Here is a 56,972-nt window from a genome sequence, read left to right as displayed (position 1 = left end):
AATAAGCTAAGTAACCAATAGGCAGAGGGTAGCATCATTTGTCTGATTCTCTGTAATAATGGTAGAGACTACAAAAAAAACTGCATTATTTTTACAAAGTGGTTTTTGCATCAAACACCTAATTTTCAATCACCTTGTCTGAAGGACAAGTGGATGAACAGGTTAATGTCAAGCCCTGCATGTTTATGTCAAAAGTCTCATGGAGTGTAGGCCTTCACTGAACACCACACATTGGCTGCTACTGTAGGCTGAATGATAGAACAGCTATTTCCATGTTAAAATGTTATGTGATGCATTTTCTCCATAGTTTTTTTCACAATAGGCCACTGGTAGGCGTACATTAAATAGCCACAGTATCAAATAGCCACAGTAGCCTAAAACAGTAAATTAAAGCGGGTACAATAAACGCGCACCGGGAGTTGCACAGACATTTCACAAGATTCAAGATTGCACTCAACAGATCTGAAATTTGCTCAGTGCCAAAAAATAGAGGGAACATTGGTGGAGAAGAGTCACCACTACCATCAGTGTCTGTCTGTTACATGCGGCCTGGCCTGAAGGGCATGTGGTACAGAGGAAGGGGAAAAGACTAGGACTGCGAGGCTGATCCAGTAATGCAGAGGGCATTTAAATAAAAATGTGCATCTCAGTCGATGGGATGTGGGTAGTAGTTTGAGTCCACTCCTATGTTTTTGGCTCTGTTAGGTTAGCTGCAGTGTTGCCTCCATTTAGTAGGAACATTGTGCACAAGAGCAAGCCTCTGGCCATTGATGTAATATTAATCCATGCCGTGAGCAGACAAGAGGAAAGAAACGGGAAGTTAAAGGGACCAAACATAAAGAGGAGACTAGGGGGAAACCGATTTGGGCCTTCAAATAACTAAAACAAAAGTTTTTCTTAACTGGGATTTTTTTCCTGAGAACATTTACCTGTCTTTCTTGAGATCCTTGCTACAGGCCCAGAATTACAGGTGTGGATCTCTAGATAGAATTCGGTCCTTACACTTCAAGGCAGGGAGGGAGGAAGGAAGGTTCCAGTTTAGAAGTCTCCATACAGTGACCGCTCCATGTACAGTATCATACATCTGCAACCCAACACTGTTATTGCTCATAGAGATGATTTTTGTGGTTTGCTATCCGTCGCACCCAGACTGCTAGGTTGACAAGATGGCTGAGTTTACACAAATAACATTGTGGAGGGGGCAGCAGGCAGCAGCTACCCCCTGTGAGTGGGTGTCTGTGTGGTGTAATTACAGATGGGGTGCAGTGGAGAGCCAGCCAGCACAGCAAAACAGATTCCATTACAGCATCCCCACATCATGCTCTTACAGACAGAGGACAATGCCACTTCAAAGTTCACAAAACAGAGACTTCAGACTTCAACGAGTGTCTTCAAGGGGCGGCAGGGAGCCTTGTGGTTAGAGCATTGGGCCTGTAACCCAGAGGTTGCTAGATCGAATCCTCGAGCTGACAAGGTAAAAATCTGTCGTTCAGGGGCAGGCCGTCATTGTAAATAAGAATTTGTTCTTAACTGACTTGCCTAGTTAAAGATTTTTTTAAGAGGGCATAATCTCTACATGACACACGAAAGAAGACGTGAGTACTCTGTGGTCTATGGAACATTTCTGGGATATTTTATTTCATCTCATGAAACATGGGACTAACACTTTACATGTTGCGTTCATATTTTTGTTTAATGTATTTTGTGTGAATTTGAAAGATCTCTAATCAATAATAGTGCCATGATAGACTTTCAATTAGTCTTTTCACAAATGACCTTTCCGCGAACACCTGTTAATACCATCACATGGCTGACCGTGATGGATGAAACCACTCAGTGCATTAGGAACAATATGCTGTTCTCTCTTCAACAGAAACGAGCATATTGTCCAAAAATGACATTTTAACGAGCACTTCAAAGTGTTAAGTGCTGAATCCCAGCCCCTTTGGTGCAAGCCTTTGCTTCAGTGACCTCCGACTTTCCAGCACAGGTCTCGCACTTCATTGGCTGACAGATCAGACTGCCACGCCACACACTGCCACTGAGACAGCTCATTACACAAATAATGACTGTCGCACCGTCTCAGCTGCAGCGCATTGTCTTGTTATATCAGCCCTACATGGACACATTTGTGACCAGTCAGTGCTAGAACATTGGGTACTAACTGGTGTGCGTGGATGTTAGATATGATACAGTATGTCCTCGACAGAACAAGGTCAAGTTGTGCTCCCTACATTGTGATGGCACTGAAATATCTTTGTTAATTTGCAGAATCTGTTTGTAATGCCATGGAATTTGGGTCTGGGATTTGGAACCTGTCCAATATGGTAATTTATGGACAATTATTCCTGTTTATTTAGGGGACCCTTTTTGGCAAAATAACAACCCAGGAGCCAAAGGTTATTATATCCTCTTTTTGTATAGCCTTTTTAAGGGCAGTTCATGGGTCTCCCACCAATTCGGTGCCTTTATGATTTCACATAATTAAACAATTCTGTCATAATGTTTTCCCATCTCATGAGGTAATTTTTGTTTTACTATAGTAAGTGTCTATTAAAGGCCCAGTGCAGTCAAAAATGTAATTTCCTGTGTTGTATTTATTTCCACAATATGAGGTTGAAATAATACTGTGACATTGTGAAAATGATGATAATGCCCTATTAGTGTAAGAGCTGTTTGAAAAGACAGCCTGATATTTCAACCTGTTTTAAATGGTATGGAGTTTTGGCCTTCCATGTGACAATTATACTGAACAAGAATATAAACGCAACACGTTTCATGAGCTGAAATAAAAGATCCCAGAAATGTTCCATACGCACAAAAATATTTCTCAAAATTTTTGTGCACATCCCTGTTAGTGAGCATTTCTCCTTTGCCAAGATAATCCATCCACCTGACAGGTGTTGCATATCAAGAAGCTGATTAAACAGCATGATCATTAATTACATAGGTGCACCTTGTGCTAGGGTCAATGAAAGGCTACTCTAAAAAGTGCAGTTTTGTGACACAACACAATGCCACAGATGTTTCAAGTTTTGAGGGAGCGTGCAATTGTAACACTGACTGCAGAAATATCCACCAGAGCAGTTGCCTGAAAATTGAATGTTTTAGAGAATTTGGCATTATGTCCAACCGGACTAAAAACCGCAGACCACGTGTAACCACGCCAGCCCAGGACCTCCACATCAGGCTTCTTCACCTGTGGGGATCGTCTGAGACCAGCCACGCAGACAGCTGATGAAACTGAGGAGTATTTCTGTCTGTAATAAAGCCCTTTTGTGGGTAAAAACTCACTCTGTAAACTATTGGTCACTAAATCTGTCTAGAATGACCACGTAAAAACGGTTGACTGGTATGCCTCACCCGTCTGAGCGGTCGGCTATGAATGCCCTCACCCGTTACATACTTCTAACTGATTGGTTTGGTTCTGTCGTCTATAGTGCTGTGCGGTTAGAACATGATGTTGAGGCCCATACTGAACACTTGGTCACCACTACATGCACACACACACACACGCAGACACAGCTGTTTCCATTTGAAGATGTTTATATGATTTTGGTAATCTGAATGACTTGGAATCTTCAAATGGAAACAGCTGTGTGTGTGTTGTGGTCACCGGAGCGTCTGCTTCAGCTATCAGGGGATCAATCAATCAAATGTATTTATGAAGCCCTTTTTACATCAGCCAATGTCACAAAGTGCTATACAGAAATCCAGGCTAAAACCCCAAATAGTAAGCAATGCAGATGTAGAAGCACGGATCCCCATTGGGAGGAGAGGACGACTCCACAACCAGAACAGGCCCCAAGGCAGCGGCTGGCTGTGGCTCCACGACTGGAGCAAGAGTCTCCTTAACTGTGGCTGGTCAAGGAGCTGGCTGAGGAGGGTGCAGACCTCGGTGTCATGGACTGTGCACTCTGGAGTTGTCTTCATCTGCTTGGGAGCTAGGCCGGTTCCGACGATTCTGTGCCTCTGGTTGGGGGGGCCAAGAGGGACATCGGTCGGGACAGCATCTGGAGGCACTCCCGACGACCTGGCAAATACGACCAATAGTCCCATGGAGGTGGAGAACACTCAGGCCGGGAGGGCCTGGAGTAGTGTCTCAGGGGAGTAGCCGGGCCAACTCTGGGAGGACCGGCAGTGATAGCGCTCCCGTGGCGGTGATGATGGCTTTAGCCGGGGAGGTCAAGAGCGGTGGTGGTCAGGAGAGTAGCGCTGGTGCTCCGCGGTGGTGACTCAGGCCGGGAGAGCCTAGAGTATGCCCTCCTGCCTTCTTGCTGCTCGTCATGCAGGTACTCATATTCTCTCATCAGCTCCAAAATGGTGAGGGTGTGGTCACTCCCTGACCACTGAGGAGGCCTGTAGCAGGGCTGGTAGTCTCTTAGATGAGAGAGGTGTGTAGGGCCTCGCAACTCATCTTCCTTAGGAACATGGGTCTTCTCCCTTCGGATGTCGATAACACTCTGACCTGAATGGGTGGGTACAGTGTCCAGATGCGCATTTCCAAGCTCTCTGATTCATTGGGAATGGCAGAGCTATGATGGGTGAGGGATAACTTACAGTTTAAGTCGGAAGTTTACGTACACTAAGGTTGGAGTCATTAAAACTTGTTTTTCAACCACTCCACAAATTTCTTGTTAACAAACTATAGTTTTGGCAAGTCGGTTAGGACATCTACTTTGTGCATGACAAAAGTACATTTTCCAACAATTGTTTACAGACAGATTATTTCACTTATAATTCACTGTATCACAATTCCAATGGGTCAGAAGTTTACATACACGAAGTTGACTGTGCCTTTAAACAGCTTGGAAAATTCCAGAAAATGATGTCATGGCTTTAGAATCTTCTGATAGGCTAATTGACATAATTTGAGTCAATTGGATGTGTACCTGTGTATTTATTTCAAGGCCTACCTTCAAACTCAGTGCCTCTTTGCTTGACATCATGAAAATCAAAAGAAATCAGCCAAGACCTCAGAAAAAAATTGTAGACCTCCACAAGTCTGGTTCATCCTTGGGAGCAATTCCCAAACGCATGAAGGTACCACATTCATCTGTATAAACAATAGTACGCAAGTATAAACACCATGGGACCACGCAGCCGTCATACCGCTCAGGAAGGAGACGCGTTCTGTCTCCTAGAGATGAACGTACATTGGTGCGAAAAGGGCAAATCAATCCCAGAACAACAGCAAAGGACCTTGTGAAGATGCTGGAGGAAACGGGTACAAAAGTATCTATATCCACAGTAAAATGAGTTCTATATCGACATAACCTGAAAGGCCGCTCAGCAAGAAGAAAGCCACTGCTCCAAAACCGCCATAAAAAAGCCAGACAACGGTCTGCAACTGCACACTTCCCAAAATAGATGGCAGCATGAGGAAGGAAAATGATGTGGATATATTGAAGCGGGAAGTTAAAGCTTGGTCGCAAATGGGTCTTCCAAATGGACAATGACTCCAAGCATACTTCCAAAGTTGGCAAAATGGCTTAAGGACAAATTCAAGGTATTAGAGTGGCCATCACAAAGCCCTGACCTCAAATCTATAGAAAATGTGTGGGCAGAACTGGAAAAGTGTGTGTGAGCAAAGAAGCCTACAAACGTGACTCAGTTACACCAGCTCTGTCAGGAGGAATGGGCCAAAATTCACCCAACTTATAGTGGGAAGCTTGTGGAAGGCTACCTGAAATGTTTGACCCAAGTGAAACTTTTTAACTTTTTAAAGGCAATGCTACCAAAAGCTGATAAATTAAGCAAATAAATTATTCTCTCTACTATTATTCTGACATTTCACATTCTTAAAATAAAGTGGTGATCCTAACTGACCTAAGACAGGGAATTTTTACTAGGATTAAATATCAGGAATTGTGAAAAACTGAGTTTAAATGTATTTGGCTACGGTGTATGTACATTTCTGACTTCAACTGTAGTTAGCCTGAGCAGCCAAACTAACGGGACTTAAGGGGAAATGAAGGGACTGTGAGGGGAGGTTAGGTAACGAGGAGAGGAGCAGGACGGCTTTTTTACACTCTGATTGGCCTGGCTCTGCAATGGGTGGGTCTGGCTCCCAAGTGGGTGGGCCGATGCCCTTTCCAGGCCCACCCATGGCTGCGACCCTGTCCAGTCATTTGAAATCCATAGATTAGAGACTAATGAAATGATTTCAATTGACTGATTTCCTTATACATGAACTGTAACTCAGTAAAATCTTGAAATTGTTGCATGTTTCGTTTATATTTTTGTTCAGTTTAGTTAAAAGACCAATAAGCAAGAGTTCCAAACTTCTCTGCCAATAACAGCAAATTCTGAAAATGTTCCTCCCGAACTCAGACAACTCCAGACAGTTCTAGCAAAATTCTTGCTTGAGAAATTGTCCTTCACTAAGTATAATTTTTATCATTTTAATTTAACATTTTAAAAGGTACTTAATTGTTACATAGAAATGATTTGATATTGAGATAACAGCTGATGGACCTACCCACATGTACATTGTAATATTGTTGTTTGGTGGTATTATACATTTTGTATTGTAGATATGTAGTGATGTTTTATGTGTGATGTAAGTGCCTTAATGTGTTTGGACTCCAGGAAGAGTAGCTTCTGTCTTGACAGTGGCTAATGGGGATCACTAATAAATACAAATAAAGTAACAGGGTTGATGATTTCATCTTAAATAAGCCATAAATCCTCTCGTGACTGGGTGACACTTTTACTTGTCATTTTCTATTAAGGTATTACTTTTACTCAAGTTTGACAATTGAGTACTTTTTACACCACTGATAAAATGGGATGATGTTGGATTTAAAGCGTTTTAATTGTGAGAAATACGATTTATTTATTTTTATCTGGGAATCTGACTTGGACCTACAGTAGTGGAACAAAGTGTCATTTATTCACCGCCAGCCTGTTGTAAACGCAATTCCATTTGAAAACACAGGAGGGAGACATATACCATAGTAATGTTACTTTTTATGTTCAAGTTGCAAGTGGAGCTAAAAAGGGTTGTCAATTGATTGAAATGTGTATTAATTAAAGGACGGGGTTAATAAATCACTTTGATCGATGTTTTCATTGTCATTGAATACATTGTTTATAAAGTCTTCCATCACAAATGTTTGGTAGGCTATGTAATCTCATGGAATGTAAGTGAACACTAGAATTCACTTTGTGCAGGTGGAAATGACACTGGATGCATTTTCTCCATGGTTTACTATTCGTTAGTGGCCCACTCTGCGAAGGTATTGCACATCTTCAGATAGCGCTATTAATTGCAGCTACCTGTTGAAATGCAGAGAAAATCTGCTGTTGGGCCGTATTCTGCCTGTAGGCCAGCTCACGTGAAATAGCCTGCAAGGCTATCAAGTCTCATTTGGGGATTCACAAATTAGCCACAAATAATATAGCTAATTTACCTTTCGATTCATTGCATTTTCGCGCAATTTGGGTCATCGTTTATCTCTGTTGTCATCATGCACAAGGCCCACGGCCACACAAAACACATCCACAGCTGTGCGGAAATGACACAGCAGGCGCGCGCCCAATCACGTCACGCGAGACGGCACAGAGAAGAAAAAAAAAGAGGAGAAACACGAACAACAGTTATCCGTGTGTGAAATTCCCACGACATTCTCGGCAAATATGTTAACCCAACCTTCAATTACTGCAAAGGACTCCATGAAATCGTAAAGGTGAGCTCGAGCATCTGCGTTTTTGAGACAATTCCACGAAGACGAGTGGGAAAAACTCGTCCGAGGATATACACTGCCTCGTCACTAAAGAAGAATCCCTAAAAACAATGATTAGCTAGCTTTAATGCGAAGTAGAAATATACATTTGCTGTGTTTTCAAATAAATCTCATTGCATTTTTAATTGCCACGAAAGACTCAAGTTGACAGCGTGAAAAGTATGACACAGCTGTGTGTGTAGTCCAAAGAGTATCTATTATATTGGCAAGATAGCCGAGTGACCGCTCTAACAATGGAAAAACATGTCCTTAATGATTGAAGGCAAGGGAGATCAGGTGGGTCCATTCTAGCCAGTGTGAGGGCAGATATGCGTGTGAACGTCAGGCACAACTAAGTGCGTTTTCTCAAAGTTGTCGAATGCCACGTGCATCCACTTATATCATTGTATTTGTAACAGCCTAAACATTATATTCGATTAAATAAGCATCACGTTATTAAACACTCAAAGACCGACGTACAAAAAGGGGCTTATCTCACGTGGACAGATCTTGGGCGGAGTACATCCTCTCGTTTCGTCTCTTCCTCTCTCTGTGTACTCATGTTTTGGTTCATGGGCTTCTAGTGGAAGAATGAGGAAGTGGATGGGACAGAAACAGAAGTAAAAGGGGGCGAGTGAGAAGTCATAAAGCCTCTAGTTACAGACGTTGAGTCCTCTCTTGCATCACTACGAGAACACAAGTCACCCACTGTTAGCAGTTAAACAGCAGAGCACAAGTGTATTATATTTATTTGTCAAATGAATGTAGCTTGAATGTAATCCAACATTAGTAAATGTTAGATTAGTAAACATGCTCCCAAGCAGCTGATCAGGGTTCAGTATGACATCATATAGGCCTAATTGCCTATGAACATGTTCAAGCAGGTGAAGTAGACAAAGTGAACTTGCAAGTGAACAAGGGCCTGTTTGATTACGACAATATTAACATCATAGGCTTTACTTTCTATGGAACAACACTCACAGTTATGTTGTTGAATATAGAATGGGACTTTTAATCATTTTGAAATATCTTATGAAAGATTAAGTCTAACAATATAGCACAATTTGGACAATGGAATTAATGTAATGGGTCTATTTAGTCAAGATTACTTAACAGTGCAGTGACATTTTAATTCTTAAACGAATAAACAGATGTTACAGGTTTGATTTATTTTTATCATATTTTTTCACTATAGGATATGAATTCCTCTGACCATGGGGAAAACTCGGATGGAGAAAAGCTTGAGAGGGGTAAGTCTATAAAAAATTTAATTACACTGTGATAATGCAACTATCCACTTTGAAACGGTTTGGATTGATCAACACCTAAAGTGGGAAAATCAAATTAACTTGTAAATAACATAACATTGATTTTAAATGTTTTTCTGCAGAGAGAGAACCCATTCAAGACATCAAGTTGGAGACGGATGACTGTGCTATTAGTGAGACAACTGAGGGACCACGAAGATGGTCTCTTGGAACTAGTGAGGCCAACAGCAAACGTACTGTTATGGACATGGGCTGTGGCGCTCACAATTCTGAATTGGACCAGTCTACCAGCAGCAAGAGAGTCAGGGTCTCTAGTGAGGTAAATTAATGAAATGGCATAATCTATACCTCATGCCTAAACTTGCTAAATAGGCCTGTCTATGTGATGACATTTGTCCATCTATTTAGCATGCTTATTCTAGTTCTTATATGACTTAGAAAATACACCTGAGATAAGAAATGGATATTAATTTTGTTGTCTCTGTGTAGGCCGGGCAACGCTTACTGAGGAGATTGTCTGAAGAGTCCACGAGGCCTCAACCCCTTTGCCTGACATCTGCTGACCAGGAGAAGACTATAGCCTCTTACAGGAAGCCTCTCTACAGCATCTCTCACAGAATCACAGAGAAGAAGCTCACATCAAGCCTTGACCAGCATGCTCAGCATGAGGGAGGAGTGCGGCTAAGCTACAGCAGCCTCTTATCTCCTCAACTGGTCAATACAGGGGAGCACAGCCGAAGTGAACCCCTCTCTGCCCTGGGGGCAGCAGGGTCCATGGCTTCAACAGACTCTAATCTATACTCCCTCATTGAGAAGATGTTTTTCATCCTCAATACGCTCAACTCAAGCATGACCCAACTGCACAGCAAGGTTGATCTACTTTCCCTAGAGGTCACTCGCATCAAGAAACAGATCAAACCATCTGAGCTGGCGACTGAGTTCCATCCTCCGCCAGAATACCTGTTGACAAGTGAGGAACTGAGTCAGCTGATGGAACAGACATCAAATGCTGGCGAGTTGGGTTGTCGATTGCTGGTACACCTCTTCCCAGAACTTCTTAAAGCCAAGGAGTGCACTCGTGGTTGCATCGCCAATAAGAGAACGTTGGATTCATTACATCTGCAGCTAATACGCAACTATGTGGAGGTGTGTTATCCTCTGGTTAAGAACAACAACATTTGGCAGGATGAATGCCTATTACAGATGAATGACTTCTTTAACCGCTTTTGGGCCCAGAAGGATATGGAGAGTGGGCAACAGTCATGTGGGAAACAGATTATTACAAGCTTTGGTTTCAAAGCTGAGCAGAACCAGCCCTGCCATTTTATAAATGAGGAGGGGCAAGAAGTGTACCTTGACTTAGATTCCAATGGTGACCACACCAACAACAACAAAGTAGTGCCAGACCTTGTGTTTGACACTCAGGAGGTCAGAGAGGATCTTGATGAGTTTTCTTCCCCTGAAGACTTTATGTTTCTTGTAAACCGACTTTTCCCTGAGGTTTTTGAGGAGGGGAGATTTCCAGAAGGTAGTGTGGGAAAGATGATCCTGGACTCTGACAGGATAGAAATTATCCGTAAATACATGGAAGCAAATTTTCCTGATGTCCCAGAGGATAGTTGGCTGCAGGTGTGTGTGCAGCGCATAGAAGACGCAATAGAGGGTTCTCACAGTAACGGCAATGGAAGCGATCCTGAGAACATGAACGATGAAAGCTATGACTCCACAAGCCTCCCTGACGATGTCTCTATCATCAAGATCAGTGACTTGTGTGACTACGAGAGACCAGGTCGTAGGTCAAAAAAGTCCTTGCTTGTACCAGTCGATTTTGAACAACTTGAGATGCCCCCACCAGATTTCAGTGTGCCTCAAGAGTATCTGCTCTCCAGGGAGCAGCTGAGGAACAACTATGACTGTAGCTTGTCAATTGGGAACTTCGCCTCTCGCCTGTTGGTACTTATGTTCCCTGAGCTCTTCACCTACGACAACGCACGGAAGCATTACAACTGTAGTGGCTCACTCGGGAAGAAACAGCTTGATCCTGTGCGGGTTGACCTTATTCGCCACTACGTACAGCTCCTATATCCACGGGCCAAGAATGACAGAGTGTGGACCCTAGAATTTGTGGGTAAACTGGACGAGCGGTGCAGGCGACGAGACACGGAACAACGGCGGTCGTACCAGCAGCAACGCAAAGTCTATGCTCCTGAGTTGGAGCAAGAGCCTGTGGACTTTGTGGCTGCTTGCCAAGTGAACCAGCTCAACACAGAGCGCTTGAAGGACTTCGAGATTCCTCCACTACCGCCTGAAAAAAGTAGCAAAGACTTCTGCAAGATCCCCCTGGAGAAATTGACGGTGTCAATCCCGGACTTCCAGGTGCCTTCGGTCTACTGGCTCTCCGACGCTGAAGTACGAGAGATTGTCCAGCAGAGCCTTTCTGTTGGAAACTTTTCTGCCCGTCTACTGGTGCGCCTCTTCCCTGAGCTCTTCACTCAGGAGAACCTGCGACTTCAGTATAACCACTCAGGCGCCTGCAATAAGAAGCAGCTGGATCCTGTGCGTCTCAGGCTCATCCGCCACTATGTAGAAGCCGTGTACCCAGTTGAGAAGATGGAGGAGGTCTGGCATTACGAATGCGTGCCAAGCATAGATGAGCGATGCCGGCGGCCCAACCGCAAGAAGTGTGACATACTGAAGAAGGCCAAGAGATCAAATACTGTGTCCTAGTCAAAGCTGAAAGCAACACTTAATTTTTTAATTCTAAATATTTACACAAGTACATAAGCTGAATAGCATAGTGAAGCCTTTGCACACAGTCCTGTGTAGGATAAGGCCAACTCTTAAAGGCTTTTCATTAGTACTTAATGGATGTATTTGTAATATTGAACTACAGCATTAGTCGTTTTTCATAGACGATATCATGATAATAGACTGTTTCCATGTACAAAAACAATACTGTCATAGCTCATCTAACTTACCCTGTAGATAAGCTGTTGTAGCCTTAAAAACAATAAACATGTATATAGTACAAAGACAGTAGATCAGTCAAATATGGATAGAAATTGTGATATTATTTTGTTCCATCGCACATGTTGTAGCAGTATGGCTCCACTGGTCTTTTATAAAATGTTATGTTATACCTTCTTATAGAAGTTTGTACTATAAATCTGTATTAAACTATAGCAACAGGTCATGTTAACCCATTTGTAATAAAATCTGTTGAATTTAGCATTTCACTTTGTTAGCATTTAGCTAATTAAATACTTATCCCACACATTTTCTTTGCATCTGATTCAAGCCATGACTATCCATTGCTTAATTATGTAGAATGACTTGGAGACTGTTCATTCAAAATAGTGTCAAGGCCATTTGAAACCAGATAAGCCATTGATGACACGTACAGTTGAAGTCGGAAGTTTACATACACTTAGGTTCGAGCCATTAAAACTCATCATGGGAAAATCAAAAGAAATCAGCCAAGACCTCAGGAAAAAAATTCTAAAAAGTCGGGTTCATCCATGGGAACAATTTCCAAATGCCTGAAGGTACCACATTCATCTGTACAAACAATAGCACGCAAATATAAACACCATGGGACCACGCAGCCGTCATACCGTTCAGGAAGTAGACACATTCTGTCTCCTAGAGATGAACGTACTTTGGTGTGAAAACTACAAATCAATCCCAGAACAACAGCAAAGAACCTTGTGAAGATGCTGGAAGAAACAGGTACAAAAGTATCTATATCCACAGTAAAACGAGTCCTATATCGACATAACCTGAAAGGCCGCTCAGCAAGGAAGAAGCCACTGCTCCAAAACCGCCATAAAAAAAAGTCAGACTACGGTTTGCAACTGTGCATGGGGACAAAGATCATACTTTCTGGAGAAATGTCCTCTGGTCTGATGAAACAAAAATACAACTGTTTGGCCATAATGACCATTGTTATGTTTGGCGGAAAAAGGGAGGCTTGCAACCCGAAGAACACCATCCCAACCGTGAAGCACGGGGGTGGCAGCATCATGTTGTGAGGGTGCTTTGCTGCAGGAGGGACTGGTGCACTTCACAAAATAGATGGTATCATGAAGAAGGAAATTATGTGGATATATTGAAGCAACATCTCAAGACAGCAGTCAGGAAGTTAAGCCATTTTGCCACAACTTTGGAAGTATCCTTGTGGTCATTGTCCATTTGGAAGACCCATTTGTAACCAAGCTTTAAGAACAACAACGTCAAGGTATTGGAGTGGCCATCACAAAGCCTTGATCTCAATCCTATAGAAAATTTGTGTGCACAACTGAAAAAGCATGTGTGATTAAGGCCAACAAACCCGACTCAGTTACACCAGCTCTGGTCAGGAGGAATGGGCCAAAATTCACCAAACTTATTGTGGGAAGCTTGTGGAAGGCTAGGTTTGACCCAAGTTAAACCATTTTAAAGGCAATGCTACTAAATACTAATTGAGTGTATGTAAACTTCTGATCCACTGGGAATGTGATCAAATAAATTAAAGATTAATTAAATGTCAGGAATTGTGAAAAACTGAGTTTAAATGTATTTGGCTAAGGTGTATGTAAACTTCCAACTTCAACTGTACCAAGATGACTACTGTAAAAACTGAACCATTCACTTTGATGTAACATCATGCAAAATGTAGATATTAAAATTCCCTTGTCAATGGTGAGAAGTATAGTCAGTATTGTCCGCTGAAAACTCATTGTTTGAAGGCATCCTGCTTGGGAAGTTTCAAGTTTTTCCAGGGCCTCAGAACAACGTTGTACTGGTCTCCACCCTTGGATTTGCCCAATTCCTTATTAATTAATGATGACTCTCAAAAGTGTGACAGTGTCCGTTTCTTTCTCTGATAATACCAGGTCCAAGGTGTCTACAACTTTAACCTGAAGAGAGAACCAAAGATCAGTACAGTGAAGGAAACTTAAGACTTGAGCAGGGTGGGGTGTTGATTGGACTGCTCTACCACTTCAGTGCACAGAGGATGGATTTGGGTCCTTACAGTCTTGTAAGATGTTGAAGGTTGGCAGAAATATGTCTATTATATAAGTCACTACTAGGCACAAAAGTAACTCCCCAATTTACTTTTGTTGATGAGTTTCTGTCCATTTAGCCGAAGCTTGTTGCCATAGAATTCATCCTCCACTTTGCAAAAATAAAGACAAAAAAAATCAGTTAGCCACTGCAGGTAGGCCAGAGCCTTTTAAATAGTAGGGCAATTCCATTCCATATCAATCAATTCACTTGACCTCATCTCTTCATTCACCCGTGAGCGAAATTGTATAAATGTGATTTCAAGACCTGAATGACCAAGCTTTAATAAGGAGAGGTGCTCAAATTCGACCCATATGGATCCCCTCAAATTGTTGCAGATATTGATGCCAAATACTAATGATACCATTACCCATTTTTTTTCTCCTTGAGTGCATCCCATTGAAAATCTAAAGGCATAACTCTGTAACCACTCACTTGCGTGCTATATCAAGGTATATCAACTTTCATGATAACATAATGAAAGGACTGCACATATTTCGCCACGTCATTGTAGTCTTTGGGTACACTGGGTAGTCATCCTCAGGTTCATCCTCATAGTCATTGTGCTCTGGATCCTTTTCATCATCTTCCTCCTCATCCTTGTACTGCCTTGGCGCCTCCTTTTTTGCCGCTTTTGAACCTCACTTGATGAAGACCTGACCAGGTCTTAGCTGAACTCCAGCGTGTAGGGAGCTTGTGTGTCCCAATGGTCATGGAGGAACACAGCTGGCGAGTGTGTAGTGTCCAGTAAGGTCCGTGTCCAGGGTTCAGCAGCTTGTGGGTACTCCACCTTAGCAACTGTCTCAGGGCAAGTGCCTATACAAACAATCCCTGCATGCTGTAGCTCCTTGAAAAAGTAGACATTTACAACACAATAAAGTTACAAAGGGCAGTCGATTGTGATTTTCTGGTAGAACAAGCCTTTGGGGAATCAAGAACTATATACATGTAATGTCATAGATGGGAAACATTGTTAACAGTTATGTTGGTGGTCCACTCTATGGTAATGCTAATGAGTGCTCACATTACAGTGGGGGTGTGGCCATGAGAGCACGTTAACTGGCTAATGAATGGCCCCACCCAGCAGTCTGTCGACCAATCGTGTTGTCATGCTGCGTCTCGCTGTTGCTGAACTAATCGTCACCAAAGATTATGGATGTACTGACAAGATACATCTCTCCGCCCTAGAAATAGGAGTCATTGACCACAAAGCGTCATGACTGGCTGTCTAGCTCCCCCTATCCTTTTTTAAATTTTAGATTGGTGGATACATCTCATTATTGTAATCATTTTTGAATATTCTATGAGGGTTGTTGAAGGCAACCACCTGTATTCAATGGAGAGGGAGAGGCTATCCTACTATCATGAATATCCATAGGCATTATCGAGACAACTCCGATATTGTTTTTTTCTAAAAGTTGCCGACATTTCACATATCCTACTTATATCAGAACACTCCAGACAACTTAAGCATTACGAAACATATATTCGATTATATAAACCTCACGTAGCAAATAAGCCATAAATGTTTTGTTGTTGACCAAATTCGATACACATTGACCTCCATACAAAAACTTGGTGGGCAAAACAACGAAAAAACGCCACCTGCTGGAGGGAGACAGATTTCCCGCAGAGTTGGGCCTCGCTCTTCATCAGCCATCACGCAATCCCTTCTCAAAGTCAGGGTATGGGTCGAGAAACCTGCCTATTTTCCTCGAAAGTACGTAATGTGTCTATTTCTAAGCTATACGATATTACAGTGAACAAGTTAATTATCTCACATATCTGAAGATATTCTTGTTCACGAAATCATGCTAATGTCGGTTTTTGAGCTAGCACTCAATTGTCTCCCATTCACTCCTTAAAAGAGAGTTTTCCTTGTCCAGAATAGCCCAGCCCAGAATGCACCGTGCCCATTGACCACGCATGGGCAACATTGACTATGGGCGTTTTCAGTGGAGTTTGCCAATTTCCTCAAAAGTATCTCTGACTTGACCCTTGTGAAGCTTGCAACAGTTAAATCACTTCCGCGTCAAGTTTGATGATCCTTCAAATTAAAAGTCTGACCTGTAAACGGTGAAAATTAATGCAAAAAATATGGAAAATGTGCACCATTATCATCATATCCTACCAATAATCAAGCACATAAGAGACATCGTAGAGGAAAATACAATCTGCACAAGCAAGAGTATCAGTATGTTGCTTTTTATTGGAAAGAGAGTGTAGCCTATTACAGGTGTATTTACACCTCATGAAAACTACATAAATAAATCAGAGGCGTATGGGCGACATTCTTGTTTTTTTCCATAACATTTAAATGAATATTTTCCAATATTTCAATCAAAAACTTTAATCAGTATTTGTTCATGCTCTTTTTTAAATATATATATATATTTTTTTTAAATCTAAATGTTGGTTTGTGATCAGTACCCCACTGGGCACACACTGGTTGAATCAACGTTGTTTCCAAGTCATCTCAATGAAATGACGTGTAACCAACGTGGAATAGACATTGAATTGATGTCTGTGCCTAGTGGGAGGTTTATTTTTTCAATCATTCAAAGGATACAATGTGCCTCACAAACTGGTGACAGTGTATTTATTATTTGTGATTATTTTGTTGCAATATCTTATTTGCATTGCACAAGACTATGGAATTACTTTTCCCATCACTGTCATATTTTATGTATTTTCCAGACATGTTAATATACATATTTGTCAATTTAAACACATACTTGCTACAAAGTTTGAGAAGAAATATACATTAACATTCATATACAATTCAACATTTACAGCTACAATTCATCATGTCTAGTGTGACCTTAAGTGATTATTAACAGATATTTGTGAGTTGTTGGAAAGAATTTGAGCCATGTTCTTATATGAAAATATGTCTCATGTGCTTCATATTATTAAACCAATTGGAAAACCAAAACCCCTCTGAAAAGTGTAGTTGTATAACTTGCACGTGCCTTTGTTAAAAAGGTGTTGGGGCACCACTTGCAGATTAAGTAAGCAATGTTACATTTCAATAGCCTATGTGACTATCCTATAGTGTTCAAATAGAACTGATACAAACAAAAGGAAGTCATAGAAACTGTGCCATTGATGTTTGTTTTCATGTGGCAGTTATCTCAACATGTTGGTTCCAATTATGAGAGAATGGTGAAGTCATAGTTATTGCTGTTGATTTTTTCCCAGATTACGTTAATTTTAAAAACTTCTCTCAACTGATGTGTTGAATAAATGTGTATTGTTATTTCATAATTAAGAGGAAGACTTTATGAAAGTATTTATGAAATGAATGCAAATACAATTATACTCAATACACTTATTAACGTATATAGAACATAGACTCCAGCATTCATCCCCACCGGCCTTGGCTTATGCCTAAAGTTTACCAAAAAAATTACTTGACTGCATTGAATGTGTACATTTCTTTTTTGGTAACATCTCCATATTTTAGTGTTGTCACTGCTTAAATGTAACCCCTAGTGATCACTAGTTAAAAGGTATTGAGGGAATATGCACCTAAGATTTACATCTATCCAATCCCATTAACAATCTTATGCCATGAGGTTTTCTGTAGTTGTTAGTGTCACACGGGGCAAACATCTTTGTTCACACACAAAGTCATGCTATCTGTGAATACATTGCATTGTCATAGAGAGGTCTCCACACAGGAGCCATTCCTATGAAAGGACCTGTGATTGTGGCAGTTCTCACTACAGTGAAAAATTAGCACGGGGAAGCAGAGAGCATCTTGGTAATCTGGGGGGTCCTCGTCGTCAGTGGTTAGGCGCCCGGAAAGGCAGCGGGTGTTCTCACTGGGACTCAATTGCTCATCCAAACTGCTTCTACTCCTCCAGAAACAGCTGCGTCGCGATCCGTAGCGCCGGCCCAAGGAGAAGCGGCTGCCACTGTAGGGCACCCGGCCGACCCGCGGGCTACTGCCGGTACATATGCTGAGGGCACTCCTGGAGAAAACAGAGGAGCTGCTCATTGCCCGGTGACAGCGCTCGCAGTTCTGTCTTAAACCGCCAAAGCCACCAGAGGAGCACTGGGCCAGTTCCATGAGTCCAGCCTCAGAGTAGCTAGGCACTAACTGCTGGTTAGAACGGATGTGCCACTCCAGCTCGGTGCTGTCGATGGTGTTGACCCGGGGGATCCGGTGGCTGTAAGGACGTTCATCGAGAGGCGTCACAGGGACGTAATCCGCCCCGAAGAGTTTCTCCACACGGTAATGGACGTAGGCAGTGCGGTACTCTGTGAAAACCCTCAGGGGCCACGATAAGGTGAGGAAGGATGCTGCCCAGAACACATGATGAGACACATACCATGGGTGGTGGTCAGGTTCAGAAAACACAATCACACACTCCTTTAAGTTAATGTCCTTCAGGTGCATCCCCTCCCGTGCCTCCATATAGTCATCAAGCCCCTCATTGTCAGTGAAGAACCTTGCTCTTTGGGTGAGGTAGGAGTTCTCAGACTCCACATTAGCAAAACTAAAGCACTTAGTGAACCTCAGTTTGGTGAGTGGGGCCTTCTCCAGACCAAGCAGTTGTTTTGAGATGTCCTTCATCCCACAGTGACCATAGTCATAATCAGCCTCAGCCACATGGGTGTTGACCCGTTCGTGGTAGACCTGTGTGCTGGTGTAGGCGTCCCCATTACGATAGCGTGTGACCTGCCGAGTCCGTCTAACATAATGGTAGCTAATGGCCTTCCACCAGATACAGGGTTTTGCTTGCTGCATCCTTTGGATACGTTCATAAATGCCCTCTACATCCATTTTATGCTGCAGCTCACTCTTGGCATTGCAGTGCCAGCACTCCACCAAGTAGACCAGGTAGAGCATGAGCAGGAAGGCCAGAGGGATGTAGATGTATCCGTCAGAACAGGGGCTGTCATGGTACATCATGGACTTCCCTTTGAAGGCACTGTCAAAGGTGAGGCGAGTCACCTTGGTGACATGACACCACACCATGGCTCCCATGCAGCCGTACATGAGCATGGAGAGCAGCAGGCATTTCCAGAAGCTCTCTCTACACAGGGACTTGCTCAGGGATTGCTTCAAGGGACTCTGCTGTTAATTCAAAGCATGCAAAAAAGAGTGGATACAGTGTTGGTAAATGTAAATGGACACACCATTACAACATTCTAACCATTCAGCATTTGATTCCTTTGGGGGCTTCTGACGTTTTGTTAACAATATGTTTCCCCCCCTTCTTCTATGAAGCTCCTATTTGATGCACAGCAAGGTAGCTCAGCTCTTACATTAATCAGTCTAAACCTATAGTCAATTGAAACATATAACCTACCAACTCGTAATAGGAAAATACTTGGTAAATAGCTATTTATCTTGCAAATACTTTTAACCAACATCAAATGATCAAAATAATTGTCATACCCCCTGATCGATTGTCATGAATATCAAATAATGTAGGCTATGCAACATCTGTGACATTCAGCCAAAAACATGGAAGGGGTTGGGTGCTTTATGCCTGAGGTTATGAACATGTTTTATTATAGCAAGGCTTCTTGCAATTTTAAGGCAGCATAATATGATATGAGAGTGGTACCTCTTCTCTGGTGTCTTCCTCGAAAACGGTGGTTGTACTGCTCTCACTCGCTGCCGCAGCGGAGGCTGGAGGGGACATTGTGGTACCGATTAGCAGTAGGGCGTGGAGTTGCGAATTGCGCTTAAATTGCTCGCTCCGACGTTGAGATAGTCGCTTGTATCTATCCAGTGTCCTTTGTTAATTTGCACACAAATATCTTGATTTATTTGCTAAACATAGCCTTTATACCCCATCAAGGCAGCAGCCGAGAGATCTGCTGGCAAACATTTCATCGAATAAAACATGCAGGTAACAGACCAATAAATGACCCATTCTGAGCTGTGATAAAAATGTCGCAAACAAGAAAACATTTATGCCAGCGGCAACTTGCAAGAGAATCAGTCTATTTAGAATAGTGTTTGAATTCTCCCTCACTCAGATTGAGGAATATGACCTTGTCGGTATGCTGAAGTCACACTGTCCACTGAGCATTTTGTAGTCAACCTGAACATATAAGGTCGGCTCATACACCTGTTATAATGCCTTTGTATAATATGAATAACAACCTAACAATAATACCCAATAGTAATAATAATATTAGCATGACTAATACAAGCCTATAACAATACTACTAATTCTAATTACACCTATTAATACTAGCCTTCTAATAATACTATGTAGGCCTACTATAGCCTAATTTAATGTATACTCAATACATAACATACATAAACACAACAAAACACACAAAAAAATGGTAAGAAAACAAAAAGGCAAAAGCATATAGCTACTTATATGGGCAAGACAGGGTGAAATTGTTATGTTACCTATGTTTAAAAAGAGATGTCTTGAGTGCAAGTTAAAATAATGTTCTGAAATGCAAACCCTAAATGAAACAGCAGATGGCATCGTATGCACATGTACAGTGCATTCGGTAAGTATTCAGACCACTTCACTTTTTCCACATTTTGATAAGTTGCAGCCTTATTCTAAAACTGATTAAATTGTTTTCCCCCCTCATCAATCTACACGCAATACCCCATAATGACAGGGAGGGCAAAAACAGGTTTATTGATTTTTTTGCAAGTGTATTAAAAATAAAAAACGGAAATATCACATTTACATAAGTATTCAGACCCTTTACTCAGTACTTTGTTGAAGCACCGTCAATTCCGGGCTCTGGCTGGACCCCTCAAGGACATTCAGAGACTTGTCCCAAAGCCAGTTGGCACTTTCGTTACCTTGGCTATGTGCTTAGGGTCGTTGTCCTGTTGGAAGGGGAACATTCGCCCCAGTCTGAGGTCCTGAGCGCTCCGGAGCAGGTTCTCATCAAGGATCTCTCTGTACTTTACGCCGTTCATCTTTCCCTCAATCCTTTTTATTATTATTTTATTTTATTTCACATTTATTTAACCAGGTAGGCCAGTTGAGAACAAGTTCTCATTTACAACTGCGACCTGGCCAAGATAAAGCAAAGCAGTGCGACAAAAACAACAACACAGAGTTACACATGGGACAAACAAACCTACAGTCAATAACACAATAGAAAAATCTGTATACAGTGGGTGCAAATGAAGTAAGGAGGTAAGGCAATAAATCGGCCAATAGTGGCAAAGTAATTACAATTTAGCAATTTACACTGGAGTGATATATGTGCAGATCAGGATGTGCAAGTAGAAATACTGGAGTGCAAAAGAACAGAAAAACAAAAACAAATATGGGGATGAGGTAGGTAGTTGGTTGGTTGGATGGATGGGCTATTTACAGATGGGCTGTGTACAGCTGCAGTGATTGGTAAGCTGCTGTGACAGCTGACGCTTAAAGTTAGTGAGGGAGATATAAGTCTCACTGAAGTCCCAACTTCAGGGATTTTTGCAATTCGTTCCAGTCATTAGCAGCAGAGAACTGGAAGGAAAGGTAGCCAAAGTAGGTGTTGGCTTTGGGGATGACCAGTGAAATATACCTGCTGGAGCGTGTGCTACGGGTCGGTGACCAGTGAGCTGATACCTAGCAAAGACTTTGCTATACCTAGCAAAGACTTATAGATGAATCCTGACTAGTCTCCCAATCTCTGCCGCTGAAAAACATCCCCACAGCATGATGCTGCCACCACCATGCTTCTCTGTAGGGATGGTGTCAGGTTTCCTCCAAACTTGACGCTTGGCATTCAGGCCAAAGAGTTCAATCTTGGTTTCATCAGACCAGAGAATCTTGTTTCTCATGGTCTGAGAGTCCTTTAGGGGTCTTTTGCCAAACTTCAAGTCATGTCATGTGCCTTTTACTGAGGAGTGGCTTTCGTCTGGCCACTCTACCATTAAGGCCTGAATGGTGGAGTGCTGCAGAGATGGTTGTCCTTCTGGAAGGTTCTCCCATCTCCACAGAGGAACTCTAGAGCTCTGTCAGAGTGACTATTGGATTCTTGGTCACCTCCCCGACCAAGGCCCTTCTCCCCCAATTGCTCAGTTTCAAAAATGGTGAAATTCACGCATGTTTCTGAGCAATTGGGGGAGAAGGGCCTTGGTCAGGGAGGTGACCTAGAACCTGATGGTCACTCTGTGGAGATGGGAGAACCTTCCAGAAAGACAACCGTCTCTGCAGCACTCTACCAATCAGGCCTTTATGGTAGAGTGGCCAGATGGAAGCCACTCCTCAGCTCTAGGAAGAGTCTTGGTGGTTCCACACTTCTTTCATTTAAGAATGATCGAGGTCACTGTGTTCTTGGGGACCTTCAAAGCTGCAGAAATGTTTTGGTACCCTTCTCCAGATCTGTACCTCGACACAATTCTGTCTCAGAGCTCTATGGACAATTCCTTCGACCTCCTGGCTTGGTTTTTGCTCTGACATGCACTGTCGACTGTGGGACCTTATATAGACAGGTGTATTCCTTTCCAAATCATGTCCAATCAATTGAATTTACCACAGGTGGACTGCAATCAAGTTGTAGAAACAGCTCAAGGATGATCAATGGCAACAGGATGCACCGGAGCTCAATTTCGAATCTCATAGCAAAGGGTCTGAATATTTATGTAAATAAGGTATTTCTGTTTTTATTTTTAATACATTTGCAAACATTTCTAAAACCTGTTTCCGGGGTATTGTGTGTAGATTAATGAAGAACAAAATAAATATAATAAATGTTTTAATAAGACTGTAATATAACAAAATATGGAAAAGGGAAGGGGTCTGAATACTTTCCAGAATGCACTGTATGTGGAAAAACTAAGGCAGTAACAAGGCCTACAAAGTTATAATTTGTTGTGTATGTCAACTGCAGCTATTTCTATTAACAGGCCTACTTAATTTCACGCAAAATATATCAGAATATTTATGGGTAATTTTCCAATCCAATACATATGGCAGCATTTATAAATAACTGAAAATTGGTAACTATTTACATTGAAATTAGGCTAATGTAAAATAGTTTCAGTATAGGCCCATAGACCTAATGGTGAATTATTAGTTAAGTTCATATATTTATACATCTATAAATAAACTAATACATGTTCATGAGCTGTGTGCACTGGAAATAATAACAGGTTATTAATCAATAGGCTACAGTGCATTCATAAGCTCACTATTTGAAAGTGGAGTAAAAAGTACACAATTGTCATACTTGAGTAAAAGTAAAGATACCTTAATAGAAAACGACTCAAGTAAAAGTGAAAGTCACCAAGTAAAATACTAAGTAAAAGTCTAAAAGTATTTGGTTTTAAATATACTTAAGTATCAAAAGTAAATGTAATTGCTAAAATATACTTATGTATCAAAAGTATAAATCGTTTCAAATTCCTTATATTAAGCAAATCTATTTAATTTAGGGATAGCCAGAGGCACACTCAAACACTCAGACATAATTTACAAATGAAACATTTGTGTTGCATGAGTCCGTGAGTCCGCCAGATCAGAGTCAGTAGGGATGACCAGGTATGTTCTCTTGATTAGTGCGTGAATTTCAGTCCTGCTATGCATTAAAAATGTAACGAGGACTTTGGGGTGTCAGGGAAAATGTATGGAGTAAGAAGTACATGATTGTCTTCAGGCATGTAGTGAAGTAAAAGTACTCGAAAATATAAATAGTTTAAAAAAATACCCCCCCAAAATACTTAAGCAGTACATTAAAGTATTTTTACTGAAGTACTTAACACTAGCCTACTGCTATTTGGCAACAACAACACAAATCTACCAATGTATTTTAACTGTTTATTACAGGTTCATAAACTATTAATAAACCCTATATACACGATGTATTAACAGATTATAGATTCAATAAATCCTAGACCTACCTACCTTATTAATATAAAGTGTTACCAAACATGAGTAGCTCATCACTTTGTCTGTGGAAAGGACGGGGGAGACACAAGCATCTTGATTTAAAAGGTAGCTTACAATTGCTGATCCTCGCTAGGGGCGCTGTTTGAACACAGTGCAATAGAGAAGACAATGTAGCCACTCAGTGTCAGCCAAATCCATGATATTAACACAATCTAAAGAGCAAAGGGGAGTTTCCAAAGTAATCAAACCCGTCCAACTTTCTCATTTACAGCTATAGACCACTGAAAATGGATCCTATTAGGGCTGCTGCTCCTTTGCTATGGTTTTCCCTGTGCTTTGGGAATATTCTGGAGGCAGCGGTACTTGGATCATTGCAGTACCCCTCTAGCGCAGATGATAACGGGCTTGTTTCACATCTGGATGAGCAGAGTCGGAGAAAGCCGATCGCGGTGTCCAGGAAAGACCCTCCGATAAATGATACTATCGTCCCCCATGAATATATGGTATCGCTATACAGGACACTCTCTGAAATAGAGAGAAGAGGTCTTAACAGCAGTGTTCCTCGCTCCGCAAGACATGCGAACACGGTGACCAGTTTCGTGGATCAAGGAAAAGGTGGGTGAAAGTGATATCAGTAGCCTAGGCTTATTAGTATTACTCGAGGTAGACTGTTAACCATGGTGGTTGTCATTTAGTCTGGGTATGAAGGCTATTCATGTAGCTGTTTATACTGCATTTAATAAGTTATGTGATTAATTGGTTAGCCTATAATCAATCAGTTATCCAAATATCTACAGTGCGATTTGCTGTATTATAGCTCAGCCTGTGGACTAGCCCACGTTGGAAAAGGCTATGGTAAATACGAGACTGCAAAGGCAACATGCAACAAGTGCTTTGGGTATATTTACAAAAATGTCTGTCATAGGATTAACTTTTTTTCTCCATATTAATTCATTAAAATCGCAACTCATCATTCAAAAAACATAAATTGCAATATCTTTAAAAAACCCTAACAGCGAATTGCTTGACAATTTCCTTCTTCAGCATCCATTATTTATGAATGCATTAATTTCAAATGCGCCCCTATAGGCCTACACATTCCGACAACAATGACTTATTGAAAAGTCGAAAGTAATGTAGGCTACGAATGAAACATTATTTGGGAAGGTATAGTACATTTGTTTCACATTTATTTGGGAAATACTCGAAATACTTCGAACTAAATATGTAGGCAAATGTCTCCGATTTCCAACATCTGCGATGTATAAACCTCACGGGCACCTTGAGCTAAACACTTCGAAAAGGCCTGCTTTCCCCCAGTCCAGGTGTTGCTGATAAAAAAGATACTTGTAATTTAAAACTGGTGTTCAAAGATTGTCACAGAATATTCGTTTTAATAAATATACTCTTTCAGTAGGCCTATTCCATAACATTTTATTGCAAGAACAAGTCACTAAACTAGCTATGTCCAAAACACACATATCCCTTAACTACAGTATATCCAAAACTATTATTTTCTATTGGGCTATTGTGAATTTTTGCATTGTGCAATTTGTTAGTCAGGACTCGGAATACATTTGTATGTAATATAAATAACAATGTTTTAGGATAATTTAAACCTATAAATGATAACAACAACAATAATGAAAAATATAATACTAACAACAACGATTATTAGAATTTTTGTTTGTAGGGACCTGTGGCAAATCATTCTTTCTCTACTCCCTCTCAAAACATGTTATACTGTGTGTTAAGTAATGTGCTCTTTTTTTCAAAGGAGTTCAGTCATCTACATTGTCTTTTTGGGGATTCCAAACTTGTTTTAATTTTCAAACAAAATTAGGAGGTAAAAGTGCAGGTAGATTCCATAAAAGGCATGAATATATTTTCTGTCTTGATGCAATATAATTTAAATTAATCAATTATACAATAACTATAATTTTATATCCCTGAAGAGTCATTTCTAGCATTTTGGTTTCAGAGTCAGCGGCTAGTATTACAACAATATTATAGTTTTTTATTGATGTCATTTAGTTCCATCTATTTATTTATTTATTGGGGGGGGCAATGTGCACCTGCATGTGATTTTGAATGTATTGCAATGATTTTCTTATTCACTTGACCCAATAAAACTCTGAGGGCAAGTTCACCTCAGGTACATGTAAACACAGAAGGGATGAAAAGAATCCAGGTAATCTTTTATCATATTTTATAAACTGAGACTACAGCATTGTCTGGGTTATGTCATTGTTTTGTCTAGCAAGCGGATATTTGCTAGGATAGTGCTGCACCCTTCACCTTTCATTGTCTGGGTATTCCACTTAAGCCTGCCTGGCTGGTCTTTCTCACAGGGGGACAACTGTTACAGATCCTCTGCATTCACCAAAGCCTTGTGTGTTCTTTTCCAGCAGGAGCCTCACTGTGCACAATTATGTTTTATTTTGAGGTCCCTTCAATAATGCATCAATGACATGATGCCACAATCTGGCCTTGGATTCTTATGGTACTCATCTGTATTGGAGAAGAAAGTCCCTTCATGTTTTACCATGGAACTGTGGTTTTGTCCTCAGGTTGCACTGTATCCCAGGACCTCATGCTTGGGCTGGATGTCAACATCAAAACTTTTGAAACAGTCTGTTCCCTCTTATAAAGCTTTCCCCTCTGCCACATCTCATGGTTGCAACTGTGGTATGGTTGACATACGGTGAATAGCTGTTACGTGCCTATTTAAATTATCAGTGGAGAGGAGGACGTGGACTTGACTAACACATTAGAGATGCATAGAAATGATTTAAAGATTCTACTGTCTTTCCTTTTCATGTATGTGATACCTCATCAGGAGGTGAGTGCCAGGTTGCTATCTGTTTGTGGATTACAGCTGTATGTGCACCCAGAACGTTATGAAATCCAAACATTACACTGAACTTACATTACATTCCCATCACTTTGGTGTGTTAAAATCTCAAAAGCACCACTCCTCTGAAATGTATAACTATGGACAGAGGAAGAGAGGGAGTTGAGGCCACTTCAGTTTAAATTTCTCCAGTGTCTCGCCAAGCCCTCCGCTCACTCAATCAGTGTAATTAGTGCATTCTGCCAAGGGCTTGGGCCTGACTAGAGGTCAGCCAAGTGCTTTCCTCCTGGCCTGCTCCTGCGGCTTTCGTCAGCTCTGTTGCTTGCATGTGGACTCAGGCGATTCAGGCCCAAACAGTATTCCTACCGAGGGGGACACACACTGACAGCGCTTCATGGCCGCATGCTTTCTGTCCACCTTAGAAAGCCACTGCAATTGACCAAAGGGGTGTTTCTGCCAAACGTTGAATACTTGTTTACATATGGTCACAGACACTCAAAGAGATTTAAGTCGGCTGACGTCCAGTGCTTGATTTCATTTACCACCCTCTTTTTGAGTAACTGTGTTTTAATAACTGTGTATGTGTTGGTGTGAGATTCAAATGACTAGCCTGTGTTTTCTTCCCCTACAGATCCCTCCTCCTGGGGAAGTGGCCAGCGTTATCTCTTCGACCTCTCCAGCCTGTCCAGGACAGATGAGATCGTGGAGGCAGAACTGAGGATCCTGAGAAAGCCACCGCTGGATCGCCTCCCTATGCTGACGTGGGGCAGGAACCTTTATCGCCTCCTCCTCTACACATGTTCCTCTAAGGGGAACTCTGGGAGACGGCTGCTGGACTCTAGGACAGTCGACATTCTGGACCGTGAGCCTCCCAAATGGGATGTATTTGACGTGTGGACCAGCGTGAAGGCTCGGCGGAGGAGCCACAGGACAGCAACGGGCAATGACCTCCTTATGGCCTGCTTTGACCTGCTGGTTGTTTCGGAGTTGACCAAAGAGGCAGCCAACCCTCTTACAGTAGGGCTGGGACGCCGGTCTCGGCAGCCCCAGGAGAGGGCCTTGCTGGTGGCTTTTTCTCGCACCCGCAGGAAAGAGAACCTGTTCAAGGAGATCAGGGATCAGATGAAGGCAGTGCGAAGAGACTTGGGTTTTCTGGACCCTTCGGACCTCTCTGGTGATGTGATTGGTCACCTACCCAGGCGACGCCAACGCCGGACTGCCCTCACCGGCCGATCTATAGGTGGAGCTGGTGGGGGAGGAGGGGGAGGTGGTGGTGGAGGAGGAGGAGGAAGGGGAGGTGGAGGCGGGGGGCGCAGGAAGACTCGCTGCAGCCGTAGGCCGCTCCATGTCAACTTCAAGGAGTTGGGCTGGGACGACTGGATCATCGCACCGCTGGATTACGAGGCACACCACTGTGAGGGCGTGTGCGACTTTCCACTGCGCTCACACCTGGAGCCAACAAATCACGCCATCATTCAGACACTTATGAACTCTATGGACCCTGAATCCAGCCCGCCCAGCTGCTGTGTCCCCTCCAAACTCAGTCCCATCAGCATCCTCTACATTGACTCTGGCAACAATGTGGTCTACAAGCAGTATGAGGACATGGTGGTGGAGAGCTGTGGCTGCAGGTAGCACAGCAACAGAGAGGGGTGGTGGTGCTAGTCTTGCGTGGCGCTAGTCTCGTCATTCTGGAATTTTGGACTGGGGCTTGCAAAGAGCGGAGTTTGAATGTTTTGTGGGAAAATACGTTGGTGGTTTAAAGCGCTTCTTAACACTCGCCTCCCCCTATCTCTTCCCCCTAAACCAGCTGTATTTTGTGATTTGTTGAAAAAAGTACAGACAAGTATGCTCATTACTGATCTGCCTCTGCTTAAGGGGAACATAATCTTATTTGCTGCTTAATTTATTAAAACATGTCATTGAGCTGCCACTTTATTTCTTGAGCTCTTTAGCATTGTTTTTACTCATAACATGCTCTGGCTCTCTCTAGTCTCTCTCTCTCTGTCCCCATGGCTCTGCATGTTGTTCGATGCTGTCAACTTCAGTAAATGTCTGCTATGCTTCTTACTTTGGTTCTAGAACACTGCTTTAGTAGTGTATAAAACATCAGCCCTAGCTTTGAATTTACTGAGCAGCAGACAGAATTTGCTGGGATGAATAAAACAAGCCCAGATTTATAGTGTTATGATAACAGTGTTAGAGTACATTTGTGTGCCTATATGGAAAACTCAAAATAACATTAAGTCAATTATTACATCTCACAAGACATCTGTCCAATAAACTGCTCCCATTGTGCTTGCTCTTACCAAAAAACAACATTTCAAATATATGGGAGGACACAATCAAAAAGGACTTTTGTATATTGCAGTTTGCAATTGCAGCACATAGCCTACACACGTCTTACTTAAGACACTACCGTCATCTCTTGGACATGGTTAAAATAGAGGTTTTTAGATAAATGCTGCGCACGGTGTTGTGAGCAATCTGGATATTATTATTAATCTTTTGAGCAGGACAGAGAACATCACCCATTTTCTGGAGTTATCAAATCAAATGTATTTATATAGCCCTTCTTACATCAGCTGATATCTCAAAGTGCTGTACAGAAACCCAGTCTAAAACCCCAAACAGCAAGCAATGCAGGTGATTGCAGGTGAAATAAAATTTGATTTGATTTGCTGTAGAAGCACAGTGGCTAGGAAAAACCTAGAGAGGAACCAGGCTATGAGGGGTGGCCAGTCCTCTTCTGGCTGTGCCAGGTGGAGATAATAACAGAACATGGCCAAGATGTTCAAATGTTCATAAATGATCAGCATGGTCAAATAATAATGATCACAGTGGTTGTAGAGGGTGCAACAGGTCAGCACCTCAGGAGTAAATGTCAGTTGGCTTTTCATAGCCGGTCATTGAGAGTCTCTCTACTGCTCCTGCTGTCTCTAGAGAGTTGAAACAGCTAACAGATAAGCTAACAGTTATCTGCTGTAGAAAACCTCTGTCTATCAGCCGAAGGAACAGTGATCTTTAGTTAGGGGTATGGTAAGGGTCCCTAACTTCCATCAGTAGCTGTGTCACAATGCATTTGCTTATATGCACTCTATGTCATTACATAGATCATTACTATGCAAAGATCCGAGGTATATGATATGGAATATTTAACAGGTGACATGGAGAATTTGAAATATATTTTTATGGCACGAAGACTGATTTATTATTTCTTGCAACTGAGAAAAGTTAGATTTTTTTCAGGGTAGGCTATGTACTACAGCTGGTAATGTATATGACTAAAACAAGCAGATCCCATGATCACTTGAGATTGAAATGGCGATTCAACTCCCTGTAAACAGCACAGAAAAAAATAGGCTATAATGTCCATAGAAATTCCTTGTTAGTCAGTGAAATGGAATATTGAAATTCACTTTTTAGCACTCCAGGTACTGAATTATAAGAGCACAGGATTTTGCAAAATAATATTGATCAAACAAACGTGTGTTGGTCTTTGGATGTCATTTTCACTTATTGCGTTTTATTTTACAGTTCACTCTATTTGCATATTAGCCTGGTGGTCCAGATATGTTTGTGCTTTAGCCAACTCTTCCCTGCAGTGTTTGTTCATTGTCATTCCAAACGTAGTTATCACGGCAAGACGTAAATTAACACCTGCTTTTCCAATGTGGTAATTACGAGTAAACTCCCCACTGTATATTATTTCACAAATCCCAGATGAATCACATTAACACAAGGTAAATAAATATGCACATTCAAGACAAAGGAAACAAAACGACTGGCAATGAGTCAACTAGGCACAGGTCATATGTGATGTCCCCAAGAGAGAACTCTTGCGCAGATGTTTCATAGTATTGGTAAAATCCTTTTGCTCTAAACTCTCGTGAAAACTTTGGTTGCAACGCTGTTTGTGGTAACGTCATATCACCGAGTCTCAGTTTAAATTGAATTATATTTCCTGTCATTCCAAGTTAAACTCAATTTCTTGAATTGAATTTGAGATTAGCGAACCCTTCTGCATGACCCTAGCCTGGTGTATTGAGATCTATAGATTATTTTCTTGAAGTAGATATATTTCCATTTTTTTGCACAAACGGCAAATAGGTGATACTTTGTACTAATATCATATTTGAGCGATTGCTGCTTTTGTTTGAAATGATGTTTGTTAAAATATTTCATTTACTTTCTAACCAAAATCCAAAGCAGCTTTCTTGCATTCGGTTCTACATTTTTTTCATCCAAACCAGAGATTGTTTATTTTTTACGGTTTTCTTTCACGATTATGTTCAACCGATTTGGTTCTTTGTGAATTAAACAAAATCCATCTAAAATGACTATACTGGCATTTTGAACTAAGGACTATGCTCAAAAACAAACCGACCGCAAGAAAATCTCTGCATGTGGTTTATTTTCAAACAGCAGAGGAAATTCAGTGGCAGAATCTCCAGGAGGCAGATAATACAGCTCCCCCAACATAATTGATATCACCTAACAGACATTGAACAATAGCAAAGTTCCCATCAATTTGCCATGATTTCTATAAATGTTTAATACAATTTAAACATTAGTCAAATAAAAAGGGGGCGTAATGATATAACTTCCTGTAAACTCCTCTATTGTACACATTTTCTAAGAAAAGTGGTCACTATTTTCGCTGATAGTCCTGTTGGATAGTCAGTTCGCATTTTCAAAAAAAAGTGACTCTCCTTTTTGAAGATAGCAGAATGTCACTGCAGTTGAAACTCAGTGGAAAACAGTTACCATAGAAGCTTCTTGATTAAAAATGACATAAATATGGCAAAGGATAATTAAACAAAAGTGTCAGGCAGAAAATAAATCCCCAAAGCTAATGTAGTCCAGAGAGTAGCTCCTCTAGTATGCTGTGCCTTGATATCAGAAACATTTCTATGTGTCTGCTTTTCTTGTATCCGTGTCCTATTACAACTACTTTGTACAATTGCTTTTTTCTGTTTCTTGTGAATCATCATGCCAAACACATTTTCATAAAAATGTCAGGACAAGGCAGTGATTGGATTGTTCCATACTTCATTGCATGTTTACTTCACCAAGCTTGTCTTAGCACGTCCATTGTCTTGAAATAGTATTCACACCCTGCACAGTTGTCACATATAGTTGCACATTTTGTGACTGTGAGTAAATTTTAATCTGCTTGAAAATCTGTGGCTGTAAATCAATGATCACCATTCAACTTGACAAAGATTGAGCAATTTTGCCAAGAACAATTGACACATGTTGGGATGTGCTCTGAGTGTGTGGAGTGTTGTGGAAATCTTTGGGGAAAAATGCCTCAAAATCCCAGACTCTAAGCCTAAGGCAAAAAAAGGTGAAAGCTGTGCAATGGTTAGGGTGGAGGTTGTTTTGAGACTCATGGATGCTTCATCAGTACAACATGTTGCTGTCAATGTATGACTGCATTCTGTCTCGAGATCTGCATGCTTAATTCTAATTTAGCCATATTATCAGTTGCAGCTTGATCTAGCAATGTTAAAGTTAGTATATGTTAACACTGACATCTTTTCTTTGTAAGCACATTTATTCATTATTGAAGTGAGATTCTGATATGAAATGCCTAGTACTTAACATCTATGCAATGTGTATTTCCCCATAATTTTGCTCCTACCTATTCAAATATGCAGTCTTCCCCATCATTTTGCTCCTACCTATTCAAATATGCAGTCTTCCCCATTCTTTGAAAGGGAAATTCGAAAAAAGGTAGCCTTTCCCTTTCTTTCCCCTCCTTTCCACATTTATTATGTGGATTTTTTTGAACAAGAGAGCATTTGCTTTCTGGCAAAAAGCCATATGAAGTTCACAAACACAAAAATTGTATGAAAGACATGTATGAGGATTATAGTACAAGTAAAAGCTATTTTGTTGAGAAGGGAAATGTTTGAGATTTAACCGTTAGACGGCCATTAGTTCTACATGTGTTCATGTAAAGTGCACTGTGTGTATGTATGTATTCTATGGGTTATAAAGGTCTGTAAATAATGTCATTGTAAATTAACTGTAAACAGCTCTTTTCTCTTTTGGAAATATCTTATAGTAGTATATATTTGAAAAATAATATGTAAGCACACTTTATCCTCATTTTCTGTTCATCTGTTTTTTTTGTACAGATTATTTTATTAAATATTGTATTGATGATAATAATATGTGTAATCTTCCTGTCCTCCTGACTGTAAGTGCCATTGAGAGTCTTCGTAATACAGGTAAGAGCAAAACTGTGATAACCACAGTCTTCCCTGTATGGCACTAGCTAAATTTGAAACATAGACATCAATGGAGACAGGAGCTTTTGACCTTGGGACAAAAATAACCCATAGTTGATGTTGTGGGATTTGGATATGTCATGATGTAATTTTATTATAACAATTTGAGGGAGGCTGAAAATAAGCTCTCTTAATGTCATAACAAAACATAACAAAGGAAAACAATATAGGGACTTGGTAAAATTGTGATTTGTTGCAGACGATGGTAGAACAGGAAAGAACCAGAAAGAGACCTGCCCCACTAAAGAGACATTAAACAGTAATACTTGTTTGATTTGCCACAATTCAATCCACCAGTGCAAGATTACTACATTTCCCTCCACAAAATACCATTGTCTCATGGTTTAAATCAAGTATAAGCAAATTAAGGGTTTTTGTCATTCCCTTTAATGGGGGCCAAAAATGGAGATTAAAGTAGGCTTGGTTTACACAGGGATTCTTTCCTTCAATATCTCCACAATGCAGCTGGTGATGGTTTTCTCGACAGACATGTTTCCCTCTGTTTTCCATAAGTAAAAACTAGCTTGGGGTTTGGGTACGGTAAGATATATTTACCTAAAGCAGATCTTTGAGCATGCACAGGTGCCTCGGCTGTCAGTCCATGGTCACTACCAAGTTCCTTGACAGAAAAAAAATTCATTATGACCACGAAGCATGCAACAATGTGTAGACAATGCTTAAACCAAGATGTAGCCCTCAGAATAACAATGTTGCCGGTATTGTATAACTAACGTCAGTTTCTCCTTCCACTGGCCAACAAATTATATACTTGGGATACTGCATTTCCCCAGTGGCAGTCTTGGAATCCATATTTTCACTCAGCTCGTTTGAAATGTAGGCCCGCTAGGTGAAATGTGAATCCAATACCTGTTTGAAGACTTGGTGGTTAAGACTTAAACTCAATGTTTAGTTTAATCCACTGGTGTCATTCCTGAGCTGGAGTTTATTTCAATCAAGCAAAAACCAAATGGGAACTTGTCGAAAAACATGTTTTTATCTTAGATGACTTTGCCCAAAGGCAATTCAAGAACCTTATCCTTTTACAGTCCTAGAATTTGCAATCCTTCAGTTGCCAGTAAGCGCAACACATCCTTCCAGACCCAAAAAGGGCTGACAACTTAAAGCTATAAATGCTTTCTCTGACAAAAGCAAACTCTTACTTCTAAGATTATATCATTTTTTTGCTCAAATAATAGTCTTGGTTATTGCATTCAAAACACATAGATCACCTTCACTTAAGCGGTCAAGAAATGGTTGAATTCCAATAATTTGCCAGATTCTGAAAAAGAAATTACATTAATTAACGTACTGCTATTCTGGCAACTTGACATTTATACACTAGCAGAAATAATTGTAAAGTATTTTGGCTCATATTTTGACTAAAATGAGTAGGAGTGCTGATCTAGGATCTGCCCCCCCTGTCCATATAATCAAAACTGATCCAAGATGAGAACTCCCACTTAGATTCTTTATGAATATGGGCCCTGGAGTCTGTTTTAGGTCCCTGCCTCGGTTCAACCCAACTGAGGGAAATGCCACTACATCTTTAGAATGGGGATAATTGTCCTGAATCAGTTCTTGTGTGTTTTGCCTGCACATTTCTGTCTCTATTGCCATCTAGTTGTACTTTTATGGAAGAAATAGACTATTTAACCCCTCCTAAAGAGACAAAAGTAGTCACAGGACTTTCTGAATTGTGGGCAATTTGATAAAGGGACCATGCCATTGCTTTAAATGGATATGCGCAAATGAGAGAAAATATGAACTCAGACACCACTACATTGTTTTTCTTTGTGGGAAATAGAATTTAAAAACCCAATAGTTTGTCATCAATGATACATTTCTTTGTCTCACAAAATCTTTCTTAGGAGTGATCCCCATTCTGGGGGGTTAAGAGAAATGTGAAAGAGGTAAGGGACTGCAATCACAAAGCAAGTCAATGGATGTGAAAGAACATACAACGAGTGTACAAAACATGAGGAACACCTTCCTAATATTGAGTTGCACCCCACCCTTTTGCCCTTAGAACATCCTCAATTCGTTGGGGGTTGGACTATACAAGGTGTCGAAAGAGTTCCACAGGGATGCTGGCCCATGTTGACACTAATGCTTCCCACAGTTGTGTCAAGTTGGCTGGATGTCCTTTGGGTGGTGGACAATTCTTGATACACATGGGAAACTGTCTAGTGTGAAAATCCCAGCAGAGTTATAGTTGTTGACACAAACCGGTGTGCCTGGCACCTACTACCATACCCCGTTCAAAAGGGACTTACATGTTTTGTCTTGCCCATTCACCCTCTGAATGGCACACATACACAATCCATGTCTCAAGGCTTAAAAATTCTTCTTTAACCTTTCTCCTCTCCTTCATCTACACTGATTGAAATGGATTTAATGCGATTGAAGAGGACGAGCCGATCGTCCTCGCAGTGGCAGACCACGTGTAACAACACCTGCACAGGATCGGTACATCCAAACATCACACCTGCGGGACAGGTACAGGATTGCAACAACTGCCCGAGTTACACCAGGAATGCACAATTCCTCCATCAAACCGCAATAGGGTGAGAGAGGCTGGACTGAGGGCTTGTAGGCCTGTTGTAAGGCAGGTCCTCACCAGACATCACCGGCAACAATGTCGCCTATGGGTACAAACCCACCGTCGCTGGACCAGACAGGACTGGCAAAAAGTGCTCTTCACTAACGAGTTGCGGTTTTGTCTCACCAGGGGTGATGGTCGGATTTGTGTTTATCGTCGAAGGAATGAGCGTTACACCAAGGCCTGTACTCTGGAGTGGGATCGGTTTGGAGGTGGAGGGTCCGTCATGGTCTGGGGCGGTGTATCACAGCATCATCGGACTGAGCTTGTTGTCATTGCAGGCAATCTCAATGTTGTGCGTTACAGGGAAGACATCCTCCTCCCTCATGTGGTACCCTTCCTGCAGGCTCATCCTGACATGACCCTCCAGCATGAAAATGCCACCAGCCATACTGCTCGTCTGGGAGTGATTTCCTGCAAGACAGGAATGTCAGTGTTCTGCCATGGCCAGCGAAGAGCACGGATCTCAATCTCATTGAGCACGTCTGGGACCTGTTGGATCAGAGGGTGAGGGCTAGGGCCATTCCCCCCAGAAATGTCCGGGACCTTGCAGGTGCCTTGGTGGAAGAATGGGGTAACATCTCACAGCAACTGGAAAACCTGGTGCAGTCCATGAGGAGGAGATGCACTGCAGTACTTAATGCAGCTGGTGGCCACACCATATATTATCTGTTACTTTTGATTTTGACCCCCCCCCTTTGTTCAGGGACATATTATTCCATTTCTGTTAGTCACATGTCTGTGGAACTTGTTCAGTTTATGTCTCAGTTGTTGAATCTTATGTTCATACAAATTGTTACACATGTTAAGTTTGCTGAAAATAAACACAGTTGACAATGAGAGGACGTTTCTTTTTTTGCTGAGTTTTTATAATCAAAAGTCATGTAAAACCAAATTGACACACGAGCACAACTCACAAACATATGTTCAGTAGAGGATTAACAGTATAATAAACACACAACTTTACTGCCCCACCAATTGGTTTGTGTAATGAATTTCTAATTTAGTCTCTGTTTCTGAATTCTAATTTAGTCTCTGTTTCTGAATTCTAATTTAGTCCCTGTTTCTGAATTCTAATTTAGTCCCTGTTTCTGAATTCTAATTTAGTCCCTGTTTCTGAATTCTAATTTAGTCTCTGTTTCTGAATTTCTAATTTAGTCCCTGTTTCTGAATTCTAATTTAGTCTCTGTTTCTGAATTTCTAATTTAGTCCCTGTTTCTGAATTCTAATTTAGTCTCTGTTTCTGAATTTCTAATTTAGTCCCTGTTTCTGAATTCTAATTTAGTCTCTGTTTCTGAATTTCTAATTTAGTACCTGTTTCTGAATTCTAATTTAGTCTCTGTTTCTGAATTTCTAATTTAGTCCCTGTTTCTGAATTCTAATTTAGTCCCTGTTTCTGAATTTCTAATTTAGTCTCTGTTTCTGAATTCTAATTTAGTCTCTGTTTCTGAATTTCTAATTTAGTCTCTGTTTCTGAATTCTAATTTAGTCTCTGTTTCTGAATTTCTAATTTAGTCTCTGAATTCTAATTTAGTCTCTGTTTCTGAATTCTAATTTAGTCCCTGTTTCTGAATTCTAATTTAGTCCCTGTTTCTGAATTTCTAATTTAGTCCCTGTTTCTGAATTCTAATTTAGTCCCTGTTTCTGAATTCTAATTTAGTCCCTGTTTCTGAATTCTAATTTAGTCCCTATTTCTGAATTCTAATTTAGTCCCTGTTTCTGAATTCTAATTTAGTCCCTGTTTCTGAAATGACAAGGAAGAACGAAACCCCATCTAGCCCGTAACTCTCTCACCCTCTCAGCTCAGATCTCATCCATCACAATGGTATAAACACATTAGTCTCAGTGTGTATTCAACAGGAGCCTAAGCTTCAGATAACACTAAGCCTTCCATATTCATTTGCAGTTCAACATGGCAGATATGGAATATATCTAGCCAACTAATAAACCAAGGTTTAGAGACTCCCTGTCAAACACACATACCAAGGAAGGCTTTTTGAAGAGAGCTTTCCTGTAAATGGTTACATCACCAGTGGCTGGTGGCCAACAGTGGAAGGAGTACTCTGCCAGAGGTTGAAGGTCAAAGATGAACACCAAGTCTGCAGATTCCTGTCAGAAATAGAGTTTCTCAGATTTCCATAATATAGGAAATCCAACTTTAGATGGAGTTAACCTTTTGGAATGATGAGCATGCCTTGTCGTTGTTTCATCATAGATTTAGGACTGAATTCAATAAATATGCACTGCTGTAAAAACACATTGTTCTGGTACTACACCTTAGGGCAGGAAATGGAAACAAGCTATCTGTATCAGACTGTGTTGACAGAACACAGAAAAGTCTAAATAAAATAAAACTGAGTTGAAGTGCCAACACATTTTGCCATGTGCAATCAAACCTGTTCTACAGGAGTCTGGTATAATTCAGAAACAACATTTTTCTCTCCACGCAGCAGGAAAGCATGTTTGAGTTAATATGCCTTTGAGGTTGTTTGACACTAATGTGCATTTTTCCATGGCAAATGGATGTTGTTTTTGATCTGTTCTGTTTTTATAGTGACATATGTTACATTACAGTGTAATTAAGAATGTCTGAACTAATCAAATGTATCAATAGTTTCCAGCTGATTTCGCTTGGTCCTCTTCAGCAAACAAACACATACCATTACTTTACAAAGTGTAGTATCACAATTTCCTGCCAACCCAAAAAACATTTGGCACCAACAAATACATATTTACATGATTGGTGGTACACAAATAAATACAATTAGATTAATCATCTTATCAAAGTTTTGTTCATTTTACTTCACTTCGCTATATATTAAAATACAAACACATCTTAAAATAGAAATGGGATATAAATCCAATGTCCAAATAAAAGCTTGGTTGTTGAGGCCTACCTGATATCTCTGTAACTATAAGGCAGTGATGGTACTGTGGTGGTTAAAATCACATGTTATAGGGAACTAGTTTAGTTTGGTGAGTACGAAAGAGCATTGACAATGATTGGCACAAATATCATAATGCTTTAATTTCACATCCAGATGTAGTCACTCAATTTATTTAGGTAACATAAACCTATAATATCATTATCCAATTGAGATTTCGATTACAATTTCATTACATCACATTCGCACTGTCATGCCACTTGGCTAGAGTGTATTTGAAACTAGCTCCATGTTTGCAAATTGCCGTGGATCCATTCAACGATCATATCAGCCACTTCCTTTCCTGTGTCCAGGACTAAGGCGTGACGAATCCCTCGACTACACAGTCTGATGTCTCCATTTGGAAAGTCCCTCTTGGTCTCCTGATGATACTGCACATGGTACCAGTGGTCACAGGCTCCGTAGTAAAACACAAGTTGAACATAGGAATGACAAAACATCCACAACTAACATAGCATTTCATCTTTGAATATACTTCGCACTCCAATGTCCCTGTCACTGCAAGATTTAAAGGTTTTCATTCACGTATTCAAATTCTTCTGTGCATAGTACAGTTTGTACTATCACCTTATTTACCGACAAAAGATGAAGTCCAAAGACTGTCAACCAGTGCAGATGCCTCGCCACTGCCGATCTGGTTAGCCTCACAGAGAGGGAGAGAGTACACATACACTCATGCACCGAGAGGCAGACACATTCTTCTCATTATTCTTGATGACAAATTGGATAAGGATAAAGTGGAGAAGAGGAAGAGAATATGTGTGAGAATGTTATAGCTACAGTGTAACCCCATAACACCTTCACATCTGCCGACAAGGAAACGTTAAAACGTGAGGGTATTTGAACAGCAGAATTATGAGGCTAATAAAATGGATCAACTGAGACATCGCTTAACTGCATTTTGTAAGTGTTCCACTGCATTGGGCCAAGAGCCCTCAGGAGCTCAACACCTCTCCATAGGTAACTGGATGGTGTGTAGGAGGATATGATGCAGGTCCTCCATTAGTTTAAATGGGTCAGAGAGGGACAAACAAGTTGAAGGACTGGCACTTGGGAGAACTTCTATCACCGTGTTTCAAACAACAACTTTTCCTAATATGTCAGTCCATCTCTCTATTTGTCCACCATAGACTGTTTGTTTTATGGTCTATAATCACCCTGTAACATTTATCAAGCCCGTAATGAAGACTGAGTTATATTCCAACAAGGTCACACTAAGCATAAAATACATTTGTAGTATCACACAGGTGTGTGTAGCATCATTGTTTTAACATTTAAAGGAAATTCAAAGGAAAGAGTACAATGACTAAGAAATTAGATATTCAATGTCCCCCCCCCCCACTCCCCCAATTATCCATCTCAGTCATCTTATACAGCTGGAAAATATAATGGGGGGACATGGATGGCTTATTGGATACCAGAAATGATCATGCAAAAAATGTGAGTGAAAGAGGGGAAACCCCTCCCCAGAGAGCAGCGTAACCCAATGCCTTTGATTCTACGTTCCATTACATTTCCCTTTCAGCAGCATGTACTTTTTATTAAAAACATTAGTTGAGGGCCATTTTTTTTTCAAGCTGCACTCACTGGAAAATATTGCTGCTATTTCAGATGTTTGAGAGTCCGTCCATAACTCATACACGCACACAGTAAAAGTAAAGATACCATTACAGAAAATGACTCAGGTAAAAGCGAAAGTCACCCAGTAAAATAGTACTTGATTAAAAGTCTAAAAGTATTGGGTTTAAAATATACACTAGATATACAAAAGTATGTGGATGCCCCTTCAAATGAGTGGGTTCTGCTATGTCAGCCACACCCGTTGCTGACAGGTGTATAAAATCGAGCACACAGCCCTGCAATCTCCATAAACAAACATTGAGAGTAGAATGGCCTTACTGAAGAGCTCAGTGACTTTCAATATGGCACCGTCATAGGATGGCACCTTTCCAAGTCAGTTCATCAAATTTCTGCCCTGCTAGAGCTGCCCCGGTCAACTTAAGCGCTGTTATTGTGAAGTGGAAACATCTAGGAGCAACAATGGCTCAGCCGTGAAGTAGTAGGCCACACAAGCTCACAGGACAGCAGTGCTGAGTTCCAAACTGCCTCTGGAAGCAACGTCAGCACAATGACTGTTCATCGGGAGCTTCAGGAAATGGGTTTCCATGGCCGAGCAGCTGCACACAAGCCTAAGATCACCATGCACAATGCCAAGCATCGGTGTAAAGCTCGCTGCCATTGGACTCTGGAACAGTGGAAATGCGTTCTCTGGAATGATGAATCACGCTTCACCATCTGGCAGACAAATCTGGGTTTGGCGGATGCCAGGAAAACGCTACCTGCCCCAAAGTATAGTGCCAACTGTAAAGTTTGGTGGATGAGGAATAATGGTCTGGGGCTGTTTTTCATGGTCTGAGATGGGCCCCTTAGTTCCTGCGAAGGAAATCTTAATGCTACAGCATACAATGACATTCTAGACAATCCTGTGCTTCCAACCTGTGGCAGCAGTTTGGAGAAGGCCCTTACCGGTTTCAGCATGAAAATGCCCCTGTGCACAAAGCAAGGTCCATACAGAAATGGTTTGTCGAGATCAGTGTGGTAAAACTTGACTGGCCTGCACAGATCCCTGACCTCAACCCCATCGAACACCTTTGGGATGAAATGGAACGCCGACTGCGAACCAGGCCTAACATCAGTGTCCGACCTCACTAATACTCTTTTGGCTGAATGGAAGCAAGTCCCCGCAGCAATGTTCCAACCTCTAGTGTAAAGCCTTCCCAGAAGAGTGGAGGCTGTTAAAGCAGAAAAGGGGAACCTACTCCATATTAACGCACATGATTTTGTAATGAGATGTTCGATGTGTAGTTTTGTACTTTTGGTCATGTAGTGTATTTAAGTATCAAAAGTAAATAGAATTGCTAAAATATAGTTAAGTATCAAAAGTAAAAGTAAAAATAAATCCCCCCTACACACAAAACACAAACACCCACACACACACACACACACACACACACACACACACACACAATGATTCAAGGAAAATGTTCAGTGAGAGTAATCTGTAACTAGGCTGTACTCAGTGGGTGGATAGGGAGGAATATACAAAGGAGAAAACTGTTAATATCTTGTACAAATATCCTCCTGTCCAAGTTCTCTCTGAGTGGTCACACGCATATCTCCTCACTGCCACGGTCCTTTTCTGGATGAGGTGTTGGCAGTGGGGGGTTTGTGTGTGTGTGTCTGTGTGTTTGAGTGTGCATGCATGCATGCGTGCGTGCGTGTGGGGTGGGAGTCAGATCCCCTTATCTAGCTCCTAATTTTTCTATCTTTTGCTGTTTCGAGGAGAAGGAAGCAATGGTCTGTTTGCACATCCTCAACGTGCGTATGTTAATCATAATCTGTGAGCGGTATCGCCTTGTATCCGGAGTGTTTTCACACGCTTTGTACCTGGCACAGGGCAGGAGAGAAAGAATGCTTTCCCTATTTCCACCCAAAAAGCCAAGGGTAAGAGGCAGAGAGAGTGAAACACCAAAAGGTCCAAGTCAGTAAAGAGGGTGCGATTCTTTCATATATCACTGGGTTGTTTAGTCGGAGGTAATTTCCTTCATTTGGAGGATTTAGTTCAGGGTTGTAAGGCAGATTGTACATCTCCCAGAGATTCCGTTAAGTTTCAACAGCGTCATGGCAACAAGAGGATCACATTTAGCTCTCTGATTTATGCTGCAGAGGAATGGCCAACAGGAGAGAAGGGCCTTGTGAATGCAGGCATTGTGCGAGTGTGTTTATGTGTGTCAAAATTTGTGTGAAAACTGTGTGACTCCCTACAACCTGAAGGATCTCAAAAGATGTGCTGCACACACAATTCAGTGGCCAATGTCTTAGGTAAACTGTACCAGGTCGGACCCCGAGAACAGCATGAATTCTTCGGGGCATCAATTCTACAGGGTGTCGGAAACGTTCCACATGGATGTTGGTCCATGCTGATGTGATGGCGTCACGCAGTTGCTGCAGATTGGACGGTGGTACATTCATGCTGCCAACAGCCGTTCAATCTCATCTCATAGATGGGTTTGGTCAGCACCAATGTTCAGACGCAATGTGGCATTCAAACGCTGCTCAATTGGTATGAAGTCACCTAGCGTGTGCCAGGAGAACATTCCCCACACCATCGCCACCAGCCTGAAGCGTTGGCACCAGGCAGGATGGGTCCATGGACTCATCCTGCTTACACCAAATCCTGAATCTGCCATCAGCATGACGCAACAGGAACTGGGATTCATTGGACTAGGCAATGTTTTCCACTCTTCAATTGTCCAGTGTTGGTGATCACATTCCCACTGGAGCCACTTCTTCTTGTTTTTAGCTGATAGGAGTAGAACCCGATGTGGTCGTCTGCTGCTATAGCCCATCTGTGACAAGGACCGACGAGTTGTGTTCTGAGATGCCGTTCTTCACACCACTGTTATACTATGCCGTTATTTGTCGGTTTGTGTTCGGCCTGTTGCCTTGCATGATTCTTGCCATTCTCATTCGACCTCTCTCATCAAAGAGCTGTTTTAGCCCACAGGACTGCCGCTGACTGGTGCGACAAACAAAAAGCATCAATTCTCTGTAAACTCTAGACACTATTGTGTGTGAAAAGCCCAGGAGGGCAGCAGTTTCTGAGATACTAGATCTGACATGCCTGGCACCGATGATCATACCACGCTCAAAGTCGCTTACGTCACTCGTTTTGCCTATTCTAACGTTCAACCAAACAGTAACTGAATGCCTCGATGCCTGTCTGCCTGCTTTATATAGCAAGCCACCGCCACGTGACTCACTGTCTGTAGGAGCGAACCATTTTCGTGAATGGGGTGGTGAACCTAATAAACTGGCCACAGCGTAAGTTCCTAAAATAAACTGTAGACGGTCTTGAAAATGAAATTAAAATGTGATATTATATTACGAAAGACAAATGCATATCTGTTAATCTTCTGGATATTGAATAAGCAATTCAATTGTACATCTAAGATGAGTGCTTCATAGCTTTCAGAGACTCTTGAGTCCCATGGTCGTGACTTGAAAGACGGGGGGAGGGGGGGTACTACTTTAGATTGAATGATAGGAAACATTTAAACCTCACCGTAACCCTGTCTAAATCAACATATAGCTGTCTAGAATAACTAAACCAGTAACTCCTGTTTGTGAGCCATCTTCAGGTGCTGAGCCGGGTCTTTATGGGCAACTTCCTACATTCCACACACATTTTTTACTCTCTCCGTAAATCTTCACTATGTAAAATCCAGCTTTTTCCGAGTGTGTAAATAACTTCATAAGAGCATCCCCTTAGTTCCAAAGGCCTTTAACCTTGTCAAGCTGAACAATTTCTCTTCACACCATTGTGCAACCACTCAGAAATGGTTAATCTAGTTCCATTTAGTTACACAGCCTTACTGTTGCCTATGGAGCAATACGGTGTCAAAAGAAAGGTACTCCTGTTTATGGTATGCACATCTGATAGTGTGGCTTTATGTAAAACATGGTTTGAGTGTCACACTAAGGAGGTTCACCGCAACCAACTACGCATGTGTTCTCTCCGAAATTAGCAATATTATGTTTAAAATATTCTGTTTACCCCAACCACTCACATGTCCAGATTGAACATAGTAGCCGCCAGGCTAAGTTTCTGGTCTTTCTATAACACACGATTGAGGATTGAGGGCAGAATTGAAACTTGAGGAAGTCAAGGTAAACCATGCATCAATATCAATGTAAGACTTGTGATGCAGCTTGAGTTACATGTAAGTAAAAGGTGAATTAGAGAAGAGTAAGGAAAACTGATGGGGAAGGCACACAGACAGATGTGAAGAAATGCAAGTAAGGAACTCAGAGAGGGGGTATTGAGTGAGTGAGAGAGAGAGAGAAAGAGAGGGGGGAAGAGAGAGATGAGAGTGAAAGAGAGGGAAAAATCTAACCTGCATATCTGCAGAAGGGATCTGCTGGGGGAGACATCCCCAGCTGTTGCTAGCTCCCTTATCTCTAGCAGTGGAGTTGGGGGGTGGATAGGAGGTACAGCACGGCATTCCAGACCAATTTACAGATCCTCACACATGTGGCTCGTTAGCGACTGGCTGAGGAGAGAAGGCTGGAGAGGATCAGCAGCACAGATCCCAGATCAGACTGAAACCACTGTCTCACTGCTGCTACCAGTACTAATAGGTAGCTATAGCGGCCTTACAATAGCGAGACACTACTACCTGAAACAGGCTATAATTTAGCTGTTTTTGTGAGGTGTAAATCCAGCTGTAGCATGAGATTTATAATGTAGAAAAGCAAAGACCAGTGCGATGAGAAGTTGGTATTTCCAGTCACCTTTATCCTATGTTCAGGTATTGACGGTAAAACATTAACGTTACACTTATCAAAGAAAGTTAGTGCAAGAGTTAGTGCTCTTCCCAGTATGGAGTATGTGGAGAGGACATAATGTTCACTGCGCTACTTAGACTTAAGAAGAAACAGGTGTCAGAAACAAGGCCAGTCTCCCTCCAGCTGAGTGATGACATTGCTCTACCTGGTGCAAGGTTGCCTGCTTAGGAGTTTAATCCCCTTCCTGCTGTACTCTTGATGTATGTGCAGCTTTCTCTGTTCCACTTGGCCCCGGAGTCTGAAGAGACAGGCTGTGGTGTCAGGCTCTGACTAGATTGCCAACTCACCAGCAAACCGAGGAGGAATACCTACAACAAGAAAAGGCATGCAGGAATGAGAGAACAATGAGATTTGTACAAATAAGCTGAAGAATAAAACAATTTTTATATTCCAAGAGACAAATGGGTGGGATGGAGTGTCAGTGACACAGTACAGTTAATAAGTAACATTATCAAAACAGTAAGGGAAATGGTTACAAATGCCAGAGCCCATGTGTGTCTGCGAGCAGGAGTTGTGACAGAGCGAGTCTTCACTTTTGCGAAGATATGGGATATACATTCTAAAATTAAAATACAAATATATAATTTCTTTAATGATGGAACGGTGCCAACCCTATATCCTAGACGTTGACCTGAGCAATCCACCCCCTAGGGAGAAGTCCAGTTTTATAGGCCTATTGCAAGTAGCCTACGCAGCCATTACAGAAAGGTGAACTAAAGCAGCCCACTAAATCAGCACTGTACTCTCGAGAGTCAGAGCCTGCCTGCCAGGATTGGTCCACAAGTCAAAGCCCCCAAATGGGTGAGCATAATATACAAGGATTTTCTCAAAGCTGCTATTGAGACCCTTGACGACCTCCTACCTAGCCGGTAGGAATTTCGGTAGAGTACCTCACCCAGGTAGTGGCAGTGCTGGCGATACTCTGCAATAACCCATGGGGAGTGAGTCACACTCAGACAATCAGAGAGGGTGAATATTATTGTGACCCTGGTGGCACAGAATAATCAAACGGTCTGACTGCACAGAGGTGCTCCTTTTGTCATAACTGGGACCAGCATGTGTGGATGTTGGGGGAAAGAGAGGTATATGAGCTCCATCAGCTAGGACTAGATGTTGGTTAATCAAATCATCCCATTCCTGCTCAATTATCATGGTAATTCTTAATGGTAAGTTTACAAACATACAGTGGGGCAAAAAAGTATTTAGTCAGCCACCAATTGTGCAAGTTCTCCCACTTAAAAAGATGAGAGAGGCCTGTAATTTTCATCATAGGTACACTTCAACTATAACAGACAAAATTATTTTAAAAAATCCAGAAAATCACATTGTAGGATTTTTTATGAATTTATTTGCAAATTCGGTCAATAACAAAAGTTTATCTCAATACTTTGTTAAATACCATTTGTTGGCAATGACAAAGGTCAAACGTTTTCTGTAAGTCTTCACAAGGTTTTCACACACTGTTGCTGGTATTTTGGCCCATTCCTCCATGCAGATCTCCTCTAGAGAAGTGATGTTTTGGGGCTGTTGCTGGGCAACACAGACTTTCAACTCCCTTCAAAGATTTTCTATGGGGTTGAGATCTGGAGACTGTCTAGGCCACTCCAGGACCTTGAAATGCTTCTTACGAAGCCACTCCTTCGTTGCCCGTGCGGTGTGTTTGGGATCATTGTCATGATGAAAGACCCAGCCACGTTTCATCTTCAATGCCCTTGCTGATGGAAGGAGGTTTTCACTCAAAATCTCACAATACATGGCCCCATTCATTCTTTCCTTTACACGGATCAGTCGTCCTGGTCCCTTTGCAGAAAAACAGCCCCAAAGCATGATGTTTCAACCCCCATGCTTCACAGTAGGTATGGGGTTCTTTGGATGCAACTCAGCATTCTTTGTCCTCCAAACATGACGAGTTGAGTTTTTACCAAAAAGTTCTATTTTGGTTTCATCTGACATTCTCCCAATCTTCTTCTGGATCATCCAAATGCTCTCTAGCAAACTTCAGACGGGCCTGGACATGTACTGGCTTAAGCAGGGGGACACGTCTGGCACTGCAGGATTTGAGTCCCTGGCGGCGTAGTGTGTTACTGATGGTAGGCTTTGTTACTTTGGTCCCAGCTCTCTGCAGGTCATTCACTAGGTCCCCCCGTGTAGTTCTGGGATTTTTGCTCACCGTTCTTGTGATGATTTTGACCCCACGGGGTGAGATCTTGCGTGAGCCCCAGATCGAGGGATATTATCAGTGGTCTTGTATGTCTTCCATTTCCTAATAATTGCTCCCACAGTTGATTTCTTCAAACCAAGCTGCTTACCTATTGCAGATTCAGTCTTCCCAGCCTGGTGCACGTCTACAATTTTGTTTCTGGTGTCCTTTGACAGCTCTTTGGTCTTGGCCATAGTGGAGTTTGGAGTGTGACTGTTTGAGGTTGTGGACAGGTGTCTTTTATACTGATAACAAGTTCAAACAGGTGTCATTAATACAGGTAACGAGTGGAGGACAGAGGAGCCTCTTAAAGGAAAAGTTACAAGTCTGTGAGAGCCAGAAATCTTGCTTGTTTGTTATTGTTATTCCACCATAATTTGCAAATAAATTCATTAAAAATCCTACAATGTGATTTTCTGGATTTTATTTTCTCATTTTGTCTGTCATAGTTGAAGTGTACCTATGATGAAAATTACATTCCTCTCTCATCTTTTTAAGTGGGAGAACTTGCACAATTGGTGGCTGACTAAATACTTTTTTGCCCCACTGTATATTATGGTAAGTATAATCAAAAGTTGTATCTCATTATGGTAAGTGGTGAAATAAGCATAGCTAGTTATAATTGTAATGGCTTAGCAGATAATGAGAAAATAAGATGAGTCTTTATCTGGCTAAAAGAGAGGGAATATAATATATATAGTTTGCAGGAAACTCATTCTATACCTTCAGAAGAAGTTGTATGGAAAAAGGACTGGGCGGGGGCGAAATATATTTCTCCCATGGGCAAAGAAATTCAAAAGGAGTGATAATATTAATCAACAATAATTTTAATCCGAACTGTTAAAACAGATCCGCAAGGAAGGTTGATCCTTTTAAATATGCTACTAGACCTTAAACAGATTTGTCTCACAAATCAGTTTACACAAACTCCTTTCCTCTGAGCCTACGTCATCAGACACTGTATGCTGGAAACAGTCGGTTTGTTATTTTTGACTAAAACATAACCAATATTCGTTAAATATAAATGTCAAACTTGTTTTTGCGTGAATTCGGCGACACAGTTAGCTTTTAACAGCTAGGGCCGCTATTTCTTGTCCCGGAATCCAGCTTAACAGGCAGGTTGAAACCTGATTGACAGAGCCGCTAAACTGCTAGCCATCAAGCTAACGAAGTTAGTCCCTGATGAGTTTTGCAATGGAGCCCACTTTGTCTGGAGAAATAAATTAATGGTTCCAGCGCTGCAGCTGTATCTACTACGCTGTGTTTCTGGACAAACCGGATTACTCATGAATTCCAATGCGGCAATTGTTTGCTTGCTGAGGATTATAGGCTTGAGATGGCTTCCTTGATCACGCAGGTCGCCAGCCTACGTAAGAAACTGGGGAAAACGTAGAGTGGAATGTTTACCTTTTCTATGCCGGTGGCTGGATGGCGTTTGCGCTTGTTGGATGCATCTCCGCCTTGTCGTTTGTCGTTATCCGACTAGCCGCTGTTGCCAGGAGCTCCTTAATCTGACAGCGGAGTCGAAGGAGCACAGCAAGAGGAGCATGGCAATTAACCATGGTCGCATGTCACGACCCGTGGAAGCCGAAGACAGCGACCTCCTGCAAAGCAGTCTACACTCCCAACGAGAGACCAGGAGCGGATACAAACAATGAATAGTATTGCCATCCTGGAACCTGATCTTCCTGCACCTTCATCACTGGGGGTGCCTGTGTCTGCGGCCTCAGTGCCTACTCCTACGATTTCGAAGTCGACAACCTTCCGTCCCTGCTCTGAATCGAGCGGGGCTTCTCCATCTGTGAGAGGCCTGCACCAGGCACCGGGAGCAACATGCTCAAGTTATCTCGCCTGTCCATAAAGGGTTCTCCGAATCATGTGCAGCGTGGGAGTGGGCAGATTTCCTCGTCCTTCTTGCCAGCCGTGATTTTGGGCAGCTCCATGGTAAGAAATGTGACCATTCCTGGTGCAAAAACCATGTCCTTTCCCAGAGCTTGAGTAAATTACATTACTAATCTGCTTCCGGATGTACTACGTCAAGACATGGAAATCAATTCTATCGTAGTCCATGTAGGTTTTAATGACATTATGAAGGGCAGCTGAACTGTATTTTAAAGAGCTGATTGAGTCTCTGCTAGGCACTAATACAATACCCATCATATCTGGCTCTGTGCCCTCTGAATCGTTGCATTGAATGCTTTAGCAGGATTCTTTCTCTTTTTTGTAATTTTTTATGTGACTATTGCAGCTCAATGGGTGTAATTTTTGTTGACAATTTCGATATCTTTTGGAAACAAAACATAACGAGGATGCGATCAACCCAAATCATTTGGGTTCATGGATCCTTTCATTGCATTATAAGGCTGCGTTGAGACAATAATTTATCAATGACCCAAGCCCAGCTCAGTTAATCCCTACCATTGTGACAGTGAGTTGTCATAATTCAAATGTACATTATACCAGGGGCATTGGTAAAAAACAATGTAAGGAAGCGAATTTGTGTCTCTCTAACTGCCCTGAATGCCTCTTGTAACGGTTTTCTAGTGGTGATGAAGGAGAGTCGGACCAAACTGCAGCGTGTCGATTGCGATCCATATTTATTAAACAAAACGTAAACACGACTAAACACTACAAAACAATAAACGTAATGAAAACCGAAAACAGCCTATCTAGTGCAAACTAACAGAGAGTACAAGTAAGACACTAAGGACAATCACCCACGACAAACTCAAAGAATATGGCTGCTAAATATGGTTCCCAATCAGAGACAACGATAAGCACCTGCCTCTGATTGAGAACCACTCCAGACAGCCATAGACCTTGCTAGACAACCCACTAAGCTACAATCCCAATACCACCACCAAAACCCCAAGACAAACACACCACAATTACAAAAACCCCATGCCACACCCTGGCCTGACCAAATACATAAAGATAAACACAAAATACTTTGACCAGGGCGTGACAGAACCCCCTAAGGTGCGGACTCCCGAACGCACCTCAAAACAATAGGGAGGGTCCGGGTGGGCGTCTGTCCATGGTGGCGGCTCCGGCGCGGGACGTGGACCCCACTCCTTTAATGTCTTAGTCCCCTCTCCCTTCGTCCCTGGATAGTCCACCCTCGCCGCCGACCATGGCCTAGTAGTCCCCACCCAGAACCCCACTGGACTGAGGAGCAGATCGGGACTGAAGGACAGCTCGGGACCGAGGCAGCTCGGGACTGAGGGAAGCTCGGGAGTGAGAGAAAGCTCAGGAGTGAGAGAAAGCTCAGGAGTGAGAGAAAGCTCAGGAGTGAGAGGAAGCTCAGGAGTGAGAGGAAGCTCAGGAGTGAGAGGAAGCTCAGGAGTGAGAGGAAGCTCAGGAGTGAGAGGAAGCTCAGGAGTGAGAGGAAGCTCAGGAGTGAGAGGAAGCTCAGGCAGGTAGATAGATCTACCAGCTCCTGGCTGGCTGGTGGTTTCAGCAGATCCTGGCTGACTGGCAGATCCTGGCTGACTGGCAGATCCTGGCTGACTGGCAGATCTGGAAGAGTCTGGTTGACTGGCAGATCTGGAAGAGTCTGGTTGACTGGCAGATCTGGAAGAGTCTGGTTGACTGGCAGATCTGGAAGAGTCTGGTTGACTGGCAGATCTGGAAGAGTCTGGTTGACTGGCAGATCTGGAAGAGTCTGGCTGACTGGCAGATCTGGAAGAGTCTGGCTGACTGGCAGATCTGGAAGAGTCTGGCTGACTGGCAGATCTGGAAGAGTCTGGTTGACTGGCAGATCTGGAAGAGTCTGGTTGACTGGCAGATCTGGAAGAGTCTGGCTGACTGGCAGATCTGGAAGAGTCTGGCTGACTGGCAGATCTGGAAGAGTCTGGCGGCGCTGGGCAGACTGGCGGCGCTGGGCAGACTGGCGATGCTGGGCAGACTGGCGGTGCTGGGCAGACTGACGACGCTGGGCAGACTGACGACGCTGGGCAGACTGGCGGTGCTGGGCAGACTGGCGATGCTGGGCAGACTGGCGATGCTGGGCAGACTGACGGCGCTGGGCAGACTGGCGACGCTGGGCAGACTGGGGGCACTGGCGGCGCTGGGCAGACTGGCGGCACTAGCTGCTCCATATAGGCTGACAGCTCTGGCGGCTTCTTACAGACTGACCGCTCTGGCGGCTCCGTGCTGACTGGCAGCTCCTTGCAGACTGGCAGCTCCTTACAGACTGACAGCTCCGTGCAGACTGACAGCTCCGTGCAGACTGACAGCTCCTTGCAGACTGGCAGCTCCATGCAGACTGGCAGCTCCATGCAGACTGGCTGCTCCATGCAGACTGGCTGCTCTATGCAGACTGACAGCTCTGGCTGCTTCATGCAGACTGACATCTCTGGCTGCTCCATGTAGACTGGCTGCTTCATGCAGACTGGCAGCTCGGGCTGCTTCATGTAGACTGACAGCTCTGGCTGCTCCATGCGGACTGACAGCTCTGGCTGCTCCATGTAGACTGACTGCTTCATGCAGACTGGCAGCTCGGGCTGCTTCATGTAGACTGACAGCTCTGGCTGCTCCATGCAGACTGACAGCTCTGACTGTTCCATGCAGACTGACAGCTCTGGCTGCTTCATGCAGACTGACAGCTCTGGCTGCTCATGCAGACTGGCAGCTCTGGCTGCTCCATGTAGACTGGCTGCTTCATGCAGACTGGCAGCTCGGGCTGCTTCATGTAGACTGACAGCTCTGGCTGCTCCATGCGGACTGACAGCTCTGGCTGCTCCATGTAGACTGGCTGCTTCATGCAGACTGGCAGCTCGGGCTGCTTCATGTAGACTGACAGCTCTGGCTGCTCCATGCAGACTGACAGCTCCATGCAGACTGACAGCTCTGGCTGCTCCATGCAGACTGACAGCTCTGGCTGCTCCTTGCAGACTGGCAGCTCTGGCTGCTCCATATAGACTGGCTGCTTCATGCAGACTGGCAGCTCGGGCTGCTTCATGTAGACTGACAGCTCTGGCTGCTCCATGCAGACTGACAGCTCTGACTGCTCCATGCAGACTGACAGCTCTGGCTGCTTCATGCAGACTGGCAGCTCTGGCTGCGCTGAACAGGCGGGAGACTCCTGCAGCGCTGTGTCGGAGGAAGGCTCTGGCTGCGCTAAACAGGCGGGAGACTCCGGCAGCGCTGGAGATGAGGAAAGCTCTAACAGCGCTAGATAGGCGGGAGACTCCGGCAGCGCAGGAGAGGAGAAAGGCTCTGGCTGCGCTAAACAGGCGGGAGGCTCCGGCAGCGCTGTAGAGGAGAAAGGCTCTGGCTGCGCTGAACAGGCGGGAGGCTCCGGCAGCGCTGTAGAGGAGAAAGGCTCTGGCTGCGCTAAACAGGCGGGAGGCTCCGGCAGCGCTGTAGAGGAGAAAGGCTCTGGCTGCGCTGAACAGGCGGGAGACTCCGGCAGCGCTGTAGAGGAGGAAGGCTCTGGCTGCGCTGAACAGGCGGGAGGCTCCGGCAGCGCTGTAGAGGAGAAAAGCGCTGGCTGCGCTGAACAGGCGAGGCACACTGAAGGCCTGGTGCGTGGTGCTGGAACTGGTGGTACTGGATCGAGGACACGCACAGGAAGCCTGGTGCGGGGAGCTGCTACCGGAGGGCTGGGGTGTGGAGGTGGTACTGGATAGACCGGACCGTGCAGGCGCACTGGAGCTCTTGAGCACCGAGCCTGCCCAACCTTACCTGGCTCGATGCCCACTCTAGCCCGGCCGATACGAGGAGCTGGAATATACCGAACCGGGCTGTGCACCCGCACTGGAGACACCGTGCGCTCCACAACATAACACGGTGCCTGCCCGGTCTCTCCAGCCCCCGGTAAGCACAGGGAGTTTGCGCAGGTCTCCTACCTGGCATAGCCATACTCCCTGTGAGCCCCCAATAAATTTTTGGGGCTGACTCTCGGGCTTCCATCCGCTCTGCCGTGCTAGCTCCTCATAATGCCGCCTCTCTGCTTTTGCTGCCTCCAGCTCGGCTTTGGGGCGACAATAATCTCCAGGCTCATTCCAGGGTCCTTTACCGTCCAATTCCTCCTCCCATGTCCATATCTCCAGGTGGTGCAACCTCTCCCACTGTAGCTGCTGCTGCTCCTGCTGCTGCTGCCTCTGTTGCCTCTTCTCCTGTTGCTCCTTTGGGCGGCTACACTCCCCTGGTTTAGCCCAGGGTCCTCTCCCGTCGAAGATCTCCTCCCATGACCAGAAATCCTTGGTGAGCATCTCCTTTTTCAGCTGCTCCTGCCTGTTGACACGCCGCTTGGTCCGTTGGTGGTGGGTGATTCTGTAACGGTTTTCTAGTGGTGATGAAGGAGAGTCGGACCAAACTGCAGCGTGTCGATTGCGATCCATATTTATTAAACAAAACGTAAACACGACTAAACACTACAAAACAATAAACGTAATGCAAACCGAAAACAGCCTATCTAGTGCAAACTAACAGAGAGTACAAGTAAGACACTAAGGACAATCACCCACGACAAACTCAAAGAATATGGCTGCCTAAATATGGTTCCCAATCAGAGACAACGATAAGCACCTGCCTCTGATTGAGAACCACTCCAGACAGCCATAGACCTTGCTAGACAACCCACTAAGCTACAATCCCAATACCACCACCAAAACCCCAAGACAAACACACCACAATTACAAAAACCCCATGCCACACCCTGGCCTGACCAAATACATAAAGATAAACACAAAATACTTTGACCAGGGCGTGACACCTCTGCTGATCCTACAGCTATGAACCAGATTTATACTGTAGCACTGAGGCGGTGGGCCCTAGTAGGAACATGAGCATTTCTACTTATACAAAGCATACCAGTAAAGCAATGAAAACAAGTAAACATCCCGAGAAAAGTGCTCAAAATAGCCCACGTTAACATACAGTTGAAGTCAGAAGTTTACATACACCTTAGCCAAATACATTTAAACTCAGTTTTTCACAATTCCTGGCATTTTATCCTAGTAAACATTCCCTGTCTTAGGTCAGTTAGGATCACCACTTTATTTTAAGAATGTGAAATGCCAGAATAATAGTAGAGAGAGTGATTTATTTCAGCTTTTATTTCTTTCATCACATTCCCAGTGGGTCCGAAGTATACATACACTCTATTAGTATTTGGTAGCATTGCCTATAAAGTGTTTAACTTGGGTCAAACGTTTCGGGGAGCCTTCCACAAGCTTCCCACAGTAAGTTAGGTACATTTTGGCCCATTCCTCCTGACAGAGCTGGTGTAACTGAGTCAGGTTTGTAGGCTTCCTTGCTCGTACAGTTCTTCAGTTCTGCCCACATAATTTCTATAGGATTGAGGTCAGGGCTTTGTGATGGCCACTCCAAAACCTTGACTTTGTTGTCTTTAAGTAATTTTGCCACAACTTTGGAAGTATGCTTGGGTTCATTGTCCTTTTGGAAGACCCATTTGCGACCAAGCTTTAACATCTTGAGATGTTGCTTCAATATATACACATAATTTTCCTTCCTTATGAAGCCATCTATTTTGTGAAGTGCACCAGTCCATCCTTCAGCAAAGCACCCCCACAACATGATGCTGCCACCCACGTGCTTCACGGTTGGGATGGTGTTCTTCGGCTTGCAAGCCTCCCCCTTTTTCCTCCAAATATAACGATGGTCATTATGACCAAACAGTTATATTTTTGTTTCATCAGACCAGAGGACATTTCTCCAAAAAGTACGATCTTTGTCCCCATGTGCAGATGCAAACCGTAGTCTGGCTTTTTAATGGTGGTTTTGGAGCAGTGGCTTCTTCCTTGCTGAGCGGCCTTTCAGGTTATGTCAATATAGGACTCATTTTACTGTGGATATAGATACTGTTGTAACTGTTTCCTCCAGCATCTTCACAAGGTCCTTTACTGTTGTTCTGGGATTGATTTGCACTTTTCGCACCGAAGTACGTTCATCTGTAGGAGACAGAACTTGTCTCCTTCCTGAGCGGTATGACGGCTGTGTTGTCCCATGGTGTTTATACTTGCGTACTATTGTTTGAACAGATGAACGTGGTACCTTCAGGCATTTGGAAATTGCTCCCAAGGATGAACCAGACTTGCGGAGGTCTACAAATTTTTTCTGAGATCTTAGCGGATTTATTTTGATTTTCACACAATGTCAAACAAAGAGGCACCGAGTTTGAAGGTATGCCTTGAAATACATCCACAGGTACACCAGCAATTGACTCAAATGATGTCAATTAGTCTATCAGAAGCTTCTAAAGTCATGACATCAATTTCTGGAATTTTCCAAACTGTTTAAAGGCACAGTCAACTTAGTGTATGTAAACCTCTGACCCACTGGAATTGTGATACAGTGAATTATAAGTGAAATAATCTGTCTGTAAACAATTGTTGGGAAAATTACTTGTGTCATGCACAAAGTAGATGTCCTAACTGACTTGCCAAAACTATAGTTTGTTAACAAGAAATTTGTGGAGTGGTTGAAAAACTAGTTTTAATGACTCCAACCTAAATGTATGTAAATTTCCGACTACAACTGTACATGTAGGTAGAGTTGATGTGACTATGCATAGATAATAACAGAGAGTAGCAGCAGCGTAAATTGAGGCGTCTGGGTAGCCCTTTGATTAGCTGTTCAGCAGTGTTATGGCTTGGGGGTAGAAGCTGTTAAGAAGCCTTTTGGACTTAGGAGCGCCAAGTGCGCTCCGGTACCGTTTTCCGTGTGGTAGCAGAGAGAACTGTCTATGCCTAGGGTGGCTGGAGTTTTAGGGCTTTCCTCTGACACCGGCCGGTATAGAAGGTCTGGATGGCAGGAAGCTTGGCCCCAGTGATGTACTGGGCTGTACGCACTACCCTCTGTAGTGCCTTGCGGTCGGCGGCAGTTGCCATTCCAGGCAGTGATGCAACCAGTCAGAATGCTCTCGATGGTGCAGCTGTAGAACTTTTGAGGATCTGAGGACCCATGCCAAATCTTTTCAGTCTCTTAAGGGGGAATAGGCTTTGTCGTACCCTCTTCACGACTGTCTTGCTGTGATTGGACTATGGTCATTTGTTGGTGATGTGGACACCAAGGAACTTGAAGCTCTCAACCTGCTCCACTGCAGCCCCGTCGATGAGAATGAGGGCGTGCTTGGTCCTCCTTTTCGTGTAGTCCACAATCATCTCCTTTGTCTTGATCACATTGAGGAAGAGGTTGTTATCCTGGCACCACACGGCCAGGTCTCTGACCTCCTCCCTATAGGTTGTCTCATCACTGCCAGTGATCAGCCCTACCACTGTTGTGTCATTGGCAAATTTAATGATGGTGATGGAGTCGTGCCTGGCCATGCAGTCATGAGTGAAGAGGGAAAACCGGAGGAGACTGAGCACGCACCCGAGGGGCCCCGTGTTGAGGATCAGCGTGGAGGATGTGTTGTTACCTACCTTTACCACCTGGGGGCAGCCAGTCAGGAAGTCCAGGATCCAGTTGCAGAGGGAGGTGTTTAGTCCCAGGGTCCTTAGCTTAGTGATGAGTTGAGGACACTATGGTGTTGAATGCTGAGCTGTAGTCAATGAATAGCATTCTCACATAGGTGTTCCTTTTGTCCAGGTGGGAAAGGGCAGTGTGGCGTGCAACACAGATTGCATCATATGTGGCTCTGTTGGGCGCTATGCAAATTGCAGTGGGTCTAGGGTTTCTGGGATAATGGTGTTGATGTGAGCCATGACCAGCCTTTCAAAGCACTTCATGGCTACAGACGTGAGTGCTACGGGTCGGTAGTCATTTAGGCAGGTTACCATAGTGTTCTTCGGCATAGGGATTATGGTGGTATGCTTGAAACATGTTG

The 56,972-nt window shown here is 42.9% G+C and overlaps 3 protein-coding genes across 3 annotated transcripts; 2 read left to right on the top strand and 1 right to left on the bottom strand.

Annotated features, from left to right (window-relative positions):
* Positions 1–7,505: 7,505 nt before the first annotated feature.
* Positions 7,506–12,269, top strand: LOC112232891 (BEN domain-containing protein 3-like). The gene is made up of 4 exons (XM_024400165.2): positions 7,506–7,691; positions 8,923–8,977; positions 9,118–9,314; positions 9,485–12,269. The coding sequence occupies exons 2-4, from the start codon at positions 8,926–8,928 to the stop codon at positions 11,720–11,722; spliced, it is 2,487 nt and encodes an 828-aa protein (XP_024255933.1). The 5' UTR covers positions 7,506–7,691; positions 8,923–8,925; the 3' UTR covers positions 11,723–12,269.
* A 3,979-nt stretch (positions 12,270–16,248) lies between these two features.
* Positions 16,249–20,049, bottom strand: LOC112232848 (transmembrane protein 151B-like). The gene is made up of 2 exons (XM_024400105.2): positions 19,624–20,049; positions 16,249–19,127 (listed from the first exon to the last, which is right to left on the bottom strand). Exons 1-2 carry the CDS (start codon positions 19,699–19,701, stop codon positions 17,703–17,705), a joined length of 1,503 nt encoding a protein of 500 aa, XP_024255873.1. The 5' UTR covers positions 19,702–20,049; the 3' UTR covers positions 16,249–17,702.
* A 4,029-nt stretch (positions 20,050–24,078) lies between these two features.
* LOC112232847 (growth/differentiation factor 6-A-like) lies at positions 24,079–29,344 on the top strand. The gene is made up of 2 exons (XM_024400103.2): positions 24,079–24,486; positions 27,357–29,344. Exons 1-2 carry the CDS (start codon positions 24,159–24,161, stop codon positions 28,358–28,360), a joined length of 1,332 nt encoding a protein of 443 aa, XP_024255871.1. The 5' UTR covers positions 24,079–24,158; the 3' UTR covers positions 28,361–29,344.
* The last annotated feature ends 27,628 nt before the right edge of the window (positions 29,345–56,972 follow it).

Source organism: Oncorhynchus tshawytscha, linkage group LG08 (assembly GCF_018296145.1).
Source record: "Oncorhynchus tshawytscha isolate Ot180627B linkage group LG08, Otsh_v2.0, whole genome shotgun sequence".
Taxonomy (NCBI): Eukaryota; Metazoa; Chordata; class Actinopteri; order Salmoniformes; family Salmonidae; genus Oncorhynchus; species Oncorhynchus tshawytscha.
The sequence above is the reverse complement of the archived record's forward strand: the minus strand, read 5'-3'. Positions and strand labels throughout refer to the sequence as shown.

Coding starts and splice junctions, on each gene's coding strand:
- LOC112232891 (XM_024400165.2), top strand. CDS start 8,926: ATGAATTCCTCTGACCATGGGGAAAACTCGGATGGAGAAAAGCTTGAG. Junction 8,978..9,117: donor TGGAGAAAAGCTTGAGAGGG/GTAAGTCTATAA, acceptor GTTTTTCTGCAG/AGAGAGAACCCATTCAAGAC. Junction 9,315..9,484: donor GAGTCAGGGTCTCTAGTGAG/GTAAATTAATGA, acceptor GTCTCTGTGTAG/GCCGGGCAACGCTTACTGAG.
- LOC112232848 (XM_024400105.2), bottom strand. CDS start 19,701: ATGTCCCCTCCAGCCTCCGCTGCGGCAGCGAGTGAGAGCAGTACAACC. Junction 19,128..19,623: donor AGGAAGACACCAGAGAAGAG/GTACCACTCTCA, acceptor TTGAATTAACAG/CAGAGTCCCTTGAAGCAATC.
- LOC112232847 (XM_024400103.2), top strand. CDS start 24,159: ATGGATCCTATTAGGGCTGCTGCTCCTTTGCTATGGTTTTCCCTGTGC. Junction 24,487..27,356: donor TTTCGTGGATCAAGGAAAAG/GTGGGTGAAAGT, acceptor CTTCCCCTACAG/ATCCCTCCTCCTGGGGAAGT.